Source organism: Bombina bombina, chromosome 1 (assembly GCF_027579735.1).
Source record: "Bombina bombina isolate aBomBom1 chromosome 1, aBomBom1.pri, whole genome shotgun sequence".
NCBI lineage: Eukaryota > Metazoa > Chordata > Amphibia > Anura > Bombinatoridae > Bombina > Bombina bombina.
In genome coordinates, this window is record NC_069499.1 from 680,806,814 (window position 1) to 680,878,902 (window position 72,089).

Genomic DNA, 72,089 nt, shown 5'->3' on the forward strand with positions numbered 1-72,089 from the left:
TCGGTATTACGAGTTTTGCGGTGAGGCTAAAAAGCGAGCGTTACAGCCTAAAACCACAAGATCTGTAACGCCATCTAAAGTCAGTAGTTATGCGTTTTACGCTACAAAGCTGTATCAAAAAACTCATAACTAATGTGTTACAAAGTACAATAGCACCCATAAACTACCTATTAACCCCTAAACCGAGGTCCTCCCGCATCGCAAATACTATAATAATTTATTAACCCCTAATCTGCTGTTCCCGACATCGCTGATACTAAGAAAATGTATTAACCCCTATTCCGCCGCTCCACGGCATCGTCACCACTATAATAAAGTTATTAACCCCTAAACCGCCGCCCTCCCGCATCGCATACACTATTTAAATATTATTAACCCCTAATCTGCCAGCCGCCCACATCACCACCACTATACTAAAGTTATTAAGCTCTACACCGTCACCACTATAATAAAACTATTAACCCCTAAACTGAAAGCCCCCCACAGCGAAATATAACAAATTTAACTATTAACCCCTAAACCGAAAGCCCCCCACATCGCAATAAACTAATTTAAACTAGTAACCCCTAAACCTAACCCTAATGTAACCCTAACACCCCCTAACTTTAACATAATTAAAATAGAGCTAAATTAAACTTACAATTATTAACTAAATACAAACTTACCTGTGAAATAAAACCTAAGCTAGCTACAATATAACTAATAGTTATTTTTATTTCACAGGTAAGTTTGTATTTATTTTAACTAGGTAGACTAGTTAGAAAATAGTTATTAACTATTTACTTACTACCTAGTTAAAATAAATACAAGTTTACCTGTTAAATAAAACCTAAGCTACCTTACACTAAAACCTAAAATTACAAAAAATTTAAAAAAACTACCATTACAAAAAAATAAAATGAAATTATCCAAAAAAATTAAAATTATTCCTATTCTAATAGCCTTTTAAAAAAACACCCCAAAATAAAAAAGCCTAATCTAAAATAAACTACCAAGGGCCCTTACAATGGCCTTTTGTTAAACAGCTCTTTTGCTAAAAAAATAATACAAACACCCCCTAACACTATACAAACCCCCACCCCCAAACTACCAAGGGCCCTTACAATGGCCTTTTGTTAAACAGCTCTTTTGCTAAAAAAATAATACAAACACCCCCTAACACTATACAAACCCCCACCCCCAAACTACCAAGGGCCCTTAAAAGGGCCTTTTGTAGGGCATTGCCCTAAGTTAAACAGCTCTTTTGCTAAAAAAAAAACACCCCCTAAAAATATAAATTACACAAAATAACAAACAAATTATCAAAAATAAAAAATATATTCCTATTCTAATACCCATTAAAAAACTACCCCAAAATAAAAAACCTAATCTAGAACAAACTACCAATTGTCACGCCTCCCTCTTGCTCGTTGCCTATGGCTGTGTCGGCTCTGGATGCGTGTGGCGCTGATGTCATCGCAGCACGCTCCTGATGCCGGCTGGTCCTGTGGTGCCAATCCTCTGCTTACCTAAATGGACAGCAAGCGGTCTGTCACTGCTCAAGTATAGGTGCTACTTTGTGTACTCCTGGGAGTGATAGATCGTTTGCTGGACTGATACATTGTTGCTGAACCCTGCCTGTCTCACTACGCTACCTGGTTAACCCCTGCATTACTGACTGATATATTGTTGCTGAACCCTGCCTGTCTCACTACGCTACCTAGTTAACCCCTGCATTACTGATTGATTTATTGTTGCTGAACCATGCCTGTCTCACTACGCTTCCTGGTTAACCCCTAAATTGCTGGACTGATATATTGTTGCTGATCCCTGCCTGTCTCACTATGCTACCAGTTTAACCCATGAATTGCTGGACTGATTTATTGTTGCAAAACCCTGCCTGCCTGGAAAACTGAGTATACTCCAGCGCCAATGGTAACCTAAAAGCCCGGGGGTGGTGATCCCTAGCTGTCACCGTAGAGGTAAATAAGGAGAAACAAGTATGCCCAGGCGCCAAACCAAATGGAGGCTTAGGTATATATAAGCAAAAAACTGTGTGGTTAAAATATATAATTAAAATATTTATTACAAACTTGATCAATAAAAGCTAATATCATGGATCCATGCTAAAAAATATATATAGAGTGACACAATAAAAGATAAAATAATGGATGATTTAAAAATATATGGTAAGTTAAGTTACACAGATAACGGTGCAATCAGGGGTCCTGGTGTGGACAGAAAAAAACAAAAAACAATGTGAAATAAGTCAATGATCCTTGTCAAATTGAACGGTGATCCAAATAAGCAGCAAGTCAAATGTCCAAAAAATATCCAAAAATAATGAGATCAATGTGGTGTCATATCCCAAAAAATTAACAAATCCAGTGATGTGGTAAAATGTATGCAATCCAAATGAGAAAAATGTGCTGAACCCAAACAAAGATGAAGTGCCAATATCAAACAATAAAATGCTGTCAAGCAGAAATAATCAGTGATACAGTGTCTCTGTACTCCTAGTAGTTGGCGAACACAAGCGACTAGTGGGTCAGAGTGGAAAAAATCCTGTGGGAAAAAATCCTGTGGAAAAAAAGATCGAACTAAATGTGTAGAACATTCACAAATAAATACTCTGATTGAAATTAGGCTTACCAATGCAGGTCTACGCGTTTTGGCCCTTGCTAGGCTTTAATAAAGACCTTTATGTGTATAGAGTATTTATTTGTGAATGTTCTACACATTTTGTTCTATCTTTTTTTCCACAGGCTTGTGTTCCCCAACTATGCAGATGTGTGAACACAACAAGAGGGCGCTACAAAATGTACTGCTAAAATCAAGTATTCAGTAAATTACCATGAAATGTACAGTGTCTGTCTAAATACTATAATGTGAGAATGAAAAGTGGACGCTCACCATATATTAGTATCTCATTAAAAATCAGTCCACAATAAAGTGATCTAACAGACCAGTCCATAGTTTGACATAAAGGTTCCTGTAGACGAAAAATGGACAACAAATCTCTGCGGACTCCTCCTTTCCCTCTCAGACAGCAGATAAATCTGTGGAAGTGGGAAACAAACAGAAACAACCAATGTGTGTATCCGCAGCAAGAAAGGCCCAAACTCGCACGAGTATACTATGCCCAGGGTACTCACACTTTTGCTGAGCACACCTATGTGCTGGTAGATACAGACTGGTTATCAGAGCCAACCAGCTCGCTCTCTCCGGTCAACACTCTCCCTGCGGCGGTGAACACTCTCCTGGCTGCTTACTTCCTACAATAGGCCTCCTCCAGGCAACAGTACTCCGCTTCCAGATAGTATCCCCAACGGAATGGTAATGAGATTGCTCACTTGTATTAAGGACTCACAAACAATTATATATAAAAACAAGTCCTTTAATCATTGTTACATACAGTGATCCTTATTTAACAAATGGTTAAAAATTTGTGTTAATTGCTACGCGTTTCTCGGCTACAACTTGGCCGTTTCCTCAGGCATAATCAAACAAACATTTAAACCGGCTATATATTTCCGCTCATTACCAAATCTAAGCTCACTCCCTCCCCCCTCCCCAGCAAGGGGGTGTGTGATGTCTGACCAATAGCTGCTTGTTAGTCTCAAATCCGAACAACACTACAGATCAACGCCCTCCTAATCATTAGTAATATAATTGACAAATACAATGTTGCTATGATAAAACTTTTTCCCTTACATTGAGAGGAATTCCTCAATTAAAACACATCTCACATAACAAAACATAAATTAGCTATATACTGATCGAGTGAAATCGGGGACTGAATTTGTTCAACTAGACATATGTAAATTCTCCTCCAATGCACAACCAGATCCCATCTATCGCGAGCCTGCTGAATTATACAACTTGATGTTACTTAAACTTAATAATAATGTGATACATGTCGTTACACTATTTCAATAGCATTCAATTAGTCATCCTCAATACTTAAAGGAGTATATACCATACTTCATAGTGAAAATTATATAAAGACGTTTGGTGTTAAAGCTGTGTTGCTTCATGTGGCGCTGTCCCAATGTTCACTTAGTTCAACATCGCCACCTTAAAGGTATATACACAGCCTTGTATTTATTGTATTTGGCTAAAAATATAATCCAGAAACTGTCATATAAGAGCAACCTAATAAGGGGAGTATGTGTGGAAAAATACAGGTGCCTATTCAAATGGGCAATCTAATTCTTGTCCCATATGTAATATTACTATTGCCTACTCTATTGGGCAATCTAATACTAGCCCCATATTATGTACGATGGTGATGCTACAATAGATGAGACCTACAATATTATAAGTGTAAAAACTACTGTCAAGCCCCACACAAGTCTAATATGGAAAATATGAATTATTATTGAAAGATATGGGAGGTATATCAAATGGCCGTTCTTCTCAAAATGCTGCAGAGTCTATCACCTCATTGAGCCCATCAGGGAACAAGGATCCAAATTTATGGATCCAAAAAGTCTCCCTTTGGCGCAGCTTTCTAAATCTATTGTATTTATTAGAAAATTGAATGCTTTCTAAAGGGGTAATCTTGAAACTGCAGGTTTCTCCCTTGTGTTCCTGATTGTGATATCTGGAAACACTATGTTTATCTGATTTGTTTCGAATATTTCTGAAATGTTCACTCCATCTAGTACGGATGTTACGAATAGTGCGCCCTAAATACTGTATCCCACACTTGCAGGACAACACATAAATGACATATGTGGAACTGCAAGTGAGGTACTCTCCTATTTGATATAATTCTCCAGTGGTGTGGGCTTTTATGTTTTTAGCACCATGGGTTATATATTGGCACATATAGCATCTTGATTTTTCACACCTAAAAGTGCCTTTCTGACAAACTCTTTTATTAAATGTGTTCTTGATTGCTTTCTTGGAAATTACCACCTTACTAGGAGCCAATGATTGTTTAAGATTGGGTGCTCTTCTATAAACGATATTTGGAGAAGCACTTAGGTTCCTTTTAAGTATAGGATCTTTAAGTAAAATAGGCCAATGTTTTTGTAAGGTTTTCCTAATTATCTTAAAGTTAGAATTGTATTGGGTGACGAACAATGGTTGTTCTATACTACTAATAGTTTTATTATTATTAGTTTTCTGTGATTTCGTTGTATTGGGCTCTAGTATGATGGATCTATCTAACCTGCAGGCTTTCTTAAACCCATTATCAATGATCTCAGAGGGATACCCTTTTTCCCTGAATCAATCTATTAAGATTTTAGATTGCTCAAAAAACTTTTCATTTGTACTACAATTTCTTTTAATACGACAAAATTGACTGAATGGTATGTTGTGTTTCCATTGCTGGTAATGGTTACTTGTATAATGTAAAAAAATATTGCAATCCACAGTTTTAAAGTAAGTGCAAGTGCAAATATTGTAATCCTTATCCCAAGAAAGTGCACTGTAAAAAAGTGTATAATGTAAAAAATTATTGCAATCCACAGTTTTAAAGTAAGTGCAAGTGCAAATATTGTAATCCTTATCCCAAGAAAGTGCAATGTAAAAAAAAATATATATATACAGAGCGCACACAATATGATGTTGTTACTAATCCAATGTGATCTGTGCTTAATAAAATAAGCTGAACTAAAAATCTTTAAAACTAAAAGTCTTTAACTTTAAAAGTTTTCTTACCTGAGGAAACGGCCAGTGAGCATTACGGCTGAGAAACGCGTTGTATTAGCTCTAAATAAATCTCTCTTTTTTTAATATTCACATAGCATTTGTTCAATGTCTTCTTGTTTTAAAGACTTTTGGTTTTAAAGATTTTTAGTTCAGCTTATTTTATTAAGCACATATCACATTGGATTAGTAACAACATCATATTGTGTGCGCTCTGAGCTGTTATACAGTTCTAGGTACACCAACAGACTGCCCACGTCATACACAGAGGATTCCCTCCCATCGCAGAACAGCTGAATCTCAGACGCTGAATTAGTGCACACGCTGTGTACGGAGGAAAAGCCAGAATTGACAACAGCTACAAACAGCCACACAACCGGTCAGAGGGATATGATCTCCAAATCCCCAGCGTACTGACTGCTGTATAAAGGTCAGCCTGCCCGTATGCACTACCTGTGAGTGCCAACTCTCTTGTGAGTACCCATCTTGCTGTTACCGCTGTTTTGTTTGTGTCTGCCTGGGTTCAGATGATACTGCACTATTAGGCGCTTTTTCCACTTCTTTTTTGATAGATCTCCGATACGATTCCCAAATCCCCAGTGTACTGACTGCTGTACAAAGGTCAGCCTGCTTGTATGCACTACTTGTGAGTGCCAACTCTTTTGTGAGTATCCATTTTGCTGATGTCGCTATTGTTTGTATCTGCCTGGATCCAGACGATATTACGCTATTAGGCGCTCTCTCTTTTTCGCTTTTAATTTTTTAGATTTTCCGACTCGCCACCAGCCTGGAGTGAAGCAGCTTATCACACTTGCTGAAATTGACAGCGACTCTATCATTTTTGTTTGCTGGACATAATAGTGAATATATTCATATATTTTATATAACATTATTTGTTGTTTATTGTTTATTTTTTATTATCTATTTTTGATTACCAACTTCGGGTTTATGTGAATATTAGATCACAGATGTATTGATATTGTTTTTTTGGCACACACATCGGCGTACACTGTATGTTTTTCACACCTGTGAAAATTATTATTTTGCAACATAATTTCATACTACGATTGAGACAAAACACATTATCAGTCACACTATTCTAATTATTTATTCACCGTTTAGGCTTGATATATATATTTATATGTATTTTTTACACTTTCCCAATTCTATTTGTATCACCAATTAAAGAACACGGCACTTACACAACCCTTGTGTGCATATGTTTGCACGGTTTTTATTTATTTTTAGAATAGTACGATCATTTGAATTGAAAGACTATTTTATTTAATCACCAGCACACTCAATATTTTTACATTTATACACTACATTTTTTGCTTATTTTTTGTTTTTTGTTTTGCGCACCCTATTGTATGCTCTATCAGCATAATTTTTTTTCTGATGTTTGAGAAAAAAGCAGCCGACGTGCTGCCACCCCACCATCCCTATGATTGCAAGATCAACCTCCTTCCTGGAGCCCCACTTCCTAAGGGCCGGACGTATCCAAGGCTGAAACCAAATCCATGGAGGAGTACATCCAAGAGAACCTAGCTAAAGGTTTCATTCACCCTTCTTCCTCTCCTGCTGGAGCTGGCTTCTTTTTTGTCAGTAAGAAGGATGGTGGGCTCAGACCCTGCATTGACTACAGGGCCTTGAACAACATAACCATCAAGATTCGCTATCCCATACCATTGATCACTGAACTGTATGACTCACTCCAGGATGCTCGCTTTTTCACTAAATTGGACTTACGTGGGGCATACAATTTGATTTACATCTCTCCAGGCCACGAGTGGAAGACTGCCTTTAACACAAGATCAGGGCATTTCAAATACCTTGTAATGCCCTTTGGGCTGTGTAATGCGCCTGCAGTCTTCCAGGCATTTGTCAACGACGTCTTCCGTGACCTCCTCAACCGCACTTTCATAGTTTATCTAGATGACATCCTTGTTTTCTCTTCCACTTTAGAGGAGCATCACAGGCACGTGAGACAGGTGCTTCTTCTTCTAACAGATAATTCTTTGGAAGCCAAGCTAGAAAAATGTGAGTTTGATCAAGTCCAGCTCCAATTCCTTGGATATGTCACCTCGAAGGAGGGTTTTGCCATGGATCCTGCTAAACTCACCGCTGTACTAGAATGGCCTCAACCTACCTCTTTAAAGGAATTGCAGAGGTTCTTGGAGTTCTCCAATTATTACTGCAAGTTTATAAAGAACTTTTCTCAAACACTGAATTGACGAAACGGAACAAGGACTGTAAACATTGGCCTCCTGAGGCCATAAATGCCTTTTCTTGTCTGAAAAAGGCTTTTTGTTCAGCTCCTGTTCTCCGCCATCCTGATCCTGACCTACAGTTCACATTAGAGGTTGATGCCTCCGAGATTCTTACCCAAAGGGACCCTTTGACTTTCACACCCTGTAGCCTTTTTCTCTAAATGTTTTACTCCTGCTGAGAGGAACTACAATGTGGCTAATCATGAACTCTTTGCCATTAAGATGGCCCTGACTGAATGGCATCACTGTTTAGAGGGCACCGCCAATCCTATTTAGATCCTCACTGACCACAAGAATCTGACTTACCTAGAAACCGCTCATCGACTCAATCCTCGACAGGCCAAGTGGGCCTTGTTCTTTTCCCGTTTTTACTTTGTGGTCTCTTATCTTCCTGGGACCAAGAACAAGAAGGCAGACGCCCTTTCCCGTCAGTTCCCTCACTCAAGTGATTCCTCAGAAGCTCCTATTGAACACATCATACCCCCTTCTGTGTGATCGCTCAACTCAATACATCAATACCACCCTTCTGCAAAGATTGCAATGTGCTCAGTCTAGTAAACCTCCTTGTGCCCCCATGGCCTCTGATATCCTCTCTGTACCTTGGAACCTACGTATCCCTGTGCTAGCCTGGGCTCATGATAGCAAACTCTCAGGACATCCTGGTTCGACTAGGACCTTCAGACGTCTTTGCCAACATGTTGGAGGGAACCCTTGAGGAGGGGGCTATGTCATGCTGCACCGTTACTAGGATTGCGGCATCTCCCTCTTGCTCGTTGCCTAGGGCTGTGTCGGCTCTGGATGCGTGCAGCGCTGACGTCTTCACCGCACACTCCTGATGCCGGCCGGTCCTGTGGCACCAATTCTCTGCCTATTAAATGGGCAGCAAGCGATCTGTCACTGCCCAAGTATAGGTGCTACTTCGTGTACTCCTGGGAGTGATAGATTGTTTGCTGGACTGATATATTGTTGCTGAACCCTGCCTGTCTCAACACGCTACCTGGTTAACCCCTCTATTAATGACTGATATATTGTTGCTAAGCCCATTACACCAATGGCCATTAAAAGGGCCTTTTGTAGGGCATTGCCCTAAAGAAATCAGCTCTGTTTATGAAATAAAAATACAAATACCCCACCCCCCCAACCCACAAAATAAAAAAAAACTATCTAAAACACCTAAGCTACCCATTGCCCTGAAAAAGACATTTGTATGGGCATTTAGCTTTTTTACTGACCAGACCCTAAACTAAAAAAAAAAACACAAAAAAAACCTTTAAAAAGCCTAACACTAACCTCCTGATGAACCACTTACAGTTTTTGAAGTCCCGCTTCAACGATCTTCATCCCAGAGTTGAAGTCCTAATCCAGGCGGCGATTCTGTGTCTAAAGCAGCAAAGCAGTGAGCAAAGTGCAAAGCAGAGGTCAACGTAATTGCTAAGAATTTACAGTCTGTAAGCAATTGTCCACAGAAAGACTGGTAGTGTCCAAATATAGATGCTAAACTTCTACCCTCACTGAAGGCAATGTGTACCACACTCACGGAAACGGAGGAAAACACATACATGTATAAGCAGGAAGACTGCCACCGGAGCATCCTTCAGCTCCACCGGTCTAGATAGTACCTGAGTCCCTTACGTGGTAGAACCTCCGAAGTATGCAAATCCATACCGAATGTGAGGCCACAGAGGGTCAGAAGGTTATGGGGGATCCCCATGCATGAAGGCTACAACATATCAATGCATCCCTTTGCGCATTTCTCTCCACCGTCCTTGCAGCCTGGAGCTTCTTCAGGGTAGTGACGTCACCTACTCTGTGGATATTTTATTGGTTTTACCAATCGTGTGTCTCAGTACACATCAGTCACAGGAGATATCATGCTCATATTCAGCGTTTTAAAGGCACTGCTGACAATGCTCCCGAAAAATGCTTCCTATAGGACCACATCATAGGAAACACATAATATTTTTTTTTTTAAAAACACACAATAAATCAATACAAAACAGTATTATAAAGTTAGCACTTAATTATTAGGTTTAAATCCTTATTCAAAAAATAAAGTGTCACTGCTATTACACAGTCATACACGCTAGCAAAAATTAATTAACATCATAATTTGATTCAAATTTAAAAAATAAAGATGTACACACAGAAGACATCTATTAAGCTAAGAAGGAAGTGAATTCTAATTTTTCATTTAGACCCATTGGTGATAATGTTTTAAGGTTGTACATCTATCTTGTTTCCTTTTGTAACAAGATAGTATCAATATTGTCTCCTCGTCTGCTGAGTTTAACAGATTCAATGCCAATAAAATTCAGATCATCAATTTTAGAACGATTATATGGGGCATAATGTCTCGCCACTGGACTATCGATGTTAACATCATTAATATAATCACGATGTTCAGTTAATCCTGATCTGAATTCTCTGTAGGCCTTCCCTACATAAAAATGAGGGCATGAAAAATATAATAAGTAAAATACACCTGTTGTAGAACAATTTATGAACGATTTCATTTTATGCACTACTCCAGTGGTAGTGCAAAAAGTTTTAGTTTTTTGTACGAATTGACAACAATCACAATTATTATAAGGTGTACATCCTACTATCTTTTGTGAATGCAATTCTAACCAGTTTTTTGTAGATTCTTTTTTGAACTTACTCTTAACTAGTAAATATCTCAAATTATTGGCTCTGCATGCTGTCATAAGGGAATATCGCTACACCTCTTACATTTTTACAAAACAACAGCAATATAGTTATCAGGAATTTGGACAAGGGGGTAGTGTGGTGGTCCTGGATAAAGATTATTATTTTCAGGAAGCTGAGAGACAGTTATCAGATGCAAAAGTGTATCAAAAACTTTCCTTCAATCCAACTACAAAATACTGACAAGAATTAAAGCAGTTGATACTAGAAGGAGTTAGTTTGTGTATATTTAGAGAATCTGATGTGAATACCCTTCTCCCTGAAAATCCCCTAATTCCCATCTTTTACCATGTCCCAAAGGTTCATAAAGACTGCCACTGCCCTCCAAGCAGACTAATTGTGTCAAGCGTGGGGTCCCTATTTGAGCCTTTTGGGAGCATGGTTAGATGGTATTCTTCAACCCTTAGCAACTAGACAATTGTCCTATCTGAGAGATAGGTCCCATCTACTATAGTCCCTTGAGTCTATCATCTCACGGCCTGAATAGACCTGGATGGTTGTTGATATCACATACATACCTCAAAACCTTGGTATCCAAGCAGAGGAATTTTTTTCTTGAAAGGGAAATGGGCCTAGATCAAATTATACAACATTATATTGGAGATGTTTTAAGATTTTTGCTTTCTCACAATTTTTTTATGTTTGATGGCAGCTTTTACCGGCAAATATGTGGTACGGCAATGGGGGCTAAATTTGGCCCTGCCTTCGCTAATTTGTTTGTTTCGTGGTAGGAGCTTACATTTATAGTACGCTCAATCCATGGCTTGAAGATATTTATCTTTTTGTAAGGTATATAGATGATCTTTTGGTTATCATAAAAAAACAGTAAATGATGAGGAATTTGTCCAATTCTTACATTATCTCAATCAAAATGATATGAATTTAAGGTTCACTGGCATATATAGTCAACATCATGTCAACTACTTAGATCTTTCCTTACATATGATAAATAATAGCATAGTTAACAAAACATTTAGAAAACACACTGCAGGCAACACCATACTGCATGCCACTTCTCAGCACCCTAGTCTTATCCAAAAGGTCGGTTCATCAGGCTTAAAAAAAATACAAAATCTGAAGAAATTTATAAGCAACAGTCCACTGAATTACAGAATAGGCTCGTACGTAGGGGCTATAATGCAGAAAAACTAGAAGAATGTCAGAGAGATTAAAACTTATAATGTCCATCAATAAAAAACAATGGCTCAAAAAATAAAAGAAAGTGAATTCAAAGACGCAATAGTATTCACAACTGAATACTCTCAACAATACCCAGAAATAGTTAAAATTCTAAAGAAACATAATTTATTTACAAGTGATGAAACATGTAGATTTGTTAAAAAAAACAGAACATTGGCCCTAAGATTATCCCCTAGTGTTATTAAAAATAACAAGGTATTAGGGCTTACATGGTTTCACAAAAAGGGCAACTTTAAATGTGGTAGCAGAAATTGCCACATGTGTGCCCACGTAATTCAAGGGACGAGCTTTGTTTGTAGTACTAACCTCCAGTGTTTTAATATTGAATTGTATGCTAATTGTAGCACAATCTTTGTTATCGATTTACTCACTTGTAACTTATGCCAGTGTCAGTATATAGGTCAAACTTCTAGGGAGATAAGATAAGAAACCGGTTTGGGGAACATACTCGTGATGTTTAAAACTATGTTAAGGAATCCGCTGTAGCTAATCACTTTAACAGTGAACATTTTACTAATGTAGCAAATATGTCTGTTCAGGTTATAGATATAGCAGTGGTCCCTCACAGAGGAGGCAATAGATATAACATCTTAGAAAGAAAAGAGCTTTATTGGAAATTAAAAACATGTAGCCCCCTAGGTATGAATAGGGAGTGTGACATAAGCTATTTCATTAATACATAATTTATGTTGGTTATTTTGTCTAATATTTCATTTGGTATCTCTAAATGGTGTAGAATATATCAGTTCTCTCTTTATTTGTTCCTGCTCTTCTTAGATATAAATTTGTCCTGTAGTCATTAATTATCCTCAAATCATCTTTGATCAAAATCATAGAATTTGTATTATAGCTGTATAGCTAGTAGCTGATGCATTGCTTCACTGATATAGTATTCTTGGTTTAGAATTACATTATTTTTATTGGCAGGTTTTATGACCAGTTCCTTATGATTCATCAAATCATTCAGTGCTTGTCGTTCTTTGTTACTGTTCAGACACACTCTGCAAAAATACTGAGAATTTAGGGATAGAGAAGAATGAGGGCATATATGTAGATTTTTTCTTTAAATCAGTTTTAGGGAGAATATCAGCTTTCTCATTACATTATTCATACATCAATGTTTTAAAGTGTCTAGAGTTTCTCTGTCTTTCCTACAGCTTAGATCAATTGTCCTTGGTGTTATGATTTTCTTAAGTGCCAGCTTAACCTATGTGAAGTTGGCACCCCATGTTTGTAAAAACTGAATTAAAATATACCATTCGTTTGTGCTGCATTTGTGCTGATTTGTGCCGCAAAAACCAACGTTTGTGCCGGTTTGGTTTCAGAGATATAGCGCATTATTTTTTATGAAACCCCGCCCACTTTGCACCCCATGTTATTCAATTTTAAAAACAAATATACCATTCGTTTGTGCTGCGTTTGTGCTGATTTGTGCCGCAAAAACGAACGTTTGTGCCGGTTTGGTTTTGGAGATATAGAGCATTATATTTGCTGAAACTCCGCCCACTCTGCACCCCATATTATGCAATTTTAAAAACAAATATACCATTTGTTTGTGCTGCGTTTGTGCTGGTTTGTGCCACAAAAACGAACGTTTGTGCCGGTTTGGTTTTGGAGATATAGCGCATTATATTTGCTGAAACTCCGCCCACTCTGCACCCCATATTATGCAATTTTAAAAACAAATATACCAAATGTTTGTGCTGCATTTGTGCTGATTTGTGCTGCAAAAACGAATGTTTGTGCCATTTTGGTTTCGGAGATATAGCGCATTATTTTTTATGAACCCCGCCTACTTTGCACCCCATGTTATGCAATTTTAAAAACAAATATACCATTCGTTTGTGCTGCGTTTGTGCTGATTTGTGCCGCAAAAACTAACGTTTGTGCCGGTTTGGTTTAGGAGATATTGCGCATTATTTTTTTATGATACCCCGCCCACTTTGCACCCCATGTTATGCAATTTTAAAAACAAATATACCATTTGTTTGTGCTGCGTTTGTGCTGATTTGTGCCACAAAAATTAATGTTTGTACCGGTTTGGTTTCGGAGATATAGCGCATTATATTTACTGAAACTCTGCCCACTTTGCACCCCATGTTATGCAATTTTAAAAACAAATATACCATTGGTTTGTGCTGCGTTTGTGCTGATTTGTGCCGCAAAAACAAACGTTTGTGCCATTTTGGTTTCAGAGATATAGCGCATTATTTTTTATGAACCCCGCCCACTTTGCACCCCATGTTATTCAATTTTGAAAACAAATATACCATTCGTTTGTACTGCATTTGTGCAGATTTGTGCCGCAAAAACTAATGTTTGTGCCGGTTTGGTTTAGGAGATATTGCGCATTATTTTTTTATGAAACCCCGCCTACTTTGCACCCCATGTTATGCAATTTTAAAAACAAATATACCATTTGTTTGTGCTGCGTTTGTGCTGATTTGTGCCACAAAAACAAATGTTTGTGCCGGTTTGGTTTCGGAGATATAGAGCATTATATTTGCTGAAACTCCGCCCACTTTGCACCCCATGTTATGCAATTTTAAAAACAAATATACCATTCGTTTGTGCTGCGTTTGTGCTGATTTGTGCCGCAAAAATGAACGTTTGTTCCGGTTTGATTAAGGAGATATTGTGCATTATGTGTACATGTACTCTTTGATTCAAAAATATTATAACAACAAAAATGTTTGTAAGTACAAATAGAATTATAAAACTTTGGGGTATACAAAAGAACAGATGTGACTTCCACACCAGAAAAATATATTTAAGAACATATGGGGGAGATTACATCCCTGGCAACTGGAAAAAAAAACCTGTTTCAGTTTTCTATGCAGCGCAGCAGTGTAGCTGCTCAGCGCAACAGTCTAGTTACGCTGCACAGAAAACTAGTGAGACAATTTTTTCCCCATCGCCATGGATGTAATGCCCCCCTAAATGTTTAAAAAAAAAAAAAAAAAGCGACTAAAAAAGAATTGACTTATGTAAGAAAACTTGCTTGAGTGCTTTTAAGCGCTTGTTAAATCTAAGCAAGTTAATATTGGGCTGTCTGTGGTTAACATGACATTACAGGCGATTAATATGGCAACAAAGAGGTTAAATTGGCTAAAGGAGATTTATTAGACCTAATGGGGTTGAAGAGGGTTTTACTGCAATTTAATTGAAAATTTCCTTTTTCAATTAAGTAGTGGGTTTCTACTTATTCACTTTGCAGTTAAATTATTTAAAGGGACACTAAACCCAAATTTTTCTTTTGTGATTCAGATAGAGCATGAAATTGTAAGCAACTTTACTCCTATTATCAAATTTTCTTCATTCTCTTGGAATCTTTATTTGAAATGCAAGAATGTAAGTTTAGATGCTGGCCCATTTTTGGTAAACAACCTGGGTTGTCCTTGCTGATTGGTGGATAAATTCATCCACCAATAAAAAAAGTGCTATCCAGAGTTCTGAACCCAAAAAAAAGCTTAGATGCCTTCTTTTTCAAATAAAAATAGCAAGAGAATGAAGAAAAATTGATAATAGGAGTAAATTAGAAAATTGCTTAAAATTGCATGCACTATCTGAATCACGAAAGACAAAAATTGGGTTCAGTGTCCCTTTAAGCTATGGTTTGGGCTTCTTCCAATCTATTACTCTTCAATAACCCCATGTATGCCGTATAAACCGGTATGTTACCATGTTAATCCTTTAATGCCCAGGGCCGGATTTACATCCCCCTTGTTTTCTGTTACCAGCGTCTTCCGTGGTGCCAATGAAATGCCTGCCTGTGCTGGACAGACTTGTTAATGGGCAGCCTACACCGAGGTCCCTCTCTGCCCCCACGGAAGCTGCCGGTCATGGAAAAGAAGGAGGTGCGCTCTTAATAGTGTTCTATATAGAGCGCACCCTCCTTGTTGTTGCCGGTGTTCTGTTGAATTAATTGACAGAACACCAGCAATTAGGCACGGCTCCCCTCTATGGAGGGTGCCTGTAGGCACATGCCTACTCTGCCTCATTAAAAATCTGGCCTTGTAAATGCCACATTAACCTCTCTGGTGCAATATTAACCCTCTTACATTTTACTTTCTGGTGCAGTGTTAAAGGGACAGTATACACCAATTTTCATATAACTGCATGTAATAGACACTATTATAAAGAATAATAAGCACAGATACTGATATAAAAATCCGGTATAAAACCATTTAAAAACTTACTTAGAAGCTTCCAGTTTAGCTCTGTTTAAAAGGTTACTGGAGCACCCATTGCAAGTGGGAATTATCAGACACTCCCCCTCCCCCTTCCTTTGCATATGAAAAGACCCTTTACACAAACAGAAGCAAGGTGGAGTAGGTATACTTCGGTATTCTCCTAAAACTTTGGGGCTTGGTTAGGAGTCTCAAAATCAGAGCAATGTTATTTAAAAATAAGCAAAAACTATCAGTTTAAAAAAAAAAAAAAAAAAAAAAAAATTTATGGCCTACATAAATAGATCATCAACAAAACATTTATGCAAAGAAAAAATGTGTATAATGTCCCTTTAATCACTGGTGTTCTATATTTCCCTTAACACAACACGACACAAACGTTCGTTTTTGCGGCACAAATCAGCACAAACACAGCACAGACAATAGTATATTTGTTTTTAAAATTGAATAACATGGGGTGCAAAGTGGGCAGGGTTTCATAAAAAATAATGCGCTATATCTCCGAAACCAACATGGGGTGCAAAGTGCGCGTGGTTCATAAAAAATAATGCGCTATATCTCCGAAACCAAAATGGCACAAACGTTTGTTTTTGTGGCACAAATCAGCATAAACACAGCACAAACCAATGGTATATTTGTTTTTAAAATTGTATAACATGGGGTGCAAAGTGGGCGGAGTTTCAGCAAATATAATGCACTATATCTCCGAAAACAAACCGGCACAAACGTTCGTTTTTGCGGCACAAACCAGCACAAACGCAACACAAACAAATGGTATATTTGTTTTTAAAATTGCATAACATGGGGTGCAAAGTGGGCAGGGTTTCTTAAAAAATAATGCGCAATATCTCCTAAATCAAACCGGCACTAACGTTAGTTTTTGCGGCACAAATCAGCACAAACGCAGCACAAACGAATGGTATATTTGCTTTTAAAATTGAATAACATGGGGTGCAAAGTGGGCGGGGTTTCAGCAAATATAATGCGCAATATCTCCGAAAACAAACCGGCACAGACGTTCGTTTTTGCGGCACAAACCAGCACAAACGCAGCACAAACAAATGGTATATTTGTTTTTAAAATTGCATAACATGGGGTGCAAAGTGGGCGGAGTTTCAGCAAATATAATGCGCAATATCTCCGAAAACAAACCGGCACAGACGTTCGTTTTTGCGGCACAAACCAGCACAAACGCAGCACAAACAAATGGTATATTTGTTTTTAAAATTGCATAACATGGGGTGCGAAGTGGGCGGGGTTTCATAAAAGATAATGCGCAATATCTCCTAAACCAAACCGGCACAAACGTTCGTTTTTGCGGCACAAATCAGCACAAACGCAGCACAAACAAATGGTATATTTGTTTTTAAAATTGAATAACATGGGGTGCAAAGTGGGCGGGGTTTCATAAAAAATAATGCGCTATATTTCCGAAACCAAAACAGCACAAACGTTCGTTTTTGCAGCACAAATCAGCACAAACACAGCACAAACAAATGGTATATTTGTTTTTAAAATTGCAAAACATGGGGTGCAAAGTGGGCGGAGTTTCAGCAAATATAATGCGATATATCTCCGAAACCAAACCGGCACAAACGTTCGTTTTTGCGGCACAAACCAGCACAAACGCAGCACAAACAAATGGTATATTTGTTTTTAAAATTGCATAACATGAGGTGCAAAGTGGGCGGAGTTTCAGCAAATATAATGCGCTATATCTCCGAAAACAAACCGGCACAAACGTTCGTTTTGCGGCACAAACCAGCACAAACGCAGCACAAACAAATGGTATATTTGTTTTTAAAATTGCATAACATGGGGTGCAAAGTGGGCGGGGTTTCATAAAAAATAATGCGCAATATCTCCTAAACCAAACCGGCACAAACGTTCGTTTTTGCGGCACAAATCAGCACAAACGCAGCACAAACGAATGGTATATTTGTTTTGAAAATTGAATAACATGGGGTGCAAAGTGGGTGGGGTTTCATAAAAAATAATGCGCTATATCTCCGAAACCAAAACAGCACAAACGTTCGTTTTTGCAGCACAAATCAGCACAAACGCAGCACAAACAAATGGTATATTTGTTTTTAAAATTGCATAACATGGGGTGCAAAGTGGGTGGAGTTTCAGCAAATACAGGGAGTGCAGAATTATTAGGCAAGTTGTATTTTTGAGGATTAATTTTATTATTGAACAACAACCATGTTCTCAATGAACCCAAAAAACTCATTAATATCAAAGCTGAATAGTTTTGGAAGTAGTTTTTAGTTTGTTTTTAGTTATAGCTATTTTAGAGGGATATCTGTGTGTGCAGGTGACTATTACTGTGCATAATTATTAGGCAACTTAACAAAAAACAAATATATACCCATTTCAATTATTTATTTTTACCAGTGAAACCAATATAACATCTCAACATTCACAAATATACATTTCTGACATTCAAAAACAAAACAAAAACAAATCAGTGACCAATATAGCCACCTTTCTTTGCAAGGACACTCAAAAGCCTGCCATCCATGGATTCTGTCAGTGTTTTGATCTGTTCACTATCAACATTGCGTGCAGCAGCAACCACAGCCTCCCAGACACTGTTCAGAGAGGTGTACTGTTTTCCCTCCTTGTAAATCTCACATTTGATGATGGACCACAGGTTCTCAATGGGGTTCAGATCAGGTGAACAAGGAGGCCATGTCATTAGATTTTCTTCTTTTATACCCTTTCTTGCCAGCCACGCTGTGGAGTACTTGGACGCGTGTGATGGAGCATTGTCCTGCATGAAAATCATGTTTTTCTTGAAGGATGCAGACTTCTTCCTGTACCACTGCTTGAAGAAGGTGTCTTCCAGAAACTGGCAGTAGGACTGGGAGTTGAGCTTGACTCCATCCTCAACCCGAAAAGGCCCCACAAGCTCATCTTTGATGATACCAGTCCAAACCAGTACTCCACCTCCACCTTGCTGGCGTCTGAGTCGGACTGGAGCTCTCTGCCCTTTACCAATCCAGCCACGGGCCCATCCATCTGGCCCATCAAGACTCACTCTCATTTCATCAGTCCATAAAACCTTAGAAAAATCAGTCTTGAGATATTTCTTGGCCCAGTCTTGACGTTTCAGCTTGTGTGTCTTGTTCAGTGGTGGTCGTCTTTCAGCCTTTCTTACCTTGGCCATGTCTCTGAGTATTGCACACCTTGTGCTTTTGGGCACTCCAGTGATGTTGCAGCCCTGAAATATGGCCAAACTGGTGGCAAGTGGCATCTTGGCAGCTGCACGCTTGACTTTTCTCAGTTCATGGGCAGTTATTTTGCGCCTTGGTTTTTCCACACGCTTCTTGCGACCCTGTTGACTATTTTGAATGAAACGCTTGATTGTTCGATGATCACGCTTCAGAAGCTTTGCAATTTTAAGAGTGCTGCATCCCTCTGCAAGATATCTCACTATTTTTTACTTTTCTGAGCCTGTCAAGTCCTTCTTTTGACCCATTTTGCCAAAGGAAAGGAAGTTGCCTAATAATTATGCACACCTGATATAGGGTGTTGATGTCATTAGACCACACCCCTTCTCATTACAGAGATGCACATCACCTAATATGCTTAACTGGTAGTAGGCTTTCGAGCCTATACAGCTTGGAGTAAGACAACATGCATAAAGAGGATGATGTGGTCAAAATACTAATTTGCCTAATAATTCTGCACTCCCTGTATAATGCGCTATATCTCCAAAACCAAACCGGCACAAACGTTAGTTTTTGCGGCACAAACCAGCACAAACGCAGCACAAACAAATGGTATATTTGTTTTTAAAATTGCATAACATGGGGTGCAAAGTGGGCGGGGTTTCATAAAAAAATAATGTGCAATATCTCCTAAACCAAACCGGCACAAACGTTGGTTTTTGCGGCACAAATCAGCACAAACGCAGCACAAACGAATGGTATATTTTAATTCAGTTTTTACAAACATGGGGTGCCAACTTCACATAGGTGCCAGCTTACGGGCAAACAAATGTAAATCTTTTGTGACTTCAAACAGATCAAGTCTGTTGGAGGGACAGAAACTGAGGCCTTTTTGGGAAATCTACTTTTCTTTTTCTACATTTATATTTATTCTGTGAGGTAGTTAGGGTGTGTGGAATGCAGGACCAGATACACAGAAAAATGAAAGTATTTTTGGAAGCTTTACTGATTGATAAGTAAAAAGTTGGTCATTCAGATTGAAGATCATAGAAACAGCAAGTTTGAACTTATGCAAAACACTAAAGTCCAATGCAAGGTTCAGAATACTTCAAGTAGTTTGCAGTAACTAAGTCCAATAGACAGTGGTGTTTAAATTGAACAGTAAAGGTTGTCACAGAATACCAGAAAGGTACAGCTAACACAGCTAGTGAAAGAAAGGATGTCACTGGTAAGATAGACACAGGTTTCTCAGCAGGCACAGGATACCCAGACGATACTGTTGGTGAGACTGTCACAAGATACCAGATTTGAGGATAGCAGTCACTGGTATGGTAGACACAGGTTTCTCAGCAGGCATAGGATACCCAGTAGGTACTGTTGGTGAGATTGTCACGGGATACCCGATAGGTACAGTATCAGGAACAAGGTGAGCATATACAGGTATCAGGTTAGTCTGCTTGGCTTTCAGGAACCAGGTGAGCATACGCAGGAGCAAGCTAAGCATGCTTGGTCTCTGGAAAAAGATAAGGATACACAGGTATCAGGGATGTATGCATTTTGTCTGGAGCAAGGTGAGCATATGCAGGTACAAGGTAAGTATGCTTGGTCTCTGGAGCAAAGCGAGCATACACAGGTATAAGGAAACTATGCTTGGTCTTCTGGAAAAAAGTGAGCATATGCAAGTACAAGGTAACTATGCTTGGTCTCTTGAGCAAGATGAGCATACACAGGTACAAGGTAAGAATGCTCAGTCTCAGCAGCAAGGTAAGCATACATATGTATCAGGTAAGTATGCTTGGTCTCTGGAGCCGGGAACAAGGTAAGAAAGGCAATAACTTAACGCAGAGTGATGGGCTAGGTTAGCTTTTATTGGAACTCCCACACCTGAGTCCAGGTGGGAGTTCCTGTAATTTGCACATTACATTTTCTGAGTGTATCAGTTCCAAGTATAAAACTATAGATACAGAGGGATCTAAATAATTAGCAATTACTTAAATAAAATGAATTACTTTAATCTAAAAAGCAAATTTGTTACACAAATCTTGAAAATTGCTATCATTCGGTTATTTCTAACGCTGGAGTTATTAGGAAAGCGTACAACACACAAATATCTGGATTTGCATTTATTTCTAGAAAATTTGACGCCAGAAAGAGAGAAATGCGTCAGTCCACCGCCATTTTCTTGATTTGTTTAACTAATAGCGAATCTCAAATATTTGCACGCCTAATAATGATCATGGTCAATCAGAGTCACTATTCTGGCATTCCCATACTAGTTAGCAAAACACAGTAAACAACTATATACTTCTAACTATGTAGTCATGTATCATTTTCATTTTTTTTTTCATTAAGAATTTTAAACATAAAAAAAAAATTCCAAAGGCCACCGAATACAAAATGTTCAGATATGACAAGCTAGTACAGTCTGTTGGAGAATACAATTGTTTGATTAGAGTCAGTTTTCCAGATGTTGCTTGTTCATAGTTTTAATTTGCCCTCATTCCTAACTTCAAATAAGATCTACTTAAATGTTTCATGTTTGAAGGAAAGAAAAGATGGAGCATCATATAGAAACATATATAAAATTGATTTCTTTTAAGACATTTTTGTGTTTATTTTCAACAAACATGTAGCACTAGATTCATTTGTGCAACTGTATTTGAGACCTGCACAATATAAGCCTATGGGACAGATGACAAGTTGCCCTCTATTTATTTTTTTTACACTTGAGCGCTAACTGCACTCCAGGTAAAAACAAATAGCGAGGCCGCATTAGACTACATACTACAAGATGAAAGTAAAAAGCTATTGCGAGAGCGACTCAGACACGCCTTCTCCCCCATAGACTTCAATAGGGTGCACTGAAGAAATGTCTATTAGTTATTGCGTGTTCTAACCCAACACTGTGTAAAATATATATCTATACCTATATGTCTATTTGAATATATACATAAAGTGATATATAGATTTCAAAATTAAAAAAGAACATTTTTTCTAAGTGAAGAAAATAGTATTTTCAAGTATATATATTAAAAACACTTAAACCATATTAAACAAGAATATAAATGATATTGCATGTGTATTTATGTGTTTAAATGTATGTATGTGTGCACATACATATTTACACATATAAACACATAAATGCACATGTATACACATATAAACAAATATATATATATATATATATATATATATATATATATATATATATATATATATATAATACCGTCCAATGCACAAGATATACCCTCCTTCAGTCATCTGCCTGGGTGCAGCAATGCAATAATTACCCCTAGTAAATAACTGCACTCACAGGTCTTTTTTCAAATGGAGAACAAAAAAGCCTCTTTTTAATGAAACTTTTTCAGGGAACTGGTCCCCATCATCAGCATAACATCAGTGTCAAAATCACACATTAATATACCATATAATCAATTACATAAATGCACAATACCTGTGAACCCTCAGTGATTCAAACCCGCCAAACCATCGTGTGTGGAACGCTTTTTGCGTTCCACTCTATCCAAACCGGAAGTATCGTCAATCACATGACATCCGATGTGTGTTATCAAATTTTTCAAGTGAAGTAAATCATATACAACGTTAATTTAAATAAACTTGGCAAAGCATTACAGTGCTTCTGTGTCTTGTACTTTGTACTTCATGTGCCTTAGTCTGATATTTCCATTTTAGTGTTACTTACTGTGTTACGGTTTTCCTTGTTTTGTGTCAAGATTCTATACTTGCCTTCTTCATTCTTTCTATTTCTGTGCCTATACCAGTTCGTTTGTGTACCTCCTATATTGTGTGGGCACTTATTGCTACTGTGATCGATATCTATACCTAGATCATGTGACTTTCTCATTGTGGGCATATTGTATCGTAGTCTGATGCTTGTCTTGGTTACCTTGGCAACCTTGGGGTGCCTGATCTATGCAGCGTGTTAGTTTTAGTGCAGTAGTGTTAGACTATTCAGCTATGCTGTACTGCGCTACGCTACTTTTATCAGTTACCTGTTAGATGATATTGCCCCATTTCTATTGTCTTGACACAATCTGTATGGTATAATTTACTTGTTATTAAGGCCTTTGAAGTATCCCATTAGTATATTGATACACAGGATATACACTAAAATCATATCACATATCTAATTAGACAAGGCACTTTATCCAATATTGTCCTAAAACCAGAAACTGCAAGGGAATAAAAAAATAATAAAATAAGAGATAAGCAATATGCTATTTGCAATTAAACATTTCTATTTTATAGCTTAGTGTGTGCTTGTGTCATTACACATTGACAATCCTGGTCCTACTGTATCTCATAGATGTTTCTATAATGCAATGTCAACCATATGTCCAATATATATATAGATAGGTTTGGTACACTTTTCAATCCTTGGGTTGTCCTATCTGTAGGGTCCCTTTGTCTTGGGTATCATGTTCCTCTAGGACTCTGTATTCTTGGGGTTGGTGTTAAGTTGATTCCCTTCTAGCAATGTTCCCATAATATCTATATGAGTTGTAAGATTCCATTTGTTTTGGCTGCTGTGTGCATAGGTACAGGAGGATGGCTATATTGGTAACATGCCCGGTGTGTGTCTTATCCACTGAATGGTGGGAGTCACTTCCGTGTCTCCCCTCATTCATATCAATGGTGTTGGTAAAGGATACTACCCCCCATGGGGCCTGTATCCCTACCACCCTGTAATACGGAGCACTGTACCTTCTCGGCGTACCCTAGTATGTATCTCCAACCTATATCAGTGCCTTAAAATCTGGTGCCGAATTGAGTCCCCCTGGATGTACCGTCCCTAGTCTGTACATCCATTCTGCCTTTCTTCTGAGTAGGGCTTTGTTGCAATCTCCTCCTCTTTCCAACGGGGGAATGTGATCTATCAGGATATACCTTATAGTGGATACTTGATGTAACCTCTGTGCACAGTGTCATGCTACAGGTTGGTCGGATTCCCCCGTGTTGAGTGCCAAGCGTATGGCCCGCCTGTGATTGGCCATCCTTTCACGGAGTGTACCGGTGGTTTTTCCAATGTAGAACCGGGCACATGGGCAAAAGAGTAGATAGATTACATGCGTTGTGTTACAGGACAAAGAATGCTTGATGTGGTACACCTGATTGGTATGTGATGGAATGTTTTGTCGGCTATTAGGCCATTGCAGGTGGTGCAGACTAGGCATCGATATGAGCCTTTGATGTTGATGTGTGTCTTGTTTATATAGCTCCTTTTGGGATCAGTTTTCACCAAGAGGTCTCGGAGGTTGGTACCTCTCCGGTATGCTATCATAGGGGTGAGGTTGTGTGCAAATCTTAGTTTAGGGTCTGATTTGACCACTGGCCAGTGTCTCCTCAATATATTACCAACTTCAGTAGTATTGGGTGCAAAGGTAGTAGCCATTATGAGCCTGCTTGATTGTTGGATTGAGTCTTCTTTATATATGAGAGTCTCTTGTGTGTATGATAATACCTCTTGAAGGATTTCATCAACTGTCCTTTTCTTATACCCCCGCTGTAGGAACTTATCCCTCATGTGTTGTAGCTGGGAGACCCTGTTGCTTTACTGGAATTATTGCGTATTACCCCTATCATTTGAGATTTAATTATACCTTTAAGTAAGGCTGGTGGGTGGCAACTGTTTGCGCATAAAATGGAGTTCCTGTCGGTAGGTTTGTGATATAATGTAGTACCTAATGACCTTTCTTGTATATAAATGTTAAGGTCCAGGAAATGTATCTCTGTTTCACTATATGTGATCTTAAATCTCACCGGTGTTGTTGTGTTGTTCAACTGTTCAAACCATTCAAGTAATGTTTGTTGTCCCCCCCACCAGATAAGAAAAAAATCATCTATGTATCTTACATAGAATATTATTGATGATGCATCTATGCTCCAGAGAAACTGTTTTTCAAAATGGGACATATAGATATTGGCATACGATGTAGGTAGTGCTTGGTCTCAAAGCAAAAATAGTTGTGGGTAAGACAAAATTCCATCAATGTCATAAGATATTCAATTGGGGGTCCCTCGTATTCTGTGTCTTCAATGAGGTGTGTCCTAACTGCAGTTTGTCCCATGTCATGGGGGATGATGGTGTAGAGACTGTTGACATAAATTTCTATATATGTGTATATCTGAGTAAATAATTTAAATTGTACATTAGTTTATTTACTCAGATTATTATAAATAATGAATATGTGTTGCTGCAGTGGTGCTAACAACTACATTATAATGTGTTCTCAACTGTTAATTTTCTGGTAAATTTTTTAGCACTGTGGGATGGCTTCCATTAAAAAGATGGATGCAAATAAATGACAAAAGTGAAGTCTAGAAGTAACCAATCACTCACCTAGATTACGAGTTTTGCGTTAGAAGCTGTTCGGTGCTAACGAGCAGTTTATGCTCACCGCCCACTTACAGACAGCGCTGGTATTACGGGTTTTTAGAAACCTGGCGTTAACCACAAAAAAGTGAGCGAAGAGCAAAATTTAGCTCCACATCTCACCTCTATATCAGCGCTGCTTACATTAGCGGTGAGCTGGTAAAACGTGCTCGTGCACGATTTCCCCATAGGAATCAATGGGGGAGAGCCGGCTGAAAAAAAACCTAACATCTGCAAAAAAGCAGCGTAAAGCTCCGAACGCAGCCCCATTGATTCCTATGGGGAAATAAAAGTTATGTCTACACCTAACACCCTAACATGAACCCAGAGTCTAAACACCCTAATCTTACACTTATTAACCCCTAATATGCTGTGCCCAACATCGCCGACACCTGCATTTAATTATTAACCCCTAATCTGCCACTCCGGACACCGCTGCCACCTACATTATAGTTATGAACCCCTAATCTGCTGCCCCCAACATCGCCAAACCCTACATTATATTTATTAACCCCTAATCTGCCGCCCCCGATGTCGCCGCAACCTAACTACATTTATGAACCCCTGATCTGCCGCCCACAATGTCGCCACCACTATAATGAAGTTATTAACTCCTAAAACTAAGTCTAACCCTAACACCCCCTAACTTAAATATAATTACAATAAATCTAAATAAAATTACTACAATTAACTAAATAATTCCTATTTAAAACTAAATACTTACCTATAAAATAAACCCTAAGTTATCTAACATATAACTAATAGTTACATTGTAGCTAGCTTAGGGTTTATTTTTATTTTACAGGCAACTTTGTATTTATTTTAACTAGGTAGAATAGTTGTTAAATAATTATTAACTATTTAATAACTACCTAGTTAAAATAAAGACAAATTTACCTGTAAAATATAACCTAACCTAATTTATACTAACACCTAACACTACACTATAATTAAATAAATTAACTAAATTAAATACAATTAATTACAATTAAATAAAATTATCTAAAGTACAAAAAAACCCCCACTAAATTACAGAAAATAATAAAATAATTACAAGATTTTTAAATTAATTACACCTACTCTAATCCCCCTAACAAAATAAAAAAGCCCCCCAAAATAAAAAAAGCCCTACCCTACACTAAATTACAACTATCCCTTAAAAGGGCCTTTTGTGGGGCATTGCCCCAAAGTAATCAGCTCTTTTACCTGTAAAAAAAAAGTACAAATACCCCCCCCCCCAACATTAAAACCCACCACCCACACAACCAACCCTACACTAAACCCCACCCAATCCCCCCTTAAAAAATCCTAACACTAACCCCTTGAAGATCATCCTACCGTGAGACATCTTCACCCAACCAGGCAGAAGTGGTCCTCCAGACGGGCAGAAGTCTTCATTCAACCGGGCAGAAGTGGTCCTCCAGACGGGCAGAAGTCTTCATCCAGACGGCATCTTCTATCTTCATCCATCCGGCGCGGAGCGGGTCCATCTTCAAGACATCCGACGCGGAGCATCCTCTTCATCCGGAGTCTTCTTACTAAATGACGGTACCTTTAAGTGACATCATCCAAGATGGCTTCCCTTCAATTCTGATTGGCTGATAGAATTCTATCATCCAATTAGAATTAAGGTAGAAAAAAATCCTATTGGCTGATCCAATCAGCCAATAGAATACGAGCTCATTCCTATTGGCTGATTGCAACAGCCAATAGGATTTTTTCTACCTTAATTTCGATTGGCTGATAGAATTCTATCAGCCAATCGGAATTGAAGGGGATGCCATCTTAGATGATGTCACTTAAAGGTACCGTCATTTAGTAAGAAGACTCCAGATGAAGAGGATGCTCCACGTTGGATGTCTTGAAGATAGACCCGCTCCGTGCCGGATGGATGAAGATAGAAGATGCCGTCTGGATGAAGACATCTGCCCATCTGGAGGACCACTTCTGCCCGGTTGGATGAAGACTTCTGCCCGTCTGGAGGACCACTTCTGCCCGGTTGGGTGAAGACGTCTCACGGTAGGGTGATCTTCAAGGGGTTAGTGTTAGTTTTTTTTAAGGGGGGATTGGGTGGGTTTTAGAGTAGGATTGGTTGTGTGGGTGGTGAGTTTTAATGTTGGGGGGGTATTTGTACTTTGTTTTACAGGTAAAAGAGCTGATTACTTTGGGGCAATGCCCCGCAAAAGGCCCTTTTAAGGGCTATTTGTAATATAGTGTAGGGTAGGGCTTTTTTTATTTTGGGGGGCTTTTTTATTTTGTTAGGGGGATTAGAGTAGGTGTAATTAGTTTAAAAATCTTGTAATTATTTTATTATTTTCTGTAATTTAGTGTTCATTTTTTTCGTACTTTAGATAATTTTATTTAATTGTAATTAATTGTATTTAATTTAGTTAATTTATTTAATTATAGTGTAGTGTTAGGTGTTAGTGTAACTTAGGTTAGGTTTTATTTTACGGATCAATTTGTCTTTATTTTAACTATGTAGTTATTAAATAGTTAATAACTATTTAATAACTATTCTAGCTAGTTAAAATAAATATAAAGTTGCCTGTAAAATAAAAATAAACCCTAAGATAGCTACAATGTAACTATTAGTTATATTGTAGCTAGTTTAGGGTTTATTTTATCGGTAAGTATTTAGTTTTAAATAGGAATTATTTAGGTAATTTTAGTAATTTTATTTAGATTTATTGTAATTATATTTAAGTTAGGGGGGGTTAGGGTTAGGGTTAGACTTAGGTTTAGGGGTTAATACATTTAATATAGTGGTGGCGACGTTGGGGGCAGCAGATTAGGGGTTAATAAATGTAGGTAGGTGTTGGCAATGTTAGGGATGGCAGATTAGGGGTTAATTATATTTAACTAGTGTTTGCGATGCGGGAGTGCGGCAGTTTAGGAGGAAATATATTTATTATAGTGGCGGCGATGTCTGGTTCGGCAGATTAGGGGTTAAAATATTTATTTTAGTGTTTGCAATGTGGGGGGGTCCTCAGTTTAGGGGTTAATAGGTAGTTTGTGGGTGTTGGTGTACTTTTTAGCACTTTAGTTAAGTGTTTTATGCTACCGCATTGTAGTGTAAAACTCTTAACTACTGACTTTAAAATGCGGTACCAGTCTTGACAGGAGAGGGTCTACCGCTCACTTTTTGTCAGACTCGTAATACCGGCGCTATGCAAGTCCCATTGAAAATATAGGATACGCAATTGACGTAAGTGGATTTGCGGTATTTCCGAGTCTGGCCAAAAAGTGAGCAGTACACCTGTACTTGCAAGACTTGTAATATCATCGGGCATTAAAAAGCAGCGTTAGGACCTCTTAACGCTGCATTTTAAGGCTAACGCAAGACTCGTAATCTAGCCGACTGTGTTTTAGGGTTTTATTAATGATGAGATACATGTGATCAATAGGTGTATACCGAAACGTGTAAGCCTGTACAGACACCACGTATGTCATTTTATTCTGTTTCATGCTGTACATAGAACTGAATAAAAGTAAATGTAAATGTAAACTCACCGTAGTGCTTCATATTAGCAATCGCTATAAATCAGGTGGACTTTAATTCATCTGGTTTTTTTTTTTTAGAAATGCACAAATATAACTTTTTTCTTAAATTTCGTGCCACCATTTTGTCCCTCTTTTCGTGATTGATTGACAGCAGCTATTGCCAGTCCATCCCCCCCCCCCCCCTCGGGCGTTCAACCCCTTTTTCGCTACGTCATGCGTTTCTTCTGCGCATGCGTTAGCTGATAATATCCAGCTTCAGAAGCGATGTGCGTCCACGCGACGCTCATGCTCTGTAACACACATTTACATATTCCTGAAAACAACAATCACTTGCAAGTAAGTATCGCTGCTCTACTAAGTCTATTGACAAGATGCGGAGATCAAAACTGTTTGGCTTTGTTTACTGAAACAATAGTATTCAATGAATGGCTTTGTTCATTGAATACTATGTTGCGCCCAAAGTATATACTATTGTAACGCATGCGCAGATTAAGTGTAGCTGACGTTAACGTGTGCGCAGAGAAGTTTATTGTTTTTCTAACGCATTTGCATATTTAGTAGATCTGATTGTAACGCATGCGCATAGTAAGAGCTCCACGGGTACGTGCTTTAGGCATACGTATAGAGCAGGTGGGACCGTTTTATACATCCCAATGTTCCGAAATAGGAAGTGGTGAGTAGAAGCAGTTAGGGTGCGAATGGATTGAATTTTGGTAATTAAAATATAACTAAACTATATATTTTTTACAAACAAAAACTTTGCGGTTTAACAAATTACTAGTTGATTAATCAATATTCAACTTCCAGGCTGCTAAAATTGACATTCACTTAAAGTTTTATTTAAAGGGATAGTAAAGTACAAATTAAACTTTCATGATTCAGATAGGGCATGCAATTTTAAACAACTTTTTAATTTACTTTATCATCAAAATTTGCATTCTTCTCTTTGTCTCTAATACTCAGTGATCTTAGTTGAAAGCTAAACCTAGGAAGGCTCATATGCTTATTTCTAAGCCCTTGAAGGCCGCCTCTCATCTGAATGCATTTGACAGTTTTTCACAGTTAGAGGGCTTTAGTTCATATGTTTCATATAGATAATGCAAAATAAGCAGTATCCAAAAGACCAGGGGCCAAGCACACTCACTTATCAAAAATAAATTATTGAAACAGTGGAGTAATATGCAAAAGTAGAAATTTATGTAATCATAAAAATGTATATATAAAAACCAACATATACAAAATGATTAATACAAAAATGTGACCAAACATATGGGGACAAACAGACACACAAACACAAAACATGGGCCCCTCACAAAAAGAGAGAACAAAAAACTAGCCGGCTTGGAAAGTTCATATGGTGCACCATATATAATAGAACAGTTCAGCATAACAAATAAAGCAGTAACGTAGTTCCATATAGCTTCAAATACAGATGCAAAAGCTGAGTATTAAATGTTAGCTGTTAGTTGAAATAAATCCAAGCAAGCAAGAGAATGCCCAATATTAATGTTCTATAAAGACCATATGTAAAATGCCCACATCGAATCCAGCAAGGTAAAAGTTAATACGGACCACCATCAGCTTACACCAACCCTACTTGGTCAGACCACCATCAGCATACACACCGACTCCACCGGTCTTAAAAGTGTTACCTCTTTCTTGAGCTGGCAAGAGTTCATTCAGGGCTCACTTCACTTGCAAATGATTAATACACTGTAAAGTACGGTAAGGGGATCCCACGGGTAAAAGTGGGGTTGGTGTAAGCTGATGTTGGTCCGTATTGACTTTTACCTTGCTGGTTTCGATATGGGCATTTCACATATGGTCTTTATGGAACATTAATATTGGGCATTCTCTTGCTTGCTTGGATTTATTTCAACTAACAGCTCTCTGCTAACAATACTCAGCTTTTGCATCTGTATTTGCAGCTATACGGAACTACTTTACTGCTTAAATGCAATTTCATTTGTAATGCTGAACTGTTCTATTATATATGATGCGCCATATGAACTCTCCAAGCTGGCTAGTTTTTTGCTCTCTCTTTTTGTGAGGGGCCCATGTTTTATATTTGTCTGTCTGTTTGTCCACATGTGTTTTGTCACATTTGGTTTTTATATATACATTTTTATGATTACATAAATTACTACTTTTGCATATTACTCCACTGTCTCAGTAATTTATTTTTGATAAGTGAGTGTGCTTGGCCCCTGGTCTTTTGGATACTGCTTATTTTGCATATCTACTTTTCTTCATTAACTCTCTGCATATATTGTTCCCAGGTTGCACCTCCCTTGCATATTTAATTAATATTATTATAGTTGAGTGAGCTACTTTCTCACTGTTTCTGTTTTCATATAGATAACACTGTGCTCACGCACGTGAAGGTATTTAAGAGTCAGCACTAAATGTCTTCAATTCAAATCTGTCAAAATATCTGAGATAAGAATGCAGTATGCAAAAGCTTAGATACAAGGTAATTACAAAAGTAAAAAGTATATTAAAGGGTAAAAAATCCTATTGGGTGATGCAATCAGCCAATAGGATTGAGTTTCAATCCTATTGGCTGATCCAATCAGCCAATAGGATTGAGCTTGCATTCTATTGGCTGTTCAGCCAATAGAATGCAAGCTCAATCCTATTGGTTGATTGCATCAGCTAATAGGATTATTTACCCTTTAATTCTGATTGGCTGATAGAATTCTATCAGCCAATCGGAATTCAAGGGACGCAATCTTGGATGACGTCCCTTAAAGGAACCTTCATTCTGGAAGAGCCATAGATTGAAGAGGATGCTCGGCGCTGGATGTCTTGAAGATGGAGCCGCTCCGTGCCGGATGGATGAAGATAGAAGATGCTTTCTGGATGAAGACTTCGGCCCACTTGGATGAGGACTTCTGCTGCTTCATTGAGGATGGATGTCGGGTCTTCAAAAACTGTAAGTGGATCTTCAGGGGTTAGTGTTAGGTTTTTTTAAGGGTTTATTGGGTGGGTTTTATTTTTAGCTAAGGGTTTGGGCGGAAAAAGAGCTAAATTACCTTTTAAGGGCAATGCCCATACAAATGCCCTTTTCAGGGCAATGGGGAGCTTAGGTTTTTAGATAGGATTTTATTTGGGGGGTTTGGTTGTGTGGGTGGTGGGTTTTACTGTTGGGGGTTGTTTGTATTTTTTTTACAGGTAAAAGAGCTGATTTCTTTTGGGCAATGCCCCGCAAAAGGCCTTTTAAGAGCTATTGGCAGTTTAGTTTAGGCTAGGGGGATTTTTATTTTGGGGGGGCTTTTTTATTTTGATAGGGCTATTAGATTAGGTGTAATTAGTTTCAATATTTGATCATTTCTTTTTTATTTTTTGTAATTTAGTGTTTGTTTTTTTGTAATTTAGTTAATTGTTTTTAATTAATGTAATTTATTTAATTGTAGTGTAAGGTTAGGTGTTAGTGTAACTCAGGTTAGGTTAAATTTTACAGGTAATTTTGTATTTATTTTAACTAGGTAGTTAGTAAATAGTTAATAACTATTTAGTAACTATTCTACCTAGTTAATATAAATACAAACTTGCCTGTGAAATAAAAATAAAACCTAAGATAGATACAATGTAACTACAGGGAGTGCAGAATTATTAGGCAAGTTGTATTTTTGAGGATTAATTTTATTATTGAACAACAACCATGTTCTCAATGAACCCAAAAAACTCATTAATATCAAAGCTAAATAGTTTTGGAAGTAGTTTTTAGTTTGTTTTTAGTTATAGCTATTTTAGGGGGATATCTGTGTGTGCAGGTGACTATTACTGTGCATAATTATTAGGCAACTTAACAAAAAAACAAATATATACCCATTTCAATTATTTATTTTTACCAGTGAAACCAATATAACATCTCAACATTCACAAATATACATTTCTGACATTCAAAAACAAAACAAAAACAAATCAGTGACCAATATAGCCACCTTTCTTTGCAAGGACACTCAAAAGCCTGCCATCCATGGATTCTGTCAGTGTTTTGATCTGTTCACCATCAACATTGCGTGCAGCAGCAACCACAGCCTCCCAGACACTGTTCACAGAGGTGTATTGTTTTCCCTCCTTGTAAATCTCACATTTGATGATGGACCACAGGTTCTCAATGGGGTTCAGATCAGGTGAACAAGGAGGCCATGTCATTAGATTTTCTTCTTTTATACCCTTTCTTGCCAGCCATGCTGTGGAGTACTTGGACGCGTGTGATGGAGCATTGTCCTGCATGAAAATCATGTTTTTCTTGAAGGATGCAGACTTCTTCCTGTACCACTGCTTGAAGAAGGTGTCTTCCAGAAACTGGCAGTAGGACTGGGAGTTGAGCTTGACTCCATCCTCAACCCGAAAAGGCCCCACAAGCTCATCTTTGATGATACCAGCCCAAACCAGTACTCCACCTCCACCTTGCTGGCGTCTGAGTCGGACTGGAGCTCTCTGCTCTTTACCAATCCAGCCACGGGCCCATCCATCTGGCCCATCAAGACTCACTCTCATTTCATCAGTCCATAAAACCTTAGAAAAATCAGTCTTGAGATATTTCTTGGCCCAGACTTGACGTTTCAGCTTGTGTGTCTTGTTCAGTGGTGGTCGTCTTTCAGCCTTTCTTACCTTGGCCATGTCTCTGAGTATTGCACACCTTGTGCTTTTGGGCACTCCAGTGATGTTGCAGCTCTGAAATATGGCCAAACTGGTGGCAAGTGGCATCTTGGCAGCTGCATGCTTGACTTTTCTCAGTTCATGGGCAGTTATTTTGCGCCTTGGTTTTTCCACACGCTTCTTGCGACCCTGTTGACTATTTTGAATGAAACGCTTGATTGTTTGATGATCACGCTTCAGAAGCTTTGCAATTTTAAGAGTGCTGCATCCCTCTGCAAGATATCTCACTATTTTTGACTTTTCTGAGCCTGTCAAGTCCTTCTTTTGACCCATTTTGCCAAAGGAAAGGAAGTTGCCTAATAATTATGCACACCTGATATAGGGTGTTGATGTAATTAGACCACACCCCTTCTCATTACAGAGATGCACATCACCTAATATGCTTAATTGGTAGTAGGCTTTCAAGCCTATACAGCTTGGAGTAAGACAACATGCATAAAGAGGATGATGTGGTCAAAATACTCATTTGCCTAATAATTCTGCACTCCCTGTAATAGTTATATTGTAGCTAGCTTAGGGTTTATTTTATAGGTAAGTACAGGTAGCCCTCAGTTTACGCCGGGGTTAGGTTCCAGAAGGAATGGTTGTAAATCGAAACCGTTGTAAATTGAAACCCAGTTTATAATGTAAGTCAATGGGAAGTGAGGGAGTTAGGTTCCAGGCCCCTCTCAAAATTGGCATAAGTAACACCTAATACATTATTTTTAAAGCTTTGAAATGAAGACTTTAAATGCTAACCTCCATTATAAACCTAATAAAATAAACACACAACACAGAATTTACTTGCATTTTTCTGCAAACAGTTCTTTCTATACATTCCAATCTGGACTGATTTATAGACAGGAAGATCTTGGGCCCGATCCAATATGCAGCATCGCCCGCAAAAGCCGGCGACGCCGAAATTTGCGCTGATTTGGTATCCTATATACGGCATAAGCTAGAAGTTACGCTCGTATATTTCTGCCTTCTACCGTAGTTTTTTTGGCCATAGGCAGGTATACCAAACCAGTGCAGTTTGGTATTAATATACAGCGTAAGGACTTACGTGGCGAAAATGGAGAAATCTTACTCCATTTTTACCTCGCCACAAAATGCAGCCGTAGTAAGCCTTACGCTGTCTATTGGAGCCCCGTAACTCCCTAAACTACCTGCTAAATAAAACCTAACACCTAACGCATGCGCAATGTCTATCTACCTGTCAACCGCGATCCGCCACCGCAATCCCTAATAAAGTATTTAACCCCTAAACCGCCGCTCCCGGACCCCGCCGCCACCTACATTAAAAGTATAACCCCCTAATGTGATCCCCCTACACCGTCACCAGCTACATTACATACCCCCTAATGTGAGCCCCTTACACCACCGCCATCTACCTTACCTACCCCCTAAAGTGAGCACCTACCCCGCCGCCATCTACCTTACCTACCCCCTAAAGTGAGCCCCTACCCCGCCGCCATCTACCTTACCTACCCCCTAAAGTGAGCTCCTACGCCGCCGCCATCTATTTTAAAAATATTAACCCCTAATTTAATTCCCCTACACCGCCGCCGCCTATATTAAACAGATTAACCCCTAATCTAATCCCCCTACACCGCCGCCAGCTATATTAACTATATTAACCCTAATTATATTAGGGTTAATATAGTTAATATAGTTATTATATTATATATATTAACTATATTAACCCTAATTATATTAGGGTTAATATAGTTAATATTGTTATTATATTATATATATATTAAGTATAATAACCCTATCTAACTCTAACATCCCTAACTAAATTCTTATTAAAATAGATCTAATTAATATTAATATTATTAATTAAAATATTCCTATTTAAATCTAAATACTTACCTATAAAATAAACCCTAAGATAGCTACAATGTAATTAATAATTACATTGTAGCTATTTTAGGGTTTATATTTATTTTACAGGTAACTTGGTATTCAAGTTCAATCCTATTGGCTCATTGGTTCAGCCAATCGGATTGAATTTGAATCTGATTGGCTGATTCAATCAGCCAATCAGATTTTTCTACCTTAATTCAGATTGGCTGATAGAATTCTATCAGCCAATTGGAATTCGACGGACGCCATCTTGGATGACGTCATTTAAAGGTACCTCATTCCTCGTTCAGTCTTCGTGCCGGATGGATGCTCCGCGACGGAGGAGCAAAGAAAGAAGATTGAAGATTCCGCTTTGCTTGAAGACATCGCCAGATGGAAGAAGACTTCACTACCGCTTGATTTAAGACATCGCCGGATGGAAGAAGACTTCACTGCCGCTTGATTGAAGACATCGCCGGATGGAAGAAGACTTCATTGCCGCTTGATTGGACATCACCCGGATCGGATGAAGAGTTCTGCCCGGCTGGGTGAAGACAAGGTAGGGAGATCTTCAGGTGGGTAGTGTTAGGTTTTTTAAGGGGGGTTTGGGTGGGTTTAGAATAGGGGTATGTGGGTGGTGGGTATTGCGTGTTTTTTTTACAGGCAAAAGAGCTGTTTTCTTTGGGGCATGCCCCGCAAAAGGCCCTTTTAAGGGCTGGTAAGGTAAAAGAGCTGTGAACTTTTTTAATTTAGAATAGGGTAGGGAATTTTTTTTATTTTGGGGGGCTTTATTATTTTATTAGGGGGCTTAGAATAGGTGTAATTATCTTAAAAATCTTGTAATATTTTTTTTTATTTTTTGTAATTTAGTGGGATTTTTTTTTGTAATTTAGTTTAGTTTATTTAATTGTATTTTAGTTTAGATATTTGTAGTTTATTTAATTTATTGATAGTGTAGGTGTATTTGTAACTTCGGTTAGGATTTATTTTACAGGTAAATTGGTAATTCTTTTAACTAGGTAGCTATTAAATAGTTATTAACTATTTAATAGCTATTGTACCTAGTTAAAATAAATACCAAGTTACCTGTAAAATAAATATAAACCCTAAAATAGCTACAATGTAATTATTAATTACATTGTAGCTATCTTAGGGTTTATTTTATAGGTAAGTATTTAGATTTAAAAAGGAATATTTTAATTAATAATATTAATATTAATTAGATCTATTTTAATAAGAATTTAGTTAGGGATGTTAGAGTTAGATAGGGTTATTATACTTAATATATATATAATATAATAACGATATTAACTATATTAACCCTAATATAATTAGGGTTAATATAGTTAATATATATAATATAATAACTATATTAACTATATTAACCCTAATATAATTAGGGTTAATATAGTTAATATAGGCGGCGGTGTAGGGGGATTAAATTAAGGGTTAATATTTTTAAAATAGATGGCGGTGGGGTAGAGGCTCACTTTAGGGGGTAGGTAAGGTAGATGGCGGCGGTGTAAGGGGCTCACTTTAGGGGGTAGGTAAGGTAGATGGCGGCGGGGTAGGGGCTCACTTTAGGGGGTAGGTAAGGTAGATGGCGGCGGGGTAGGGGCTCACATTAGGGGGTTATAGATTTAATATAGCTGGCGGCGGGGTCCGGAAGCGGCGGTTTAGGGGTTAATAACTTTATTAGGTGGCGGCGGGGTCCGGGAGCGGCGGTTTAGGGGTTAATACATTTTTTATTGTTAGGATAGTGAGGGGGGATAGCGGATAGAGGGTTAGACGTTTCGGGCTATGTTTGGGAGGTGTGTTAGACAGTACGGGTGATTTAATAACTTAGTAAGGTTTTGTAGGCGCCGGCAGTTTCTAAAGTGCCGTAAGTCACTGGTGACTCCAGAAATTTGTACTTACGCAGATTTCTGGACATCGCTGGTTTGTCAGACTTACGGCACTTTAACCTCTAATGGCGCCGTATATGGGATAGCTCAAGTTGCGAGCTGAAACTACGGGCAGCGGGGTTCCCTCGCTTGCGCCGCAAACTACGATCTTTATCGGATCGCGCCCCTTGTTCCTTTGCAAGCTACTCGATAGCTCAGGTCTGGTTAAACTGATTCATTTCAGCTTGCTTGGCTTGCATATCTTTGCTGCAACACAAGCGGACAGCTCCACTTACTGGCTATCTTAATCAATTTACTGCTTCTAAATGCTTTTCAATAGCAGTCACATGTCTGAAAAAAAAGGTTGTTATTCCGAAACGGTGCAAATTGAGGGCCACCTGTATTTAGTTTTAAATAGGAATTATTTAGTTAATGATAGTAATTTTAATTAGATTTATTTTAATTATATTAAAATTAGTGGGTGTTAGGGTTAGACTTAGGGTTAGGTTTAGGGGTTTATAAATTTAGTATAGTGGCGGCGACTTTGGGGGTGGCAGATTAGGGATTATTAAATTTATGTAGGTAGCGGCGACATTGGGGGCAGCAGATTAGGGGTTAATAAGTATAATGTAGGTGGCGGCGATGTTAGGGGCGGCAGATTAGGGGTAAATAAGTATAATGTAGGTGTCGGGGAGGCAGATTAGGGGTTATTAAATTTATGTAGGTGGCAACGACATTGGGAGCAGCAGATTAGGGGTTAATAAGTGTAGGTGGGTGGCGGCAACATTGGGGAGGCAGATTATGGGTTAATAAGTGTAAGGTAGGTGTCGGCAATGTTGGGGGCGGCAGATTAGGGGTGTTTAGACTCAGGGTTTATGTTAGGGTGTTAGGTGTGAACATACATTTTCTTTACCCATAGGAATCAATGGGGCTGTGTTACGGAGCTTTACGCTCCTTTATTGCAGGTGTTAAGTTTTTTTAGCCAGCTTGACCCATTGATGTCTATGGGGAAATCTTGAACGAGCACGTAAAACCAGCTCAAAGCAGCGCTAGTATTGGAGTGCGGTATGAAGCTCAATTTTGCTCAACACTGACATATTGCCTGCTAACGCCAGGTTTATGAAAACCTGTAATAGCGGCGCTATAGGGAGGTGAGCGGTGACAATAACTTGAAGTTAGCGCCGAGTTGCTCATAACGCAAAACTCGTAATATAGCCGTAAGTAATTAGAATTTAAAACTAAATGCATTCTTACCTGTGAAATAAAACCTAAGCTATCTACAATATAACTAATATCTGCTTGGGAGCTGCAATGCTTGTGGCTCCAGAATGTAACTTTACTTAAAGGGACACTGTACCCAAAAAATTTCTTTCGTGATTCAGATTGAGCATGCAATTTTAAGCAACTTTCTAATTTACTCCCATTCTCAAATTTTCTTCATTCTCTTGGTATCTTTATTTGAAATGCAAGAATGTAAGTTTAGATGCCGGCCCATTTTTGGTGAACAACCTGGGTTGTCCTTGCTGATTGGTGAATAAATTCATCCACCAATAAAAACGTGCTGTCTAGAGTACTGAAACCAAAAAAAGCTTAGATGCCTTCTTTTTCAAATAATGATAGCAAGAGAACGAAGAAAAATTGATAATAGGAGTAAATTAGAAAGTTGCTTAAAATTGCATGCTCTTTCTGAATTACAAAAGAAAAATGTGGGTTCAGTGTCCCTTTAAGCAAGGGTTAAACACATAGGGCCAGATTACGAGTGGAGCATTACGATTTGAGCTCTAACCGTTACAAGCAAGCGAAAAGGGATTTATCCCAGGTGTTTGTGCACATCAGGTTTTTTGCTCATTTTAAGTTGAAAGTAAACGCGATTACTTGAACGCAATCGAAGTTAACGTGCTACGGGTTAGTGCATCTTCAGAGCTCTGGTTAACTTTTTCGTGAAACAAAAGAGCATCACAAAATGAATAAAAAAAATACATTAAAACATGCACTTACACTCATAATAACACCCCCTGATAAAAATTATTTTAAAAAATATTGCACAAAAAAATTGTAAGCTATGAGGTCTCAGGTGTTAGAAAAAAAAGTAGACAAAAGGGCTTTAACATTGAGAAACATACATATACATGTCAGAAGATGGATGTCTGCTGTTGTTCATATATATATATATACATATGTCTATATATATTTATGTATTTATATGTGTATATATGTATTTACAGACATATATACACATAAATACATATGAATACATATTTATTTATATATATGTGTGTGTGTGTGTGTGTGTGTGTGCATTAGAGCCCTTTGCAGTTAAGTAGATGAAAACTTGTAAAAGCATATTCATGCAATATTCATTTTTACTAAAATTTTATACTGTATATTTACTGTAAATATTTCACATTCCAATGTTATTTACATTACAAAATATGTTTTAAAGGGACATTAAACACTTTATGTTTATAAAAATAAAGAAATGAGATGGGGCCAGTATATTACATAATTATGATTTTCCAAACTACTCAAAAGATCAGATTCATCACCATGTTGCAGCTTAATTGCCTACCTTATTCAAAATATAGAATGGTTTAATTAACAATTCTTCACTTCTTTGTAAAACTTTCCTGAAAACTCTATTTTTTAATTTGAATACAGATATATATTTTTTTAACACCTGATCAGTTGAATGCAATTAATACCACAAAGCCTAAATTACGGGAATATCTCATACTTTACTTTTAGGATGAAAGCACGAAGACAACTTTCTGCTTCATGGAGCTATCTTGTATAATGCCAAACAAAAAAGCAAAAGCAATTTTTAAATTCATAACTTACTCAGAAGTGAAATTAAATCACTTGAATATTCTTTCTCATATTTTTTTTTTTTCATAGAAAAAGTCTAAAAAAGACTGAATGAAATGTTAAATCTGAAATCCATATTCTGTGTGTGTTTGTGTAAATGAAAATCACATTTCTATTGATGTGCATTTGCCTGTTCTCCACTGTATAACTTCTGTCTTGCATATCTTGCTTTGATTTATTATTGATGGTCATGTTCATGTACTGGAAAAGATGTAATAAAGCTTGCTGGATCTGCTTAGGCTAGTGCATGATCAGCTGGATCTGAATGGTCATTATCAATGTTCTCTCTTGGAAAATAAATCAATGTAGATTAGTACACAATGAAATTATTTTAATTTGAATTATTCCATCACCTCAGATGTTTTATTTTATGTGTATCTGAATTTAAAGGGACATGAAATAAAAAAATAAACGTTCATGATTCCGGTACAGCGTGCAATTAAAAAAAATCCAATTTACTTCTATTGTGAATAATACCTGTTTTTTTGTGCTTGGTAGTATCTGTTAAAACTTCGCTCCTTTCAATGACAGCAGGGTGAGGTAGGCTCTAGAAGGTACACGTGTCTTGAGCACTGTATGGCTGCAGTGTTTACAACAATTTTATAGATATAGTGCTGAAGACACATGCACACTTCTGAACCTACCTTTTTTTCTTAAATGGTATGCTTTAGTTATAAGTGGTATTCTCTGCTATGTAAACTGGACATTGAAGTGCTGGCAAGTAGACAAGGCATTCTTTTGATATCGTTAGGGCTGGATAAGAATTTTTTTCAGATGTTGATCCAGTGGTGGGGTAATGTCTAAAGAAAAACATTAACCTAACACAGTGGATGGAACCCAGGACGTTCAGGAAAAGGTCAAGTTGGACAGAGGTCAAAACCAGGAACTTAGTCATAGTACCAAATCAGGATACAGAAGGGAAGTCTAGGACAAGGGACAAGGTCAAGGTCAGGAAAAAGAGATCACTGTCATAGCTTAAACCAATTAATACAATTATATAAATAAATAAACAAGAGTGAATATATAACGATACTAAAAATACTATAGAACAAATTAATTTATAAGATACACCATAAAATGATTTAACTTAAAACCTAAAGTTGGCCAACTTGCATAAATTATTCAGCTCTAAATTGTCCAAAAGTAAAAGAATTATACCAATTTTACTTAATTAGTAATGTTGCAATGCAAAAAATAAAAAACTATACTCTGGATATGGACATGCAATTAATAGTCACTGTTTAGAGTGTGTATGTAAATGATACGGGGGAAACTACTTCTGAATACTCACTGTTTTTGAGTCTTCCACAGGAATTCTTTATCCATTAGTTGTTCTTTATAATCCAATGTAGATCTGTAAGTCACTTCCTTTATAAAAAGGATTGTTTGGTTGCCACGACCCCATCCATACATCTAAAGTTTGATATGCAAAAGTCTGAGTCCGCTGTGTCAATGCGGTGTTCAGACAATAAGATTGATAAATGTTTGCTGGACTAAAACTTGTCCTGAAAGCTCCTGATCTTGTGTCTTAAATAACTTAGTAAGTGTGATAATTAGTCTATAGTGACACGTGATGTCTGCCAAGTTAGATAGCAAAACAGCTCCCACACCAAGGATACAGGAGTCCTTCTGTTAAGTGTTTAACCAACTGATACTGGAACTCCTTGAGTAATCGTTGCAAAACATCAAACATGCCACATATCAGCCTCCAATTCCTCTTTGAAATTGCTGGGTCTGCTAACCTCCAGCTACAGATGCCCGTTAGGGCCAAAAAAGTACAGACCTCACTTGGTCCCATAGCAGCAATGTGTTTTGAACATGGTATCAGCCTTTTTCAAGGTCAGGAACCACCCTAGCAGAAACGAGAACAAAATCACTAATCAAAACAGGAGGTCACGAAGGCAAAAGGTCAGAATCTAAAAGATCAGCAAACTAAAAACAACCACCAACAAAGTCAATGCTAGAGTGTAGGTCAAATAAAACCCAGAAGTAATTAAAGAACTCTGACACAGCAATACCTAAAAACTGAAATGGCAACCATGGGTCTCAGAATATAGCAGCTAGCAAAAATGTCCCTAGCGACTAAAGCACACACCATTACAGATATTTTTGTTTCCATAAATCTATGAGCATATTCAACAACCCAAATGCTTTGTTGTGAAGGAGTAAAAATGAAATATTTGTAAAAATATTGCATTTTGATAAAAGGAGCACATAGTGTTAATCCTATTTGATTTTCCAAGCTTATTTGGAGTTCCAAAATAATAGAGTAAATCTATAGGTGTACTGGCAGTAAAAGGATTTGACATCTAGTCCATTTTGGTATTTACAACCCAGAGTTCTTATTGCACAGTTAGTGGTGTGATTTAATTTTTAAATTTTATTTTTAAATATTTAATAAAAGCTATATTTTATTATTGCAACCCAGGGTACAAGAAATTTATATTTGTTCATGTATTGCAGTTGCCCAGCAGAATGGTAAAAAACATTTGCGCTACATACTGTGAGCTCACTTATGCCCATCTCCATACTGAACATCAACTGAAAAATCAATTAACCAGCTTTACCATGCCAGGCATGCACTAGCTAGGTGATTTCAGTTAGCAGCTCTAGACTTTCTCTAATAACATAAGACAAGAATGGATTCCAACTAAAATCCATTCACCCTCTTCCTCTTTGTGAGTGATGGCACCAGGTTCCTTCCTACAAAGAACAACTATGCAGCTTTCAGTTTCTTTTCAGTCTCTGACCTTACACCCTGTAACTGACTCCATACATGTTTGTGTGTTTATGTGTGTATGTGTGTTTATGTGTGTATGTGTGTTTGTGTATATGTGCGTGTGTATGTGTGTTTGTGTGTGTATGTGTATGTGTGTTTGTGTGTATGTGTGTGTATGTGTATGTGTGTTTGTGTGTATGTGTGTGTTTGTGTGTGTATGTGTGTTTGTGTGTGTATGTGTGTTTGTGTGTGTATGTGTGTATGTGTGTATGCGTGTGTGTGTATGCGTGTGTGTGTATGTGTATGTGTGTTTGTGTGTATGTGTGTTTGTGTGTATGTGTGTTTGTGTGTATGTGTGTTTGTGTGTATGTGTGTTTGTGTGTATGTGTGTATGTGTGTTTGTGTGTTTGTGTGTATGTGTGTTTGTGTGTATGTGTGTTTGTGTGTATGTGTGTGTTTGTGTGTGTGAACAGAAGTGTTTTGGATAAATGCAAGTAGATATTAGGAATCGTATTATTATGTGAGCTGCTAATCAAATGAGCCATGCCCAGGCTCATACTTTCTTCTATTGTTATTCACTTTTTTTTTTCTGCTACTTCTATTTTTCCTTTTCTCCATCTTTTTCTCTTGCCCCCTTTTATGTTTTTTTTTTCCTTTGATTCCCCAGATATTTGTTTCTTATTTAGTTTCCCTTGTTAGTTCTCTTTTGATTATCTTGACTATTATAGCTTAATAATTCAAAGAAGATTTGCATTAACTGGAAGGGACATACAGACAGTAATTACTTCTTAACATACAGACGGCTAGATTTAGAGTTGGGCGGTAGCCGTCAAAACCAGCGTTAGAGGCTCCTAACGCTGGTTTTGGGCTACCGCTGGTATTTGGAGTCAGTCAGGAAAGGGTCTAACGCTCACTTTGCAGCCGCGACTTTTTCATACCGCAGATCCCCCTACACCATTTGCGTATCCTATCTTTTCAATGGGATCTTCCTAACGCCGGTATTTAGAGTCTTGGCTGAAGTGAGCGTTAGAAATCTAACGACAAAACTCCAGCCGCAGAAAAAAGTCAGTAGTTAAGAGCTTTCTGGGCTAACGCCGGTTTATAAAGCTCTTAACTACTGTGCTCTAAAGTACACTAACACCCATAAAATACCTATGTACCCCTAAACCGAAGTCCCCCCACATCGCCGCCACTCTATTAAAAATTTTTAACCCCTAATCTGCCGACCGCACACCACTGCCACCTACGTTATCCCTATGAACCCCTAATCTGCTGCCCCTAACACCGCCGACCCCTATATTATATTTATTAACCCCTAATATGCTGCCCCCAACGTCGCCGCTACCTACCTACACTTATTAACCTCTAATCTGCCGACCGGACCGCGCCGCTATTATAATAAAGTTATTAACCCCTAATCCGCCTCACTCCCGCCTCAATAACCCTATAATAAATAGTATTAACCCTAATCTGCCCTCCCTAACATCGCTGACACCTAACTTCAAGTATCAACCCCTAATCTGCCGATCGGAGCTCAACGCTACTCTAATAAATTTTTTAACCCCTAAAGCTAATTCTAACCCTAACCCTAACACCCCCCTAAGTTAAATATAATTTTATTCTAACAAAATAAATTAACTCTTATTAAATAAATTATTCCTATTTAAAGCTAAATACTTACCTGTAAAATAAACCCTAATATAGCTACAATATAAACAATAATTATATTGTAGCTATTTTAGGATTAATATTTATTTTACAGGCAACTTTGTATTTATTTTAACCAGGTACAATAGCTATTAAATAGTTAAGAACTATTTAATAGTTACCTAGTTAAAATAATTACAAAATTACCTGTAAAATAAATCCTAACCTAAGTTACAATTAAACCTAACACTACACGATCAATAAATTAATTAAATAAAATACCTACAATTATCTACAATTAAACCTAACACTACACTATCAATAAATTAATTAAATACAATATCTACAAATAAATACAATGAAATAAACTAAAGTACAAAAAATAAAAAAGAACTAAGTTACAAAAAATAAAAAAATATTTACAAACATTAGAAAAATATGACAACAATTTTAAACTAAATACACCTACTCTAAGCCCCCTAATAAAATAACAAAGCCCCCCAAAATAAAAAAAAATGCCCTACCCTATTCTAAATTAAAAAAGTTCAAAGCTATTTTACCTTACCAGCCCTGAAAAGGGCCCTTTGCGGGGCATGCCCCAAAGAATTCAGCTCTTTTGCCTGTAAAAAAAACACATACAATACCCCCCCCCAACATTACAACCCACCACCCACATACCCACATATCTAACCCAAACCCCCCTTAAATAAACCTAACACTAAGCCCCTGAAGATCTCCCTACCTTGTCTTCACCTCACCGGGTTCAGCGATCGGTCCAGAAGAGGGTCCGAAGTCTTGATCCAAGCGGCGGCTGAAGAACTTCATCATCGGGCTGAAGTCGGAAGTCCATCATCGGGATGAAGTCTTCTATCAAGCGGCATCTTCAATCTTCTTTCTTCCGGAGCGGAGCGGAGCCATCTTCTTCCCAGCCGACGCGGATCCATCCTTTTCAACCGACCCCTACTCACCGAATGACTGTTCCTTTAAATGACGTCATCCAAGATGGCGTCCCTCGAATTCCGATTGGCTGATAGGATTCTATCAGCCAATCGGAATTAAGGTAGGAATATTCTGATTGGCTGATGGAATCAGCCAATCAGATTCAAGTTCAATCCGATTGGCTGATCCAATCAGCCAATCAGATTGAGCTTGCATTCTATTGGCTGATCGGAACAGCCAATAGAATGCAAGCTCAATTTGATTGGCTGCATAATCCTTTTCTTGGCTGTGTACTGTTAACTGGGCTGCAGCAACGGTCTAAGGACTCTAAGCTCCAAAGTTCACGGTGGTTTTTCCAAGCAGTACAGACCTTCTTTTCGATTGGTTCACGGATACCACATGGTGTGAGAGGACCGGAACAAACCCCCTCCCGCATAGTGGGACGCTCTGCCGAAGACGCTGCAGCATTTGGATCAAGTCAGCTCTGGGGATTTGATTTCTAAGGGACGCTGATCACACACATCAGACGAAAGGTTAATCGGTGCACCCGTGTGGTGGTGAGTTGAGGCGGTAGTGCCTCCTGGGAACACGGTTTCCCCCCTGATAATTACCTAATACCTGTGTGTGGTTAAAGTATGTATAACCCTGCTGTTCTCTAGAGCTGTGAATTAATATGCTGCAGTTTATCGCTAATGCACAGTGAGCGTATATAGGGGGAATTTTGCTGGATCAACATTACTTTGATCAGTTTTTGAGCTGTCATATGTTTTTCTGCTAACCCATTGGTTCATGAACGTTTATCCCCCGGAGTCAGAACTTTGTTTAAAAGTTTAAATATTTATCTTTGGACATTTCTGGATGTTGCAGTTAACTTTACTTTACTATATATATATATATATATATATATATATATATATATATATATATATATATATATATAAATTTATACAGTCGTATGCAAAAGTTTTAGGACATGATCTGCTGTAGCGGATCATGTCCACCCGACATCGCTGAATGCTGACAGCATACGCTGTCGGCATTTAACATTGCCCAAGCAGTTCTGGTGAACTGTTTGTGTAATGCCGCCCCCTGCAGATTCGCGGCCAAACGGCTGCTAGCAGGGGGTGTTAATCAACCCGATCGTATTGGATCGGGTTGATTGCTGTCCACCGCCTAACTGCTTTTTCCGGAGAGCCTGAAGGCTCACGCGGAAACAGGGGATCAGGGGCCATTCGCCCCTTTTTAAATCAGTCCCTATGAGTGAGTACATTAATGAGGTCGCAATATTCCAACCTGCTATTTGTGCACATTGCAATATATACTTTCAACTTTTAATATGCGGGCTACCCGAAAAGTGCAAAGAGCAGAAGTCGAGCTGAGCTAGCGTGCAAGCGGGAGGGGTAATTAACGCTCCACTACTAATCTAGCCCTTTATTAGTGTGCAATTGAATACTAAAGTGTAAACGCCTGAATGTTAAAGGGACACTAAATTAAAAATTAAGCTTTCTTGATTCAGAATGAACATGCAATTTTTTTTTAAAATAACTCATGGGTTATTCAAATAGGGGTTCACAATACTGCCTCTCCTCTAACTTGCTCTGACTCGGTTTTGCCATGTCTCTCTCGCGCTATATATATATATATATATATATATATATTTTTTTTTTATATATATATATATATATATATATACATACAATATATACAGTATAAATACAGTTGTATGCAAAAGTTTAGGCACCCCTGACAATTTCCATGAATTTCATTTATAAATAATTGGGTGTTTGGATCAGCAATTTCATTTTGATCTATCAAATAACTGAAGGACACAGTAATATTTCAGTAGTGAAATGAGGTTTATTAGATTAACAGAAAATGTGCAATATGCATCCAAACGAAATTAGACAGGTGCATAAATTTGGGCACCCTTGTCATTTTGTTGATTTGAATACCTGTAACTACCTAGCATTGATTAAACGGACAGTCTAGTCCAAAATAAACTTTCATGATTCAGATAGGGCATGTAATTTTAAACAATTTTCCAATTTACTTTTATCACCAATTTTGCTTTCTTCTCTTGGGATTCTTAGTTGAAAGCTTAACCTAGGAGGTTCATATGCTAATTTCTTAGACCTTGAAGGCCACCTCTTTTCAGAATGCATTTTAACAGTTTTTCACCACTAGAGGGTGTTAGTTCATGTGTTTCATATAGATAACACTGTGCTCATGCACGTGAAGTTACCTGGGAGCCAGCACTGATTGGCTAAACTGCAAGTCTGTCAAAAGAACTGAAATAAAGGGGCAGTTTGCAGAGGCTTAAATACAAGATAATCACAGAGGTAAAAAGTATATAAATATAAATGTCTTGGTTATGCAAAAGTGGGGAATGAGTAAAAAAAGGATTATCTATCTTTTAAAACAATAACAATTCTGGTGTAGACTGTCCCTTTAATTGGAACACACAATTGCTTTGGTGAGCTCATTAAGCTTTGAACTTCATAGACAGGTGCATCCAATCATGAGAAAAGGTATTTAAGGTGGCCAATTGCAAGTTGTTGTTCTCTTTGACTCTCCTCTGAAGAGTGGCAACATGGGGGCTTCAAAACAACTCTCAAATGACCTGAAAACAAAGATTGTTCAACATTATGGTTTAGGGGAAGGCTGCAAAAAGCTATCACAGAGATTTAAGCTGTCAGTGTCCACTGTGAATAACATAATGAGGAAATGGAAGACCACAGGCACAGTTCTTCTTAAGGCCAGAAGTAAAATATCAGAGAGGCAAAGGGAAAGGATGGTGAGAGCGGTCAAAAACAGCCCACAGACCACCTCCAAAGACCTACAACATCATCTTACTGCAGATGGTGTCACTGTGCATCATTCAACAATTCAGCGTTTCAAAGAGTGATGCGGAAGAAGCCTTTTCTGCACACATGCCACAAACAGAGTTGCTTGAGTTATGCAAACGCACATTTGGACAAGCCAGCTTCATTTTGGAAGAAGGTGCTGTGGACTGATGAAACAAAGATTTAGTTATTTGGTCATAACAAGGGACGTTATGCATGCCGGCAAAATAAAACAGCGTTCCAAGACAAACACTTGCTAGCCACAGTAAAATTTGGTGGATGTTCCATCATGCTGTGGGGCTGTGTGGCCAGTCCTGGTAATGGGAATCTTGTTAAAGTTGAGGGTCACATAGATTCCACTCAATATCAGCAGATACTTGAGAATAATGTTGAGGAATCAGTCACAAAGTTGAAGTTACCCCAGAGCAACCATCAAACCTAACTGAACTGGAGATATTTTGCAAGGAGGAATGGTCCAAAATACCTTCATCCAGAATCCAGACACTCATTACAGGCTATAGGAAGCGTCTAGAGGCTGTTATTTCTGCTAAAGGAGGCTCTACTAAATATTAATGCAATATTTCTGTTGGGGTGCTCAAATTTATGAACCTGCCTAATTTTGTTTTGATCGATATTGCACATTTTCTGTTAATCCAATAAACCTCATTTCACTACTGAAATATTACTGTGTCCCTCAGTTATTTGATAGATCAAAATTAAATTGCTGATCCAAACACCCAATTATTTATAAATGAAAATTATGGAAATTGTCAGGGGTGCCTAAACTTTTGCATACAACTGTATTTATACTGTATATATATATATATATATATATATATATATATATATATATATATATATATATATATATCCAATAAGGGACTGCACTCGCTGGATTTGGTTTAAGAAACCTTTATATCTTTATTATGGTAACGTTTCGAGGTTCACAGACCCCTTCCTCAGACCAGATAACAGTGCAAGTGAACAAAATGTGCAATATATAGCACTAGCCCCACCCATCACCAACATCAAAATTGCGCCAAAATCACAATCACCATTGTAACACATAAACAAGGCCTAATGACCATAACACCAAAAAATAAAAAACAAAGCACTCAAACATATAACAAACTGAATATGCCAACATCTTGCATTACCTCATAGCTGAATATAGATACATATATATATATATATATATACACATAAAGTAGTAGATATGACAGGAATCTAACTGTAATAGAATAGTAGCATAGTCTCAGTAAATTAGCATGTATCAAGACAAGCTCTGATTGATAACACATAGATTCACAATAAATTATACACAGAGGGAGTCTCTTTAACCACTTCACTGTAAAAAACCTTGTTGTCATTACTAAGTGGTAAATTGCAGAAAGAATTGACATAAGATATAGATCTTTAACCTGTATCACAGCATGGGCGTTTCAATATCCTAAGTTAGAAATAAGTATCTAAAATGTTCATGTATGGCCTGCTGTATGTGAGATCAGTGTCCCCCACAGTCACCTAAAATTAGCTCAGATGAGTTTAGTGTGAGTAAATGTAAGTAAAGGCTAAATCCGGATATTCCGGTGATTACCCATATCAGAAAACAGAAATAATATATCAATCCCCCTGGGCACGCACAGCCGTACGTGGTGTCTCATGTACTCGCTATCTTAGAAAACGGCCCCAAATTCATATTGAGGAGATTCTATGCATTGTACCTGGTTAATATGCAAAAGTTTCAGCAGGTGTAGCATGGGTGCGGATCCACTATACAGGATGTATTGATTACCTGTACTTCATGTCCATAAACATACCATAAGAACAGGCGCGGCTCAGCCCTGCACCGCGCTAGTGAGAATCCATCCTGACCGCATGGCTAATTAGCATAGCCTGTCAGTCATCAAATGGGTGTTACAGACTCGTGACGTGCTAAAGAGGTTTAACAGATCGGGCTATGTAGTACCGCTAGCGTATGTGTCCCTCAGACCCTCTAAGCGTACCCATATGGGGAGAGAGGTTGTCTATTTTTTGCAAAAAAGTTTGTAGATGTCCTATCCCATAGGTGCAATGTGATCCGGTATGATCATAAGCATAATTCAAAATATGAAGGCATAAGCATATCATAATATGTGAGCTAATGAGTTGATCACATCTGCTAATACATGTTTAAATAGCAATGGGCCGAGAGTGCTAATGTATTAAGATAGAGCCGGTAGTGAATCATAGACCAAAGTAACAAAGTGTAATCCAATAAAGACTGAACTAAAAAAAATTTTAAACAAATTATTGAATGAATGATTTTTACAAGCAGATGGTCTATTATGTCACAAATGGAACAATATTAAAACAACCCCAGCACTCCTTTCAACCAGGGGAGGTAGAAGGGTGCCGCCATAGAGTGTCACATATTGATCCCGGTGTCACACAAGAGTGTGATTGTGTATAGTGTTGGGCCATATTACCCAATTGGATTACAGTATTATAGTGTACAAGCATATTAACCATTTGAGGGATAACAATATATAGGGTAAGCTGCATCATACATTTTCAGTATATGCTATACAGTGTATGAATGGTAAAACACCATATAACACCTTACATATGAAACAACTATTAATTACTATCCTGTGCCCGAGAAAGTTACTCGTACAGATTGGTCTCAATAAGGATATCATTGACCCACTGTATACAAATGGCAATCAAGGTACGTTATGATGAGACAGAGAACCACAGTCAGCGGAGGCACCCTACAGATGGGTATGTGAAATGATGGGTATATCAAATGAGTATGAAAAAGTCTGGATGTTCAGAACATAGCCCCTGTATCTCACTATATCATATGAATAGTATAATTGCTTCCCTAACACAGGGGGAGCAGGTGTAGCTAATACTCTAAGTACTATCAATATGAGTATTTAGTTGTATACATGGACATAAATCCCTTTCGCCCATCAGGGCTTCAGAGAAAACAGTGCCAATCGTTAGACATGTTTAATCATCTGGGGTAGATGGTATCCAATCTATGAATCCATCTTGCCTCCATCTGCAACAGAGTTCTGCCACGGTCACCCCCACGCCTGAGGGGGGGGACGTGGTCAATTAAAATGAAACGTAAATCAGTTACCTTATGTCCTGCCTGCAAAAAATGTCTTGCCACTGGTTGGTCCGAGGTTCCTTTCTCAATGGCAGTTCGTATAGCAGATCGATGGTTTGCCATTCTTAGGCGTGCGTTGTCTGTTGACACTTTATCACCTGCACTACTAGCTATGTTGTATACCTATTGAGCTGTTGCTGTGGACGTTTTTATGTTGGCAAAACAACAGACAACGCACGCCTAAGAATGGCAAACCATCGATCTGTTATACGAACTGCCATTGAGAAAGGAACCTCGGACCAACCAGTGGCAAGACATTTTTTGCAGGCAGGACATAAGGTAATTGACCACGTCCCCGTCCCCCCTCAGGCGTGGGGGTGACCGTGGCAGAACTCTGTTGCAGATGGAGGCAAGATGGATTCATAGATTGGATACCATCTACCCCAGAGGATTAAACATGTCTAACGATTGGCACTGTTTTCTCTGAAGCCCTGATGGGCGAAAGGGATTTATGTCCATGTATACAACTAAATACTCATATTGATAGTACTTAGAGTATTAGCTACACCTGCTCCCCCTGTGTTAGGGAAGCAATTATACTATTCATATGATATAGTGAGATACAGGGGCTATGTTCTGAACATCCAGACTTTTTCATACTCATTTGATATACCCATCATTTCACATACCCATCTGTAGGGTGCCTCCGCTGACTGTGGTTCTCTGTCTCATCATAACGTACCTTGATTGCCATTTGTATACAGTGGGTCAATGATATCCTTATTGAGACCAATCTGTACGAGTAACTTTCTCGGGCACAGGATAGTAATTAATAGTTGTTTCATATGTAAGGTGTTATAGGGTGTTTTACCATTCATACACTGTATAGCATATACTGAAAATGTATGATGCAGCTTACCCTATATATTGTTATCCCTCAAATGGTTAATATGCTTGTACACTATAATACTGTAATCCAATTGGGTAATATGGCCCAACACTATACACAATCACACTCTTGTGTGACACCGGGATCAATATGTGACACTCTATGGCGGCACCCTTCTACCTCCCCTGGTTGAAAGGAGTGCTGGGGTTGTTTTAATATTGTTCCATTTGTGACATAATAGACCATCTGCTTGTAAAAATCATTCATTCAATAATTTGTTTAACATTTTTTTTAGTTCAGTCTTTATTGGATTACACTTTGTTACTTTGGTCTATGATTCACTACCGGCTCTATCTTAATACATTAGCACTCTCGGCCCATTGCTATTTAAACATGTATTAGCAGATGTGATCAACTCATTAGCTCACATATTATGATATGCTTATGCCTTCATATTTTGAATTATGCTTATGATCATACCGGATCACATTGCACCTATGGGATAGGACATCTACAAACTTTTTTGCAAAAAATAGACAACCTCTCTCCCCATATGGGTACGCTTAGAGGGTCTGAGGGACACATACGCTAGCGGTACTACATAGCCCGATCTGTTAAACCTCTTTAGCACGTCACGAGTCTGTAACGCCCATTTGATGACTGACAGGCTATGCTAATTAGCCATGCGGTCAGGATGGATTCTCACTAGCGCGGTGCAGGGCTGAGCCGCGCCTGTTCTTATGGTATGTTTATGGACATGAAGTACAGGTAATCAATACATCCTGTATAGTGGATCCGCACCCATGCTACACCTGCTGAAACTTTTGCATATTAACCAGGTACAATGCATAGAATCTCCTCAATATGAATTTGGGGCCGTTTTCTAAGATAGCGAGTACATGAGACACCACGTACGGCTGTGCGTGCCCAGGGGGATTGACATATTATATCTGTTTTCTGATATGGGTAATCACCGGAATATCCGGATTTAGCCTTTACTTACATTTACTCACACTAAACTCATCTGAGCTAATTTTAGGTGACTGTGGGGGACACTGATCTCACATACAGCAGGCCATACATGAACATTTTAGATACTTATTTCTAACTTAGGATATTGAAACGCCCATGCTGTGATACAGGTTAAAGATCTATATCTTATGTCAATTCTTTCTGCAATTTACCACTTAGTAATGACAACAAGGTTTTTTACAGTGAAGTGGTTAAAGAGACTCCCTCTGTGTATAATTTATTGTGAATCTATGTGTTATCAATCAGAGCTTGTCTTGATACATGCTAATTTACTGAGACTATGCTACTATTCTATTACAGTTAGATTCCTGTCATATCTACTACTTTATGTATATATATATATATATATATATATATATATATATATATATGTATCTATATTCAGCTATGAGGTAATGCAAGATGTTGGCACATTCAGTTTGTTATATGTTTGAGTGCTTTGTTTTTTATTTTTTGGTGTTATGGTCATTAGGCCTTGTTTATGTGTTACCATGGTGATTGTGATTTTGGCGCAATTTTGATGTTGGTGATGGGTGGGGCTAGTGCTATATATTGCACATTTTGTTCACTTGCACTGTTATCTGGTCTGAGGAAGGGGTCTGTGAACCTCGAAACGTTACCATAATAAAGATATAAAGGTTTCTTAAACCAAATCCAGCGAGTGCAGTCCCTTATTGGATATAGACTGTGTACTTGATTGACTTTGCACCCTGGTGGATGACCACACAGCATTGGGAGTGCAGACACACACGGAGGATATATATATATATATATATATATATATATAAAAAAATATATATATATATATATATATATATAGCGCGAGAGAGACATGGCAAAACCGAGTCAGAGCAAGTGAGAGGAGAGGCAATATTGTGAACCCCTATTTAAATAACCCATGAGTTATTTTTTTAAAAAAATGCATGTTCATTCTGAATCAAGAAAGCTTAATTTTTAATTTAGTGTCCCTTTAACATTCAGGCGTTTACACTTTAGTATTCAATTGCACACTAATAAAGGGCTAGATTAGTAGTGGAGAGTTAATTACCCCTCCCGCTTGCACGCTAGCTCAGCTCGACTTCTGCTCTTTGCACTTTTCGGGTAGCCCGCATATTAAAAGTTGAAAGTATATATTGCAATGTGCACAAATAGCAGGTTGGAATATTGCGACCTCATTAATGTACTCACTCATAGGGACTGATTTAAAAAGGGGCGAATTGCCCCTGATCCCCTGTTTCCGCGCGAGCCTTCAGGCTCTCCGGAAAAAGCATTTAGGCGGTGGACAGCAATCAACCCGATTCAATACGATCGGGTTGATTGACACCCCCTGCTAGCAGCCGTTTGGCCGCGAATCTGCAGGGGGCGGCATTACACAAACAGTTCACCAGAACTGCTTGGGCAATGTTAAATGCCGACAGCGTATGCTGTCAGCATTCAGCGATGTCGGGTGGACATGATCCGCTACAGCAGATCATGTCCTTCCGACTGTTGATAAATCGGCCCCATAGACTTCAATAGAGAGAAAAAAGTGGAAAAAAATATTTCAATAAAAAATAATTCATATTTAATAAATAGAAAAAGAAGATGGAGGGGAGGAAGACAAACAGTGATGTAAGTCCATCTGAAGGAATTAGGAAAACTACTACAAAGAGGCAGGTAAAGGGAAGAAAATAAATGAAATATGAGAGAAATTGTTTTTTCAAGATTTTCTGTTTTATATACCTTAATTCCACTATTTCAAGCCAAGATTATACCAACCTCTGCTGGCTTTAGAATAGAAGCATCTATCTCTGAGTAGCACGCCGGACAGGAGGAGTTAAAAATACAATCTAGCCACGCAAGTTACGAAATACTGCACAATGTGCGTAGGGAGATTGTAATTTAAGTTCTCCTCCATCGGATTTCACTAATGTCCAGCCAGGCACTGTAGGGAGTTGTGGCGCAACGGGGGTGACACCATCAGAGGAGATTAATTCCTACTTGATGGTGTCAAGGACCACCATTCTCTTCTCATAGACCACCAGTGGTCCATGGACCACTGGTTGGCGACAGCTGCTCTACACTATTAACCCCTAAACCGCTGTACCTCCACATTAAAAAATACCTTCAAATATCTAAACCACATAGTTTTAGTTACCTTAAAAAAAAACTAACCTTACCTGAAAAATAAAATAACCTAAGATTACAGACAAACAAACCTACCATTACAGAAAATAAAAAAAACATCCATTACTGAAAAAATAAAAATTACCAAAAGTAAAATAACAGCTATGCCTATTCTAAAACCCAACAAAAACACAGTCTAAAATAAAAAAACCTATACTAACACTAAACTACAGTAATAGCACTTAAAAGGGCCTTTTGTAGGGCATTGCCCTAAAGTGACTTTGGGGAGTGGGTTAAAAAAAAACACCCCCCAAAAAAGCTACCAAAAAAAAAATAAAAAATACTGAAACAAATTTCTTGACAAGGGCATTTGGCTGGGCATTGTCCTTAGAAGGGCATGTAACTCTTTTTCAGCCCCACCCCAAAAAAAAACAAACCCTAATCTAAAAAAAAAAAACAACCAAAAAAACCTAATGCTAAACCCCAAAGATGGTACTCACCAAAGTTGAATCCAGGTGGCAGCGCTCCATCTTAATCCTGGCGGCGGTCTTTAATCTAATTATCTTCTGTCGCCGACGTCCTCTTCATGCGGTCAGCAGCCAAATGCGAGGTACCCCCTTTATATAGGGGTAACCTTGCATTCCTATTGGTTGATTTTCCATTACATATTCAAACCAGCCAATTTGAATGTAAAATTATAAACCAGTGGGATTTTGGTATAGGCATAACTGTTTTTTTTTTATTTTTGGTTAAAAATAAATAATAATTATGTAATGGTAGTTTTTTTATTTTCTGTAATGGTAAGTTGTTTTCTCTGTAATGTTAGGCCATTTTATTTTTAAAGTAAGGTTTATTCTAAGTTAAGGTTAGGCTTTTTTTGAAGGTAAGATTAGATTTTTTTATTTTTAAAGGTACTGTAAGGTTTTTTTTTTCAGGTAAGGTTAGTTTATTTGGGGGGTAACTTAAGGGGTATTAGGCTAGGATGGTTAGCTGGTTAGAGGATTTAGATGTTAGTGGGTATTTTGCGATCTATGGGTGTGGCGGTTTAGAGGTTAATAGTGTATTGGGGACTTTGGGTGGGCTTTGCAGCATCTTAGGATGCTAATCAAAGATAAGAGATCCCGTAAGTATAAACATTGATTTTTCTCTTATTTTTAAAACTATCCACATTGCAACTTGTAGCCTAAATCATTATTGCTGCAAGTTACAGTCTGCAAGCTTGTAAAAACCAGATGATGTGAATTGTTCTGTTTCTTTCTGTTGTAAATTTCCGTTATCCAAGAGCATATTTAGCTGTAAATATTATTTAGACATTCAGAAGAAAACTATTTCAAAATCAGCTGGTAAAATGTTAAATTTTAACAAAAATCCAAATATTTATTAATGAACACATTTTCTAGCTCAGCTGTAGAAATACCTTTTTAACATTTCTGACAGAATTGTGAAAGAAATTTTTCAACTTTTCCATGTAATTTCAATCAGTGATTTAAATCAAAAGGTAATATCTCTGTGGATAAACCAGATACTATTATTTGATTAATGCTTCATGTTCTTTTCATGTTATGCTTATAAATACCTCGTTCTAGGCTCTGGGGCCGATTTATCATGGCCCGAATGGGGCCAAATACATCTGTTTCTGAAACAGGAGAACGCTGCTCCTTGACTCGTACGCCTCCTCTGAAGCGGCGGACATCAATCCACCTGATCACATAAAATCGGGTTATTTGACACCCCCTGCAAATCTGCAGGGGGCGGCATTGCATAAGCAGTTCACCAGAACTGCTATACACTGTCGCCATTTACCGATGTCTGGCGGACATGAAAGCTATAGCGGATCATGTCCGCCAGACACATGAAAAATTGGCCCCTTAATCTCATAATTTCTGATATTTATTATATTTGATTTATTGGACTCCATTGAAGAAGCTGTGATAGCAGCTTCAGGAGCTACTTTGGCTGCAAGCTTGCATGAACATCAGACCGCTGTTTCTTAACCCACTACGCCAACTGTAAAGTAACGTTCCTTAATCACCCCACGCATCCCCGACTTCTCTGACAGGGGAGATTGATGGCCCTTTGTGAACAAGGGGCATTGTTCCATATAAGGCAGTGAATGCAATCTTAAATATTGCCGCTAGCTAGTTGCAATACTGGTGGACAGGGGCAGAGATACCTGCCCTTGTTTGTCTGGCCCTTGGTAAATGGACCCTATTATCTCTAAAAACTTTTTTAACAAAACATTGTTTTTCAAAGCATTTTCATATCTGTCTAGACTGCCTAAAAAAATTAATGATTATGAAAGCTTTACAGTTTTCTTAAGATATATACTCTTTACTATCCTTGTAGTATTCTCTCATGTGCCTGTAATAATGGCAGGCAAAAAACCCCCAAGGAGACTAAATTATATTTGGGCTGTAGCAACATACTGCATTTATGTAAAGGTCATTCTACTTCCATCTAGAGTTGACTACAAAGTAATTAGACACTAGTATCCAGGAATAGTTCCAATAAAATATTTACTTTGTTACAGTTGATATCTAACCTTAAAAACAAATAAGAAAAACAAAGATGCTGCATAAGCACAACTCCTGAAGGAACTGTTGGAAATGCTGACATCTAGGTTCTAAAATTATAAAGAATATCCTGCTAGGCTACACAGGAGCATGAGAAAGAAGCTGGTAAAAAGCAGTTTTATGTTGCTGACCACATGGGAAGTAGCCAGGACATTGCGAGTTTGGCTTACAATGAGCTGCATGACCCTGTTGAAAGACTGTCCCATATAATAGCATACTGAATAGCTGTTGTGTGAAAATAGTTCTAATAACAGGCTGAGGTGAGCTACATGCCTTGCTTTCTTGAAAATCCTATACTATATCCTCATCCCTCATGCTCAGCAACAGTAAGGGCACAGATGGAGTGCAGCCACCAACAGGCCCTTTGACCTACCGTTCGCTTCCATACTACTTGTCTCCCTGTTCATGCCCTTATGCAGGTCATAATGTTGATGCAATACTGTTGATATTACAAATTCCCTCAGCTGCCATTCAATTTCTCAAATGGGGCATTCTGCTTATAACGCTAAAATGTAGATTACAATATTAAAAACAATGCCTTGAGCTACACCAAGGATCAGTCTACCCAAATGTGCTTTCAAAGGCATTAAAATAAAACGACATTCACTCTGTTCTTGTTAGAAGTACCCATTAAAATCTGAATGATTGCTCTATTGAGTGACATTGCTGTTCATGAGCGATATCAGGTTTTTGCTCGCAACAGAAAAAGTGCTAGTATTACAAGTTGAAAGTAAACGTGATCGTGAGAGCCCTATCGCATTTTAAGCTCATCGGGTTATTGCAACTTAAAACCTTGCATAAAAGATACATTTATTTTAAGTATTTTGGATTGTGGCACTTTGCTTATAATAGGGGCCTAACAGGTAAAATAACCTGGTGCTACTCCTCTCAGAACAAATACAACATGTAAATAATATCGACACCCCAAAGGGTGTGACAGAATAATTAGTTTATGAGTGCACTAACAGCTCCCTTGTGTGATAAAATGAAAATTTTAACTTTTAATTATTACATTAAAATCAGATACCAAAACACAAACCAATTGTATCTTTAGAACACACACTGGAACCTGTTGGTTTGTTAGTGCACTCATAAACTCTTCAATCTGTCACACCTTTGAGGTGCGACATTGTTTACATGTTGTAAAGGATACATTTAAAATTACAGTTATAAACACTATATGATAAAAAAATATAGTCACATAAATATTTACCGTATAATTAAAAAGTTATAAGGGTTTGACTGCAAAGTGCTATATTGTATAAAAAAGAAAAGAGTGAAATATGTTTTACGGCTTAAAAACACAAAAGTTTATTGATAATAATCCATAAAAAGCAGGAGACAAAGGGTCAAAACACAAACTGTCTGACCGGTTTCGGTCTTCCGACCGTACTCATAGACATATAAAACACAGGTGTTTCACCCGATTTAAAAAGGCAATGGTAGCTATATGATTGGTTAAAAGCAAACACACTTGTTATAACCCTTCAACTTCCGTTCTTAGAAAGAGTATAACATATTGAGGATAACATATTAGATTGATTATAAATATATATATATTCCAAGATGTACCAGCTCAATCCAATCTGATTACATATGGGATAACCCTGGATATCTAAGGGATAATGTATCCAGGGGTGCAAGGGGGCATAAACGGTATTATAAATAATTAAAGAAAAAAGGAGAAAATAGGAAACAATAAGAAAACAGTATGCCCTATGCCAGCACTATCCATAATAAATCTATAGAAGAATAAAGCAAGCAACACTGAGTGTGGAGGCTTCTGGTGTGATGGAAACAAGTCCCTCTCCCACAGACATAAATATGCTTCTAAATCAAGATAGAAAAATACAAAATGTTTATTAAACAATTCATATATAAATAGTGCAATAATTAATTAAAGGGACAGTCTACCCCAGAATTGTCATTGTTTTAAAAGATAGATAATCACTTTATTACCCATTACCCATAGTGCAATAATTAATTAAAGGGACAGTCTACCCCAGAATTGTCATTGTTTTAAAAGATAGATAATCACTTTATTACCCATTACCCATAGTGCAATAATTAATTAAAGGGACAGTCTACCCCAGAATTGTCATTGTTTTAAAAGATAGATAATCACTTTATTACCCATTCCCCAGTTTTGCATAAACAACACAGTTATATTAATATACTTTTAACCTCTGTGATTATCTTGTATCTAAGCCTCTGCAAACTGCCCCTTTATTTCAGTTCTTTTGACAGACTTGCAGTTTAGCCAATCAGTGCCTGCTCCCAGATAACTTCACGTGCATGAGCACAGTGTTATCTATATGAAACATGTGAACTAACACCCTCTAGTGGTGAAAAACTGTTAAAATGCATTCTGAAAAGAGGTGGCCTTCAAGGTCTAAGAAATTAACATATGAACCTCCTAGGTTAAGCTTTCAACTAAGAATCCCAAGAGAAGAAAGCAAAATTGGTGATAAAAGTAAATTGGAAAATTGTTTAAAATTACATGCCCTATCTGAATCATGAAAATTTATTTTGGACTAGACTGTCCCTTTAAGTGCCTAAGCTAAAAACGGTGATTTATGATACCTATCTACCAATGGCTATTGGGATAACAGTAAAGTCCCATTACAATGTAAAGAGCTCATAACATGGAGGGTTAATTGCTTCCAGTGTCCATAGGCCTATAAAAGGCTAATGAAAAATGCTCATATAGCAATTCTGAATTCCCCAAACAGAGTCTCTTAGAAGTGGTCCAAGCCGCACAGATTACTCCCAGGGGCAAAACACATGTAAGACCTCCGCTAGGCCGGCTGAGGGTCCTTGACCACTGAGCTTTTGGGATTAGGCCATACACCATTTCCAAGCAGAGAGGCACAGTAAAAGCCAACTACTACTGAACTGGAACAAAGCGACTATAGATGCAGATTATTTGAAGTTTAAGTGACCAGCATCATCCATCTCTGTGACTGGACCGGCAGACATAATACCAAGAAGACCGGTGAGATCTAATCTGTTTATTATCCCACTAGAAGGGTCCCTTAGGTGAGGGCAATGCCATCATTAGGTTGTACCCTGAATGTAGTATACCCAGTGCGATCTGGGGGTCTATCTGTCACGTACTGACTCTTAACTGGTCTATGCTTATTTGACTTACTGTCTATCTGCTGCCTTACTGCTTATATGCTGCTATATACCGTCTGTACAGCTTACATAGCTTAATTTGCTTTATTGCTGCTACTAATTATTACAGACATTGCCTGCTGACTAAACCCTTGCATTCAATCAGGTAGATTACAAGTTGTACATTCGTCTTTTAACGCTGAAAAAATAATCATTTCAGCGTTAAAACAGCACTGCAGCCATTACAAGTTTTGTCAGTATAGCTGTATCGCAAGCCTTATAGCCTGTAACTCAACGGCAGTCCCGCACACATAAAAATTATGTTTTTTTCATGTTACTTCCATAGCCCAGCCATTACGAGTTTTGCGTTCTGGCTAAAAAGCTTGCGTTACACCCTATAACGACAAGATCCGTAATGCCATCTAAAAGCAGTAGTTATGAGTTTTATGCAACAAAACTGTTACATAAAACTCATAACTAAAGTGTTACAAAGTACACTAAACACCCATAAACTACCTATTAACCACTAAACTGAGGCCCTCCCGCATCGCAAACACTAAATTAAATTTATTAACCCCTAATCTACCACTCCTGACATCGCCACCGCTAATAAAATTCTGCTGCTCCCCGACATCGTTACCACTATAATAAAGTTATTAACCCCTAGGTTTTTTTTTGTTTGTTTGTTTGTTTGTTTTTTAAAGGGTATTAGAATAGGAATAATTTTTATTGTGTTGGATAATTTTTTTGTTATTTTTTGTAAGGGTAGTTTTTTTTATTTTGTAATGTTAGGTATTAGTGTAAGGCAGCTTAGCTTTTATTTCACAGGTAAGTTTGTATTTATTTTAACTAGGTAGTTAGTAAATAGTTAATAACTATTTACGAACTAGTCTCCTGGTGTTAACAGATTTATTTAGGTGGCGGCGATATTGGGAGCGGCAGATTAGGGGTTAATAACATTATGTAGGTGGCGGCGATGTAGGGGGCAGCAGATTTGGGGTGTTTAGACTTAGGGTTTATGATAGGGTATTAGGTTTAAACGTTACTTTTTTTCCCCCATAGACTTCAATGGGGCTGCGTTACGGAGCTTTTCATTCCGCGATCGCAGGTGTTAGATTTTTTTTCTGACCTGTTCTTCCCATTGATGTCTATGGGGAAAGCGTGCACGAGCACATCAAAACAGCGTTGTATTTTGTGCGGTATGGATCTTAACGCAACCATGTTGCACAAACAAGCCAGCTGTTTCAAAACTTGTAATGACTGCGCTACAAGGGGTGAAATAATGCAACTTTTGTTGCGTTCGTTAAATTCCCAATAGCGCGCATAACTCGTAATCTTCCTGAATGTGTTTTACATCTATAGCTTGGACCACTTCTAAGAGACTCTGTTTGGGGAATTCAGAATTGCTATATGAGCCTTTTTTATTAGCCTTTTATAGGTCTATGGACACTGGAAGCAATTAACCCTCTATTGGTCCATCTTATGAGTTCTTTACATTGCAATGGGACTTTAATGTTAATGTTATCCCAATGGCCATTGGTAGATACTGTATCATACATCACCTTTTTTAGCTTATGCACTTAATTCATTATTGCGCTATTTATATATATTAATTGTTTAATAAACATTTTGTATTTTTCTATCTTTATTTAGAGGCATCTTTACGTTTGTGCTAAAAGAACTAAACTGGCTGTCTCTGGAATCCAGACGCACCCTCCATCTTTCCAGACTTGTGTTTAAGAGCTTTTCTGGGAAGGTCCCACCCTACTTGAGCAGAATGCTCTCCCCGGCTGTTCCCACCTCCCATAACCTCCGATCCAGTACCAGCACATTATTTAGTCTGCCCCCATACAAAAAGAAAGCAGCTCGATCCTCCTTTTCCTACAGAGCACCAATTATGGAATGACCTCCTGCACACTTTAAAACCTTCCCCAAGCCTAGAATCCTTTAAGAGATCCCTCTCTGCATATCTGAAAACAGAATGCACCTGTCATGGATGATTATATATTTCCTACCTGTTCTATGTTAAATGTTGCATATATTATGTATTACTATTGTTTCTGTATTTTATTGTACCCTACTGTATCAATGCAATATTTTGTGGACCCAGGACATACTTGAAAACAAGAGAAATCTCAATGTATCCTTCCTGGTAAAATATTTTATTAATAAATAAATAAGTTTGTGGGAGAGGGACTTGTTTCCATCACACCGGAAGCCTCCACACTTGCTTTATTCTTCTATATATTTATTATGGATAGTGCTGGCATAGGGCATACTGTTTTCTTATTGTTTCCTATTTTCTCCTTTATTCTTTAATTATTTATATATATATATATATATATATATATATATATATATATATATATATATATATATATATATATATATACTAGTCCTAAAGCCCGTTCACACGGGCAATTTTTTGCAGTACAGCGGTCCCACCCCTTGCTCTCTCTCTCCCCCTCTCTTTTGTGCTCTCTCCCCCTCTATTTTGCGCTCTCTCCCCCACTCTTTTGCGCTCTCTCTCGCTCCTCCTCTCTTTTACTCTTTCTCTCCCCCCTCTCTTTTGCTCTCTCTCCCCCCTCTCTTTTGCTCTCTGTCCCCCTCTCTTTTGTGCTCTCTCCCCCTCTCTTTTGCGCTCTCTCCCCCTCTCTTTTGTGCTCTCTCTCGCTCCACCTCTCTTTTGCTCTCTCTCTCCCCACTCTCTTTTGCTCCCTCCCCCCCCTCTCTTTTGCTCTCTCTCCCCCTCTCTTTTGCGCTCTCTCCCCTCTCTTTTACGCTCTCTCTCTCCCCCCTCTCTTTTGCGTTCTCTCTCTCTTTTGCGCTCTCCCCCCCCCCCTCTTTTGCGCGCAGAGGCTAAAAGTATATTAATATAACCATGTTGGCTATACATAACTGGGGAATTGGTAATAAAGGGATTATCTATCTTTTTAAACAATAACAATTTTGGAGTTGTCTGTCCCTTTAAGATGACTAATTCTTTATGTACGCTAACCTGAAATGGCGTTAGATCTAAAGTATGAAATCCGAAGCACATTACACATATTTTACATTCCTAAAACCGTGTCAGATTAGCGTACATAAAGAATTAGTCATTGTTTACATTCCTATGTTCTTCACATAGAATTTTTTTAAAATGTTTATTATTAAATATTTATTTCAATATATTTCTAATAATGGTAATGTAAAATAGAGATCTATACTAATATATTTATAGTAATTGATATATAGGTAGATAAAGATATTAATAGAAAAATATATTTACAATAAAAATAATTTTTCTGTATGTGAAGAACATTGGAATGTTTATGCTCGAGTAAAAGTGTTAAATAGCACACCACTTTTAATCTGGCCCTACATTTTTAATAGTACAGTTAAAGTGCAATAGGGTGATTGGTACAGCCCAGTTAGTTATTTTTGGAGTAGGTGTCATGTGGGTAGCAGTTAGGATATAAGTGAGCTAGGATGGGTAACAGCAGTAATGGGTAATGTATATAGTAAATATATCGGTATTATAGGGACTGAGGTCAGACATTTTACAATGTCTATTCACATAGACCTGTCAATTTAATATTTATCTGACAACTTGCATCTAATGTGTGTGACTACCCACATTTGCCTGACTTTGTATGTATAGGTCAATTAGTTACCCAGTGCAGATGCTAATAAAGTTTAATTGAACTGAGGACAGTTCATAAATGTTTATTTTACAGGTATGAGGTATCCAAACAGTCCTCAAGTACCACTAATTGGTCAGAAATGTGTATATGGATTCAAGTGGTACAGTGCTTGACTCACATGTGTTTTAGACTATACATAAAAATTCTTTACCACTAACACTTGATAACTGGAAGTTTACTATAAGATATTTGTAAAAGTACAATATAGAACTGTGCCTTGCATGTACGGTAGAAATGTTCTAAGACTATTGATACATACAATTGCATTGCATTCATCACCAATGTATATTTTCTTAAACAAAAAAATATTGATTCAGAAATAAATTAAACCAAGAATGCTGCACTCACTTGATATATGGTACAATCGCTGAATTTTAGTTCTGAATGTGCATTCAATTAAAGAAAGGTTGCAGAAAACATAACCATCATTCAAATGTAAATAAAATGTGTTTCCTTCAGAAATATGGCACATGCTTCAAGGTCGGTGAAGGGTCAGTGTACTTATTTCTACTCACTGGCAAATCCATTATATTCAGACTTTGACACTATATGTATTTATCAGGTATTTGAATACAATACGTTAGTAGTTGTCACATTAGAAAGCTCTCATTTAAATGTACGCTGCATTAATGGATTTCTCCTTCTGAAACACGATAGTGATGTGTGTGTGCTGCTGAATTTGCAAACTATCTCAATTTATTTATATATTTATTTATTGATTGATTGCTATAAACCCGGATTTGGGGCGCGATCCGATATAGATCGCAGTTTGCGGCGCAAGCGAGGGAACCCACGTCGCCCGCAGTTTCAGCTCGCAACTCGAGCCATCCAATATGCGGCGCCGTCACTTGCTAAAGTGGCATAAGTCTCACAAACCAGCGATGTCCAGAAATCTGCGTAAGTACAGATTTTTGGAGTCGCCAGTGACTTGCGCCACGTTAGAAACTGCCGGCGCCTATAAAACCTGACTAAAGTCTAAATCACCCACACTGTCTAACACGCCTCCTAAACATAGCCCGACACGTCTAACACGCCTCCCTAACATAGCCCGACACGTCTAACCCTCTATCTGCTATCCCCCCTCACTATCCTAACAATAAAATATGTATTAACCCCTAAACCGCCGCTCCCGTACCCCGCCGCAACCTAATAAAGTTATTAACCCCTAAACCGTCGCTCCCGTACCCCGCCGCCAGCTATATTATATCTATAACCCCCTAAAGTGAGCCCCTAACACCGCCGCCATCTATCTTAAAATTATTAACCCCTAATGTAAGCCCCTAACACCGCCGCCATCTCTATTAAAATGATTAACCCCTAATTTAATCTACCTACCCCGCCGCCAGCTATATTATCTATATTAACCCTAAGTATATTATAGTTAATATAGGTATTACATTATATATATTAACTATATTAACCCTAATTATATTAGGGTTAATATAGTTAATATAGTTACTATAGTATTTATATTAACTATATTAACTCTATCTAACCCTAACACCCCTAACTAAATTTATATTAAATTAATCTAATTCATTTATAAACTAAAATATTCCTATTTAAATCTAAATACTTACCTATAAAATAAACCCTAAGATAGCTACAATATAATTAATAATTACATTGTAGCTATGTTAGGGTTAATATTTATTTTACAGGTAAATTGTTAATTATTTTAACTAGGTATAATAGCTATTAAATAGTTATTAACTATTTAATATCTACCTAGTTAAAATAATTACCCAATTACCTGTAAAATAAATCCTAACCTAAGTTACAAATACACCTACACTATCAATAAATTAAATAAACTACAAACATCTATCTAAAAATACAATTAAATTAACTAAACTAAATTACAAAAAAAAAAACACTAAATTACAAAAAATAAAAAAAAGATTACAAGATTTTTAAGCTAATTACACCTATTCTAAGCCCCCTAAGAAAATAATAAACCCCCAAAATAAAAAAAATTCCCTGCCCTATTCTAAATTAAAAAAAGTTCAAAGCTCTTTACCTTACCAGCCCTTAAAAGGGCCTTTTGTGGGGCATGCCCCAAAGAATTCAGCTCTTTTGCATACAAATACAATACCCCCCCCATTACAACCCACCACCCACATACCCCTATTCTAAAACCACCCAAACCCCCCTTAAAAAAGCCTAACACTACCCCCCTGAAGATCTCCCTACCTTGTCTTCACCACACCGGGCCGAACTCCTGATCCGATCCGGGCGATGTCTTGCTCCAAGCGGCAAAGAAGAATTCTTCCTCCGGCGATGTCTTCCTCCAAGCGGCAAAGAAGAATTCTTCCTCCGGCGACGTCTTCCTCCAAGCGGCAGAAAAGCCTTCATTCTTCCGGCGGCATCTTCAATCTTCTTTCTTCGCTCCGCCGCCGCGGAGCATCCATCCCGGCCGACGACTGAACGACGAATGAGGTACCTTTAAATGACGTCATCCAAGATGGCGTCCGCCAAATTCCGATTGGCTGATAGGATTCTATCAGCCAATCGGAATTAAGTTAGAAAAATCTGATTGGCTGATTGAATCAGCCAATCAGATTCAAGTTCAATCCGATTGGCTGATCCAATCAGATTGAGCTCGCATTCTATTGGCTGTTCCGATCAGCCAATAGAATGCAAGCTCAATCTGATTGGCTGATTGGATCAGCCAATCGGATTGAACTTGAATCTGATTGGCTGATTCAATCAGCCAATCAGATTTTTCTAACTTAATTCCGATTGGCTGATAGAATCCTATCAGCCAATCGGAATTTGGCGGACGCCATCTTGGATGACGTCATTTAAAGGTACCTCATTCGTCGTTCAGTCGTCGGCCGGGATGGATGCTCCGCGGCGGCGGAGCGAAGAAAGAAGATTGAAGATGCCGCCGGAAGAATGAAGACTTTGCTGCCGCTTGGAGGAAGACGTTGCCGGAGGAAGAATTCTTCTTTGCCGCTTGGAGGAAGACATCGCCGGAGGAAGAATTCTTCTTTGCCGCTTGGAGCAAGACATCGCCCGGATCGGATCAGGAGTTCGGCCCGGTGTGGTGAAGACAAGGTAGGGAGATCTTCAGGGGGGTAGTGTTAGGCTTTTTTAAGGGGGGTTTGGGTGGTTTTAGAATAGGGGTATGTGGGTGGTGGGTTGTAATGGGGGGGGTGGTATTGTATTTGTATGCAAAAGAGCTGAATTCTTTGGGGCATGCCCCACAAAAGGCTCTTTTAAGGGCTGGTAAGATAAAGAGCTTTGAACTTTTTTTAATTTAGAATAGGGCAGGGAATTTTTTTTATTTTGGGGGTTTATTATTTTCTTAGGGGGCTTAGAATAGGTGTAATTAGCTTAAAAATCTTGTAATCTTTTTTTTATTTTTTGTAATTTAGTGTTTGGTTTTTTTTTTGTAATTTAGTTTAGTTAATTTAATTGTATTTTTAGATAGATGTTTGTAGTTTATTTAATTTATTGATAGTGTAGGTGTATTTGTAACTTAGGTTAGGATTTATTTTACAGGTAATTGGGTAATTATTTTAACTAGGTAGATATTAAATAGTTAATAACTATTTAATAGCTATTATACCTAGTTAAAATAATTAACAATTTACCTGTAAAATAAATATTAACCCTAACATAGCTACAATGTAATTATTAATTATATTGTAGCTATCTTAGGGTTTATTTTATAGGTAAGTATTTAGATTTAAATAGGAATATTTTAGTTTATAAATGAATTAGATTAATTTAATATAAATTTAGTTAGGGGTGTTAGGGTTAGATAGAGTTAATATAGTTAATATAAATACTATAGTAACTATATTAACTATATTAACCCTAATATAATTAGGGTTAATATAGTTAATATATATAATGTAATACCTATATTAACTATAATATACTTAGGGTTAATATAGATAATATAGCTGGCGGCGGGGTAGGTAGATTAAATTAGGGGTTAATCATTTTAATAGAGATGGCGGCGGTGTAAGGGGCTTACATTAGGGGTTAATAATATTAATATAGCTGGCGGCAGTTTAGGGGGATTAGATTAGGGGTTAATAATTTTTATATAGGTGGCGGCGGTGTAAGGGGTCAGATTAGGGGATAGATAAGGTAGATGGCGGTGGTTTTAGGGGCTCACAGTAGGGGGTTAGTTTATGTAGATGGCGGCGGGGTCCGGGAGCGGCGGTTTAGGGGTTAATAACTTTATTAGGGATTTCGGGGGGGGGGATCGCGGTTGACAGGTAGATAGACATTGCGCATGCGTTAGGTGTTAGGTTTATTTTAGAAGATCGCGGTTGACAGGGAGATAGACATTGCGCATGCGTTAGGTGTTAGGTTTATTTTAGCAGCCAGTTTAGGGAGTTACGGGGCTCCAATAGTCAGCGTAAGGCTTCTTACGGCTGCTTTTTGTGGCGAGGTGAAAATGGAGTAAGATTTCTCCATTTTCGCCACGTAAGTCCTTACGCTGCATATTGGATACCAAACTGCGCTGGTTTGGTATACCTGCCTATGGCCCAAAAAACTACGGGCGACGGCAGAAATATACGCGCGTAACTTCTAGGTTACGCCGTATATGTGATACCAAACCAGCGTAAATATTGGCATCGCCGGCTTTTGCGGGCGATGATTTTTATCGGATCGACCCCCTGGAGTTTGACTTTCAGGTAATTACACAACACACTATGATATGTTCTATATATGTTTGATGAAATAAAGTAAATCTATTTGGATATAATGGCATTTAAGGAATATTGTACAAAAAAAAAACATTCAGCCATATAAAACAGCAGCAATTAATTTTTTTTTTTATTGTTTTAGTTTGCCTAAAAATATTTAAGCTTAAAGTAAAACAAAATATGAAGTAAAAATTGATTAAATTAAATTGAAACAAAAATAGGAAGTAAAAAAAAATATTTAAAATAATATTAAAACTAATAGAGAGATATCAGTACTTCCTGCTAATGCTCATGGAAAAATAGTTACAATAAACATTTGCATCAACCAATAATCATTAGTAGAAAGTATCTTTCAGACAATAAACTGTGGCTGGAAGAATCTGCCATTCGCCTAGATTAGGAGTTTTGCGCTAAACAGGGTGCGAACATTACGCCAAAAACCTACTGCTCTCAGATGGCGGTATGGATCTTTTTAAATCTTGAGCTTTTAATAATGATAGAATATGTTTGACTGAGTGCAATGTCCATTTAATTCACTCCATCTTATGGTTTAAATAATAGTTATTTGGTAAAGAGTAAAGCAATACACTGTAGTAAACGTACATTAGATGGGCTAGTAAATATGTCCTTCTGTACCTATTTATATATATATATATATATATATATATATATTTTATTTTTTTTTAAATACCATGATACTCTTGATTTAAATGAAATCATACATAAATTAAATAATATCTAAGATCTGTTGGAGTTATAATATAATTGTCATACTACTGCCTTGAAGAAATTATTTCTAAATCCTAAAACTAAAACCTTTAATAATCACAAAACATTTCTGGTCTGGCGTTTGGCTGTTGGAGAATTTCATGTAACTGCAGAGTGTTGGTGTCTTTAATTGATGTTACTTCTAGAGATTTGTTTTGACATGATCCAGTTCTGAGTATGTATGGGTCAATACCATGTGTATGTGTTCAAAATGATTTGTTAGCAGTTATGAGTCAAAATTTACATTTCAACCTTCTGTCACCTATATTGACTTTGAAAAAGTGCTGTCACAGCATGCGAGAATAAAGCTTTGTCTGCAGTTTTAAGACCACTAAGGTAATATTACAGTCTTATCTGCAAAATCCATAGCATTAAAGGGACATACAAGTACAAAAAGAAAATAAAGTCAGTGCATTTTATTATTGTATTAAAAACCGCTGCAGAGGAGCGATGCACTACTGGGACCTAGCGGAACACATCAGTCGAGCCAATGACAAGAGACATAATTATTTTTTGGCAGTAAATGGCTACCCTGTTTAATCAAATACTGCTGCGTACTTATTTGCAGCACAAGTCCAATAGCATGTTACTTAAGAGAATTCCTCTAGCAGCCATGCCGCAGACTCAAATGTTTCACTTGTAGTGCCGTGTGTCTTAATGTTGCAACAAAAGTAACAAGGATGGTAAATGTATCAGGCAACCGTGTCACTTGTGTTCAATGTTAGTAGTCAGACAAGTGGGGCAAGTGCAGCATTGTATAGCATATATTTACCAACTGTTCTGCCGGTGCTACCACCAACATTAACCCTCCCTGCCACTCCTTTGGTCCAAATGCCTATGAAGCCCATTGGGCCCACTGATGATAGCACCTTGTCCAATTTAGCTCTCACTTCAAACGAACATGATTCATTATTCTTAGAACAGTAGAACGTTCCACTTTAAATCCTATGACTGCCATAACTATACTCACAGCATGGAACCCCAGAAGGGCTAAGATGGGTAGATGCCCATTCAAAGCCAACGTGCATATCATGCCCTATGGAAATCTCTTTGGGCTTCTTCTGGGCTACATTGTAATACTAATAATGTGTGGTACTGTGTACTTACTGTACGTATTTCACATACCAATGTTCTTCACATACAGGACAATAATTTTATGTAAATACATATTTTTATATATATATATATATATATATATAAAAGCATCAAAATTTTGGTTAAGCACTCCAGGTATCCATAAACAAATAAATTCGAAATGCCCAGCGTGCACATTAAGCAGTCATAATGTGTCAAGAGATGAACGGCACTCACTGGGTCTTATAAATAATGATTTATTGCAGCTTTAACGTTTCGGGGGCTCCCCCTTTGTCAAAAAAACATACCACCCAAAAGTGTACAAACTTAGCCCTCTTATAAGCAGACAAACATTGAATCTGTGAAGCGGCGCTGCCGAGAGCGTCCGGAAGTGTCTCCTCCCCCAGTAAGGTTGCGTTACGTAACTTCCTTAACCATGGCAACTCGGCGCTTATTCAGCAGCATCTATGTAGTGACAGCATACAATATACGGCATGACATTTTAGGCTACTATCTCAGAATATTTGAGTAATCCATTACACTGACTTACAAGCTCAACATAATAAAGTGCAGTGATATGTTACATATATAGAGAGACACAAT